The 72089-nt window shown below is 39.6% G+C and overlaps 1 pseudogene; it reads right to left on the bottom strand.

Annotated features, from left to right (window-relative positions):
- Nucleotides 1–32952: 32952 nt before the first annotated feature.
- LOC133784719 (CDP-diacylglycerol--serine O-phosphatidyltransferase 1-like) lies at nucleotides 32953–37879 on the bottom strand (annotated as a pseudogene).
- Nucleotides 37880–72089: the final 34210 nt, after the last annotated feature.

Raw genomic sequence — 72089 nt, 5'->3', positions numbered from 1 at the left:
TATGAGTTATATTATAATATGACTTCTTATGCATATTATGTGTATTAAATATGCTTAAAGGCAATATTTTGTCAAAAAAGGTCATTTTCATAATTTTGACCTGTTGAGGATATAATTGTAATTTTATATGCGATGTGTCTTAGACCATATTATTATGTGGATACATTTGAGATATTCGGCACGAGCTGATCCTTTTGAGAAAATTAGCAGAAAAGTCACAACGTGGATAAATATCCGGCTTAAGGTGAGCATAGGGCTATTTTGGAAATTTGGTAAACTACCAAGATTTATTGGTAAATGAAATTAATTGGGAGAGCAATTGGGACTAATGACTCAATTGGGAATTAGTTGTACAATTGGAGGTTTAGTGAGAAATTAGGTAAAATGACCAAATTGCCCTTGCATCTAGTTTTGAGGATAAGCCTTTCTAAGGGCAAAATTATCAATTGACATTGTAATTAGAGGAAAAAGGAAACCAATTTATAAAGTCTTCTCAGTCACGTTTTCCTTCACGAGTCTCTTTTTTTCTCTTATCCTCTCTAGTGTCTCCTTCTTCATGAATATCTAAGTTTAGGATTCAATCTTTCAAAGAATTTGAGGAAAAAATGGCAAAAGGACTTCAAGGCTTAGATTGGGGTTTGAAGGGCATAATTTTTCGTTGAAAAATTGGAAGTTCAAGTTTGTAGCCAAGGTGAATTTCCATGTTTTGGTTCTTCCATGTTCTTGATGTGATTTTGAGCTCTTGATTGGATTTTGGATTTCAGTTTTGTTATTTTGGATGGGATGTGACTTGGTAGCTGTTCTAGACTTAGAAATGATGTTGAAACACTTAACATGGGATAAAAGATTTGGGGTATGTTTTCATGTTCAAAACTCAAATTTATGATTGTAGCTGTTTTCATGTTTTTGGCACTTGGATAATATATATTAAAATCAAAATTTTCTTTGAATTTTGTTAGAAACTCGATTTGGTGAGTTTTAGTGGTCTTAGGTTGGTTAAGGGCAGTTTTGGGTCGGAGAAATCGCAGAAAAAGAAAACCATAATCATGGGTTTGTGTGGTGGCACCCCAGCGCCAAAGGTGGGTGCCCCTGCACTAAAGTAATGGTATTTCAGGTGTCTGTATTACTTCTGGGCACAACAGCACTAGGGGATGGCGCCCCTGCGCTAGTGCCACTTTAGGATATGTTTTGTTTTTAAGTTGTGGAAATAGCTTGGGGGATCGGAGTACGGTTCCATCACCCAGATTGGTGGAATTGGAAGTCCCGAGAGATCGAGAATAGTCGTGGTATTCGTATTCGGGATTAGTTCTTAATGAGGATTTCGTTTATGTCGTGCTTAGGATTGTAATATTACTTTCACATGACTTGAGTTAAGAAAATTGGCACTTGCACCGTGCTTAGGGCATTGCCCCCGAATTTTGGTGTTGTATCTATTATTGTATATGTTTGTATTTGTCTGGAATGATCGACTTGGGAGCCTTTATCAGCGATAATCATGTGAAATGTAGGCAGTTATGGTAGGGCAACTATGGGAGTGTGGTACACATTCATTCGGCATAAGGGACACATAAATGAGTTACATGCTCTCTTGAATTGTTGATAATTATGAAACATGATAATTATGATATACATTCTATTGGTTATATGTTTCTGTTTATTTTGGTTTTCTTGCTGGGCCTTGGCTCACGGGTGCTATGTGGTGCAGGTAAGGGCAAGGGTAAACTGCACCAGCCATGAGTTGGAGATCCGTGGGGCCCGTGTGTACATACTCAGTCTGCTCGACCGCCATGGCCTGGATTATTTTGATGGAATAGGGTTGAGCTCAGTTTTTTCCGCTTAGGTCAGCCATTGTTGTAACCCCAAACATGTTATACATTGTTTATAAACTCTTTTTGGGATACCCTGTACATATTTAAACTAATTAATGCCAAGTTTGACTATTTTGACCTAAATTTTAATACCTAAATCGTTACATTACTTTAATTAAATGTTTCAAGTCTAAATGGCTCACTTAATGAGTTAAGCACAATTTTTAATAGATAGTGTAACGGTCCTGAATTTGTAGGGTGTTACAAAACAAGTTTTCGGTAGCGGTTGCACTAACCCTTCAAACCATTGATTCTCAGTTGTAACTTGCTGATAGGCCAAGCATTTAGCCACAGACACACCTATGTCGCTCTTCATTCTCGGCCACCAATAGAAGGTATTTAAATCTTGATACAACTTTGTTGTAGTTGAATGTAGGGAGTAAGGTGTAGTGTGAGCTCTTTGAAGATTCTCTATTTAACATGTTGGTCATTTGGCCCACTTACTCTTCATTTATACCTTAGTATTTGACCCTCAGACATAGTGAAGTCTCCATCCTTTTCCTGTTGAAGTATTGCCTCTTGTTTAATCATCTTGCTATCAACATTTGGTTTCATCTTAATTACCTCAAACAAATGCTACTACAAATTGAGGCTAGCTAGTTCACTGGTTATCATCTCGATTCAAGCCCTCAATTTTTCTTTCTGTAGTGGTAGATGTACCATTATAAGTGTTGGCACATAGCTATGGCAATGCCTACTCAGTGCGTCGGCCACAACATTAGTTTTCCCCCGATGATATAATATTTCGTAATCATAGTATTCCACCAGCTCTAGGCACCTCCCTTGTCTCATATTCAACTCTTTCTAAGAGAACAAATACTTGAGACACTTATGGTTAGTGTAGAATTCCCACTTATCCTAGTAAAGATAATGTCTCCATATCTTAAGTGTAAAGACTACAGCTGTCGATAATCCACCATTAAAGCCAATGATGGCGCTTTCAAAAATAATAACCGCCCCAAGAAAACTAGAATGAAGGCTTTGAAATTCAAGGTCTAAAAGTTATTAACAGACAAGTTCATACGTGAAGCCCCGTACTATGTTTAGGTGGCGAATCCAATCCTAGTGAGAAAGCCTAACAAGACATGGAGGACATGCATACTTCATGGATGTCAAAAAGGCATGTCCCAAAGACTATATTACACTGCCACACATCGACCAATTGGTAGATGGCACATCAGGGCATGAACTCCTTAATTTTATGGATGCCTACTTTGGCTACAAACAAATTGCCATGCATATTCTCGATGAAAAGCATACAAGTTTCTTCAGGAACAAAGGAGTATATTGCTAAAGGGTGTTTCCTTTCGGGTTGAAGAACGTCGAGGCTACCTACCAAGGACTGATTAATAAAATGTTGAAGGATTAGCTGGGGCGAAATGTGAAATTATATGTCGATGACATGCTGGTAAAGTCGAAGTCCTTAAGTCGCCACATCGAGGATCTCAAAGAAGGCTTCACTATCCTACAACAATTAAACATGAACCTTAACCCCCAAAAGTGCACTTTTAGGGTGGTTTCAAGAAAGTTATTGGGCTTCATTGTCAGCTCGTGGGGCACACAAGTAAACCCAGAAAAGATCAACACCCTCATCTATATGCCATCTTCACAGAATTGCAAGGATTTATAGAGCAAAAATTGCAAGGATATCCAAGGTCATGAATAAGTGCATACAGATCCTTAACTTCCTTCGTGGAGCCTGGAAGTTTGAATGGTCCAACGAGTGTGAGGAAACATTCCAAGCACTTAAGACCCACATGGCCAAACCACTTTTACTTTCCAAACCAATCGACGGTGAGGTATTGTTCATATACCTCACCATCATCGAACATGAAATCAATGGCGCCTTGTTGTGCAAGGAAGGTCAAACACAATATCCCATCTACTATATCAATAAGAGGTTGTAGTGGGCTGAATCTTTGTATCCATTGATGGAGAAGTTAACCTTCTGTCTTTTTGTAGCCTCGCAAAAGCATCGTCCATATCTTTTTGGCACACTCCATTAAAGCCCTGAAAATTCATCCATTGCGACAAATTTTATAGAAGCCAAATGCCTCTTATAGGTTTTTAAAATAGGTTATAATGCTTTGCCAATATGACATTACATACCACATAAGAACGACAATCAAAGGGTAGGTCCTAGCAGACTTCTTCGAAGAATGCACCAGTATAAACGAGTAGCTAGAACAGAGAGGATCTCAGGTCCCCACATGGAAACTCGCTTTCGACGGGTCATCCAACAAGAATGGCTTGGGAGTAGGCCTTATCCTTGTATCACATGTTGACCAACGTGTACATATAACATTAATATTTGGGTTAGGTCTCTAACAATGAAGTAGAGTATGAGGCACTACTCGCAGGATTACGAGTTACTGGAGAGTTGTAGGGTAAGGGACTCAAAATCTTTAGTGACTCATATCAGGTAGTAAACTAGGTCAATAGTGAATATCAGGCTCGGGTTACTAAAATGGCCTCTAACATGGCCAAAGCACGAGAGATATTGCAACTATTATAGCAATACACTATCAAGCAAGTCCCGTGAGAACAGAATTTCAATGCAAATGCTCTTATAAAGCTAGCTACCACTCGGGATGTCGCACTGCTTAACATTGTCTCTGTCAACTACTTGAAAGTACCAAGCATTCTAAAGGTCGAGAAGGTGCACTTAGTCAGATATTAAGAAATTTGGGTTGGGCCCATTATGAAATATCTTAGTGCTAGCGAGCTCCCAATTGATAAGAAAACAGTGAGGAAGTTATCGTATGAGGTTCCCTGCTATATTCTCATGGATGGCAGGTTGTATCGGAGGTCGCACTCTATGCCCCTTTTTATATGTGTCACCCACGAAGAATCTCATTCCTTCCTGCAGGTGCTGTATGAGGAATTCTATAGCGACCATGCCGGCGGGCAGAGCCTATCCAAGAAGGTCCTGAGACAAGGGTATTTTATGCCTACTATGAACAATAATTATCACGAGTACGTTAAGAGGTACGACAAGTGTCAACGTTTTGTTAACATTCCCCGAACACCTCCGAACAAGCTAACCCAAATGACAAGCCCCTGGCCTTTCGCAGTATGGGGCATCGAACTATTTGGATATTTGCCAACAAAATAATGGGTGTACGATACGCGGTTGTAGCTTCTAGGTACTTCATAATGCGGGTAGAATCTGGACCTCTCCCAACCATCGTATCCAAGAAAGACCTAAGCTTCATAATCAAAAAAACATTTTCTACTGTTATGAATTCATAAGAAAGTTGGTCTCCGACTATGGCTTAAATTTGATAGTATTATTTTCATGACTTATGTAAAATAATATGGGATCCACAAGAACTTTTGTAACAATCCAAAAATCACTAATAGGGCTTAAGGGCCTTGATTAGTGTGCCAGGAGGGCATAATTGGTTTATGTACGATTTAAATTATTTAATGCATGTTTACGGGTATTAGTATGCATGTAGGCCCTATTTAGCTTAAAGGGACATATCTGTAATTTTGGCCCGTTTAGGGCATAAATGTGATTATATGTTATAATTGTGGAGACCACATTATTATGTGGATATATTTGCAACATGAGGCTCGAGGCGATCCTAGGGAGTCATTTAGCGGGAAGGTCACAACGGGACCCGATACCCGACTCCAGGCGAGTCAAGGGGAATTTTGGGTATTAGACATTTATTTGGGTTATCAGGTTGTGAAAATAAAGAATTGGAGATATATTTGAAGTTAGAGAGTTTAGGAGGGAATATTGGGGAGATTTACCATTTTGTCCTCGGGGACATTTTTGGTACCCCGAGCCTCGAGATTAACTTAAGTAAGATAAAACAAAACAAAGGAATAAGTAGAAGCTTCCTAAACCAACCCACCTCTTCCACTCAGCTCACTCATCTCTTTCTCAAACTCTATCTCAAGTTAACTTGTGGAAACCAAAGGAATTTTGGCTAGAAACTCAAGGGTTTGAGCTGGAATCTTGGGGATTAATTCAGTAACAATTTGGTGGTTTAGACAAAAGTTGAGGTAAGTATTGAATTATGATTTTAGCTATTTAATTTAGTAGTTGTTGACTAAGTTTTAAGTGTTCTTGGGTTCATGACATAGAAGATTGAATTGAAGTTTTGGGATAAGGATTTAAGTTAGGTTCTTGTTGGGTTTTGCTATTGGAAACATGTTAGGGAGTTAGTGATAGTTAAATTATGTCTTTGGGATGATTTTTTGTTAATTTGGTTGGGTTTTAGTTGTTGAAAATGGTGAATTTTCCGGGTTCAAAGGGATCGGGCCGCGACTCTGTTCTTGGTGTGTCGCGACCCTCTAGAACAAATGGGAGCTGAAATGAAGGGAAGGTTGCGACATGGGGAGTGTAGGGCCATGACTCGTGTGTGTTGTTTGGGGAGGTTGGGCCTCTGGTTGGTGGCAGGCCGCGACATGGGGGGTTTAGGGCCGTGGTTCTTAAGGGTATTTTTGGCTTGGAGGAGGGTTTAGGTGCAGGGACATAACCTAGAGTGCTAGGGATCGATTCCACTACCGTGTTTCGTGGAATTCAATCTTCTGAAGGCTAGAACTTGGCCCAGAATCTTTATTTAATTATTATTGATGGAATCCCTTATCTTGGTTGTGACTAGGTGTACGCTAGGGCTCGGGAAAGGGATCGTGCTCAAGGGTCATTTCTCGTAATTAGAACACTTGGAATAAAAGGTAAGAAAACTGCACTTGGTTGTGTGACTATGATGGGACTAAGGGTTCCCTATACTTGTATGAATTATTGTATGATGGTATTATGCCATGTGAATATGAAATAAACAGCCTAAGAGTGCCGGAATTAATATTGTCGCACAGGACGCGGCTCAGCCACTGGTAGTTGAGGACAGCTTAATATTCACTGAGCTCGGTTTAAGCGGACAGGAGTCAGTGGGGTAAACAGATGCGACCTAAGGGCATTGACCCTGGTTATTGTATGACATGATTATTGATGTTAATTTGATGATTATGATATGCTGAATATCTGAATATTAGATTGTGGATTTACTAATTATGTTCGTTGACTATGTGAATGTTGTGGACTGCTGAGTGTTTGATTATGTTTAGTAAATTATTTGGTTATTGGTATTGATCATGATATGATGTTATGGATTTCTTGCTGAGCCTTGGCTCACGGGTGCAAGGTGGTGCAAGTAAAGGCAAGGGTAAGCTGGATTAACCCTGATTTGGAGAGCTCTAGAGGCGGAATGTACATAATCAACTGCTCGGCCACCACGGTCGAGAGATGGACAGAAAAGGAGAACCTTAAATGTCTATTTTGCCTTTAGAGTGGCCAGTAGTCGTATATACCCTGAAATTTTGTAAACTGTCCTTTAAACTTTATTTCTTTTGGGATCCCATGTATGAAATATTTATTTAAATTAAATGCATCCTTTATGACAAAAATCTTTAACCCTAGTTCAATAATGGTTTTAGTGACACGTTTTTAACTGAATGACTTGGTTAGCGAGTCTTGTACCTTTATAAACACATAGAGTAACAGTCTTGGATACCCAGGGCGTTACAACTTCTTGGTAGTAGTCCATCCCCAAACAAATGGCCAAGTATAGACAGTGAGCAAAACATTTAAAACTTCACTAAAAGAAGGCTCAAGCAATCGAAAGGAGCTTGGCTTGAAAAGATGCACAAAGTACTATGGGCCTACCGAACTACTACTAAAACATCAACCAGCCACAGTCTTTTCTTCATGGCGCATGAATACAAAGCCATGCTCCCAGCAGAGGGATTCATCTCCACACACAGACGCAACACGTATGACACAACAACCAACCATAAGATGTACCAAGAATCACTCGACATGGTCGATGAATACCAAGAGTTATCGCAACTTTTTGTAGCCTCGTACTAGTAGAAATTCCCTCGGTACTTCAATTCCAGGGTGAAAGACTGAAAGTTTACTGTAAGAGACCTCATCCTCTGACGAGTGTTCCTTGCCACCACAGACCCAGGCGTTGGGGTGTTGGGCCCAAATAGGGAAGGACCATACAAAATTGAGGAAGTCATTAGGACTGGACTTGCAAGCTGGCCAGATTGAATGTGTAATTGATACCTCATGCCTTGAATTTCGGGCACCTTCGTCGTTATTACCAGTAAATTTTGAGAGATTTATTTACCTTTTTTCCTTGTAGTTTTCTTAAATGTAATGCGGATGAAGGCATACTTTAATGAAAATTGTGCGGGGCAGATGAGTAGGGATAGAGTTACTAAGCTTGAACGATTCTTGCATCCAAAACCCTAACGCAAGTCAAGGCCTTAGTGTCATCAATAAGCATGCGAGATGATGAACATAGTCCACGACCACCACTAACTCGTGACTATGGTCTCCACGAGACCCAAGCGAAAGCAATGAACATAACCTAGCTTAAATCCTTATGCGTACTTAGATTAGAATAACCCAGAATGTGTACCTTCGAGTTGGGAAAAGGATTGATATATGTAGTAAGACTTAAGTCAATGCACTACAAGTTCTAAGCACATCCTGAGACCCTATCATCAAAAAGTAGACAGCGAGAACCTAAGATAATACACAACATGTATTATCCAACGACCATAGCGTCTCAGATACTTAGATTCAACAAGCCCACATCCTTAGCGTAAAAATCATACATAGGAAATCCTATGAATGACAAGGGAGGTCCGCAAATACCAAGAGAGCATAAGCGCATCTTAATGCATTAGTTCTAAAAAGTTGTGTATTTGAGCCTAAAGTAGGTATAAAGTTGTGGTGCAGACTAATGCTAAACGATGCTAAGAAGAAGGATGCGTTGAGCCACCAAAGTGTTAATGCAAAAGCCTAAATGCAAATGCGAAACTTTAGAGCCAGTTAGCCCACTAGACAGAGGTAGCTAGGAAAGGCTTGGAATCTAACATTTCTTCAAGACATGATACCACTCAAAGCCCACATAAACTTGGCTCCAGAGAATCATTCGAAGTACCTAATAAAAGCGAAGAAGATATTTAGATCTTAAGCCAAAGGCTTAGTCCCATTGAGAGAATGAGTATGCGAGGATACAATCTTGTTGGCAAGGCTAGATTAAAAATATTTATACAAATAGAACAAAATATAGGTTTGTACAAAAATCTAGTTAACGTGAACAAGGGTCGCGCAAAAGTGAACTTTTCGCATAAAATAAATACATAAGTATGCGATGAAGCTAACAAGTCAGCCAGTGTTATTGAAGGAACTAAAAATAAAATCTTACGAATAAGAGAGGATGTAAAAGATCACATAAACTAACATACAGTTTTGTCAAGTATGTATAGGAATGCTTCGAGGCACAAGCGAATAAAAGTTCATGCTCCAATGAAATAAGGGCTCGAAGACCTGCAAAATAAGTGATACAAAAAAGGATAATAGATCACTTCTACTTAGAAGGGTGGTTATTGTTGTTAGCTGAGAGATCAATCACTGGCTTTGAGTGTACCTCGTCTATTAAAATGACGACATTCTCGGTGCCCGTGGGGCTCAAAGTGGTCAGGGCGCTATTCAACTGAGCAACTTTCAATCATACACGGTCCTTGTAAGCCACCAAGTAAAGGTTGGCTTGGTTTTCCTTGACCAATTCAGTCACCTGACGAGCAACCAACTTTTGGAGTTCTGACTCGTGGTGTATGAGTTGAAGTTGTCCTCCGAGAGCAGCACCCCCTAGTTCTAAGCCTCGGACAGTTTGGCATCATCAGATTTTTCTCTATCCGGGCATTGTATCTCTCGATGATAACGACGTCTCGCTCGAACTTCACTACTTCAAGCTTATTAGTGAGTCAATCAACCTTCGCAACCTACCTGGCCAAGTTTTGGGGAAGTTTAGCCAACTCCTCCACTGAGATTGCCCCTTCCTTCATCAGCCTATCAATCTCTCCCTCTATTCTTAATATAGTATGTTAACACTATAATTAAGTACCTTAGAATTTATTGTTTGATAGTGTTGTACCCCAAAAATACGAGCTGAATTACTTAGCACGGGGTATAGGTGGCAAAAAAGCGTATGAAGAATGCATGCAGATAGAATATCTAGCTAACTCTGGAGTGAGCAACTCGAGTCCAACTTGATAGCTTACTGCAACATCACCTCTTGTCCCAACAACTTAGTTCGAGATGCAATAGAACTAGATGGCCTTCTTGAAATTCTGAGCGTGACCTATATCAGTTCAGATTAGTTCATCGATACCCAGCTCGAAGGAAATGTTTAGTTCGTGTAAGCCTGATCATGACGCACAATAAAGGACCCAAAAGACTGAGATTTCTTATATGCTCAGATATTATTCTGTATATGCTACCCTATATGGTTGGCATATAATCAATAGGCATTAATGTTTTTATGTAAATGGGAAGTTACATTAAAATGTATGTTACAATATTTATGCACGGTTACCCAAAATTGTCCAGGAAGAATTCCCTATAGATACAGGGGAGAATGGATAGAAAAGGGGATGAAAATCTTGTATACTGAAACTTTACTAAAATTGTGAAAAACAATCTCACAGTGAGAACGAAACAGAGTGACTCCTGGACTAGGTCGATCTTAACCGCCAAATAACGCAAAAAGTGTGTGAGTGCTCTTGATAATTTTTATTCGTTCAATTATGGTTTGGGAAAAGACTAATATCTCTATTTTCAGATTCCTTAATCCACTATTGGTGAAAAACCACGACAACAAATTGGTGCTTTCATTCAAAGCATATTTGGCATAATTGACCATGCAAGTTTAACTTAAAATAACCATGGTGGTCACCCGATCTATGCATGAAATTGAGATGAAGCAACCTGATGATCAGGAGGCTCACCGTGTGGTCATCCCAACTGGAGAAGGCTCATCTGCACAGTGTCAATGGTCGGCTATATGGGATCTCCAAGTAGGTGAGACGTGCGGCACTTGCGTGCACTCCAAGCTAGCAAGTAAACCTACAACACATGCCTACCTGCAAAAAAACTCATTGGTTAGACACAAACACATCTCGGACATGCAACGGGAAATGATGAAGTATGACCAAGCACAAAACAAGTCATTCCATAGAACGTCCACAAAACAAAAAAGCATACAACAAGGCAAGTGGCATGCGATGGCCCAACGAAGACAACAATCAAGTAACACATAGGTAATAAGGAAGCATACACGGACAAGTATGGATAAACATCATTTTTATTAATATATGGCCTTGATTGGGCAAGGGAATACACTGCTTTAGCCCCTATATGGTGGTGGCCATGGTGCTTCCCTGAGTCACAAGGTCACCCCCCCCCCCCCCCTAAGGAGCACTCTAGGGACACAAGTTCTTCCCAATAATATATATGATTTTTTCCTGGGATACATATGCATAATTACAATATCACCACTACCCTACCCCATGAGGTTGCTTGGTGCAAGACTTGACTAATGATAAAGCACCAAGGCATGCTCACTTACAATATGGCCCCTCGATGAAGTAGCTTGTAGATCTTCAACCTTCTGCGTGATTTTCTTAAAGTCTTCCGCTCTCTCCCAGCTTATCTCGTCATCAACAAGCCCTTTCCATTTTACCAGATATTCTTTCTGCCTTTTACGGTAAGTGGTGACTCTACTCTCCACCAAGATTTCGTCAGGTTGATGCTTGCTCCTTAGCAGAATGATGATTGCTCCTCTGGTGGACTGTTTGTGCTCTGGATTAGCTGGATCTTCATGATATGACTTCAAATTGCTAATGTGAATGATCGGGTGTATCTTCATCCATGCTGGTAGGTCGACTTTGTAGGAGGTTAGGCCAACTTTTGAGATGACTGGACTTGGACCTTCGTACTTGCAAACAAGTCTGATGTCTTTGTCCCCTCGGAATCTCAACTTTTCAAGCCTTAACTTGATTAACACTAAGTCACCTTATTTAAACTCCAGTGAACTGTACTTCTGATCTACCCACTTTTTCATTCCCTTTGATGCTTTTTCTAAATAAGCTCGGGCAATCTCTATAGTTTTCTTCCTGTCTTTTGTGAAGTGAAAAGCTCGCGGATTCTGATTGCGGTATTCATCCACTATGTGGTGCAACAATTGTTGTTTTTCATTAACAACTTCAAAAGGGCTATTATTCAATGAAGAACTCTTTTGAGAGTTGAAGCAAAATTGAGCTACATAGAGTAGTTGCGGCCAGTTCTTCTAATTGGCATTAAGGAAGTGGTGCAAGTACTCCTTGAGCATCCTGTTGAATCTTTCTCTCTACCCATCTATCTGTGGATAGTAGCTCGAGGATATGTTCAACTGTGACCCCAAGAGGATGAATAGTTCAGAACAAAAGGTCCCAGTGAATCTCCCATCTTGGTCACTAACAATGTTCTAGGGCGCTCCCCAATATTTAATAATGTGCTTGAAAAATTATCGTGTTGTCTCTTCTACCAAACAGTACTTTGACACTGGGATGAATGTTGCATGCTTCGAGAATCTATCCATACAAGATCACACTTAAATCCCTTGTCTTCGGTAGGTTGGTTATAAATTCAAGAGACACACTCTCCCATGGTCGGTTTTGTACTCCCAACGACTCCAACACCCTAGGTATCTTGTTCCCCTCAACCTTGTCTTGTTGACAGACGAGATAGGTCTTGGTGCACTCCACTACATCATCTCGCATATGTGGAAAGTAGTATCTCTGCTTCAAAAAGGCATGCGTCCTCTGCCACCCTGGATGACCTACCCACAAAGTACCATGACATTCACTCAGCAATGTCTTCCACAAATCTCCCATTTTTGGAATATAAAAGCGCCCCCCTTTGGCCCACAAAAATTATTCTCCACCCAAAACCAGCGAGTCATGCCTTCACTCATGAGTTTCAGGATGGTTCTGACAACCGGGTCCTTCTCCAGGTATTCTTTAATGCGCTCCTTGACGGGAGTATTCACCACGCTAGCTGACAAACTAACCAAGAACTTTAGAGTCACCAATTTTTCTTTGCAACTCAAGGCATCGACTACTTGGTTTAAGTGTCCTGCCTTGTGCTCAAAACGGAATTCGAATTCCGCCACAAACTCCTGCCGTCGAGCCTACTTATGGCTAATTTTTGGCTTGGTAAGAAAATGAATAACCGCTATGTTGTCATCTTCATAACAAACTTCAATCCCAGCAAATAATGTCTCCTCACCCTCAAGCAATGGTGAACTGGAAGGAGTTCCTTTTCTTGAGCAGTATATCACCTCTCACATTCGGAAAGCTTGTGACTCTCATATGCTATCGAGGGATCCTCTTCTACCAGTACCCCTCCCAAAGCATAATCTGATGCATATGTCTGTACTTCGAAGGGCTTTCTAACATCTACTAAGGCAAGAACAAGATCCTTCATCATGACTTCTTATAAACTCCAGAATGCTTTAGAACAATTATCATTCCACGCCCATGTCACACCCTTCTTCAACAGCTCGGTCAAGGGTGTCACCCTTCTTCAGTAGTCCTTCACATTTGCAAGGGCTTTCCACTCTTGTCTTGCCCTCGCCTTCTTCAGCTCCATACGAATCAAGCCACACTACAAAATGTGGCCTAGGAACTTGATGTTGTCCTGTCCAAATGAGCATTTTTTGCGCTTCACATATAGCAGGTTCTTTCTCAACTTCTCAAACACTTGAGCCAAGTGTTCTCGATGCTCTTCCATCGTGGTGCTATAAACCACAATATAATCCAAGTACACTACCATGAACTTGCCTAAAGACTCTTGGAATATTTGGTTCATCAGTGTGCAAAAAGTGGTTGGTACGTTCGTCGTACCAAACGGCATAACTCAAAACTAAAATGCTCCATATCGAGTAACGCAGGTTTTCTTTGGTTCATCTCCATCTACAATCCTCACCTAGTAATAGCCTGATCTCAGGTCCAACTTTGTGAAATACTTTACTCCACTTAGTTGGCCAAACAAATCAATGATTAGAGGGATGGGGTAGATGTTGCGAACTGTCACCTTGTTGAAAGCCCTATAATCAATGCACAGACTCAAGCTCCCATCATGTTTCTTATGGAATAGCACAGGTGCGCCGAATTGCGCCTTCCACAGACTGATGAAGCCTGCCTCCAATAACTCCTTCGGTTGATTTCTCAACTCTTCTAGCTCGGGGGGGGGGGGGGGGGGTGCCATTTTGTAAGGCGCTTTCGTTGGGCCTTCTTCCCTTTTTCGCCATGCTTCTTGAGAGCAATCAACTTTCGGACAGCGCCCATGTGCGCATACTCTTCATCTTCCTCTTATGCTTCACGTTGTTCCTCTTGTCCAATGAGGGCATTCAACTTTCCCCTATAAGGGCAAACTGCCGATTTACGTGGTCCTTTGCAAAGCCAACAAGCTAAAGGCTTCTTCCCTATAGTGTTGTCTATCCCATTTGAAAAACTGACTCTATTGCCCTCTTCTCTCCCCCACTCTTACTCTGCCACGACTTCCCAGACTTCTTACTCCCAGCACTACTTGTCCTGGTTGGAATGGTATCCCTCTTCAACAGGGTGGACCCCAATGTGTAATCTGTCAAGCGTTCGGAAGCAGCTTGAGCGATGACTAGGTCAGTCACACACTATCTCTGAAGTTCTTGCTTGGCCCACGATTTTAATCCTTCAAGGACATAGAAGTGCCTGTCTACTTTGCGCATGTCTTTAATATCCAATCCTGAAAACTTCTTCACGTATTCTCCGACCATCCCAACTTCCTTAAGCTCTCTCAACTGGTGTCGAGCCATGTAGGCGACATTTTCTAGCAAAAACTGCATCTTCAATTCTCTCTTAAAATATCCCCATGATATGATGGTGTATCTACCATTCTCGTTGTCATCATACTTTGTTCTCCACCACACCTTGGCATCCCAAGACAAGTACATGGTAGCCATGGTGACCTTTCCTTCTTCGAATTTGGCCCACATGGCGATAAAGTCGTGCTCCATGACAATAGAAAAATTTTCAATTCCTTTGCGTCCCTAGTCCCATTATTGGGCCTCAACTTAGGCACTTTCACTCCGCCATACTCCATGCCTATGGGACCCATTGTAGGCGCATTCCCAACCGCTCAAATGGTTAGGTTCACTATTACAAATAACTCAGTCATCTCATCTCTTAGTGCACCAACTGACTCCCTTCAGTCCTCCATGATGTCATTTATGGAGTCTTCTTGGTCATTCAACATGCGCTCCACTGCCACAATACACTCCTCCCACCGAGGGGTATCAGATGTACTTTTCAAAGTGTTTCTTTGCTCCAACGAAATTATTCATACTAGAAGAATGTTATTCTCCTTCTCTAGCACGGCTAGGCGATTGCTTGTGTCAGACGATCCAGAATTATGGCTTGCAAAGGATAGATCCCTAAACCTCTCGTCCATTGTTATTTTTCAAGAAATTGAATAATATAAGGTTATTGCATAATTTAAACGAGGCACCAAAGTTATAATTTTTTTTTGTAATGCATTTTGTAAAAGCGACCTAGAATACTTATGAATTCTTATCGCTTAGTGGCATATAACCCTCCATAGTCCTTGAGATACTAAAAAAAATTGATAAATTTTTTCAGCTTAGAATTCAAGAAATTGATTATTCCATAGGTTTTTAAAGCTTTAATTTTCAATAAAAAATCGAATATGAACTAAGAAAATTAAAAGAAACAAAACCTAGAGTTCGACTGGGAAAACTCTTGGATATAACCATGTCCGAGGCTTAATTCTTAACAGGTATAACACTACAAGGCGAGCAAACTCCTAGATATATCCAGGTTCAAGGTCTCATTCCTAACAGGTATAATGCTATTAGGCGAGCAAACTCCTAGATATAACCAAGTCTGAGGCCTGATTCGTAACAGGTATAACACTATTAGGTGAGTAAATTCATGGATAAAAATATTTGGTTTAGTGCACTTTAAAGCACATATTTTGAACAATGGTTTATGAAATAGATAATTGAAATTAATGTTTTCATATATTGTTTGTTTATTATTATTATTAGAATAATATTAAATAAATATGAGAAAATTCCCAAATTCATTATTGTGACTACAATCTTGTATTGGTATGAGAGGATTAAGAGTGTAGGGAGCGAAATGAAACAGTTATCAAAAAAACAAAGTTATGTGGAATCTTTGGATTAAATACTGTATGTATGGTTCACTAATATTATGAATATATGTCATCTAGATCCAGATTACTGATGTAGTAGGACATCTTAGTGGATGTACTTTGTATAAAGTGGTTATACATGAACATGACCCGATATATTATTAATACTTAATAATACTGTTTACTTTATAAGTATTAATTAAACATATCAATAAGATGATCATATACAAATTGATCTTAATCCTTAATTATTATGAAATCCTGTTTATGTCATATGAGTTCTTTGATTCACTCATTATGGTTTGTCAGAATGATCAGGCTGAAAACTTTTATTTTGAGAACTCATTTATGTAAATGGTTGGGGACATAATATACAAATATGGAATCTTTACCTTTCTGAGAGGAATTGAATAATAGTTCTCTTAAGGGTTGTCTTTTAGAACTGAAAGGTTATTGAGCTCAAATTCATAAAAATCAGTTTATGAATTAACATTCACTAGTAAAATTAATGGTATTGAAGAAAACAAGATATAATTAAAGAGGTTAAATGATAATTAATTCATACTTTAATTATGAACCACTAATAGAGGATTGAATTGTATGTAGTGATTCAATCGATGGGCTCTTTTATGTGTTAAAATCACTCAATAAATAAATGTCTACAATTATAAGAGTGAAATCTCATATTTTTAGAGGAATAATATTGAGATTAATAAATCATGGTTATTATATTAAAGAGTTTAATTAATAATCAAAATTTGTTGGAGCTTGAAATTATAGGTCCATAGGTCCCCGAGATGGATCTATCAACAATATTCAAGGTAAGAGGTGAAATTGGGAAAAATCAAGAAAATGACATATTTTGAAGAAATTCATTTTTCATGGTCAAATATGAAATTGAGATAAATTTAATAATTAATAAATTAAATAATTATATTTTCTAAAATATTTTTAGTATATTCGAAAATAATATTATAATAATTAAGAAAATTAATTTTGAATTAATTAATTTTATTTATATAAATAATGTGAAAAAGATATTTCTCATAATTCAAATTGGATTTGAATTTGAAATGATATTTATTCTTTAATTAATCTGACATATAAATTATTAGTTTTAGATATTTTTTAATAAATAATTATTAAGTAATAATTAAAATAAAATGGTTGGAACACATCCATGAAATTAGGGATGTGTTACACGCCAACTACATTGCATGCACTGTAGTTGGAGTGTAACAGAGTCCAAGAATGGGTCTGTGATATTTCTTTTATTTATTTAATAATTGATTTATAATTTGAATTTTGAATTTTTTAATTTTAAATTTACATAATTTAATTAAAAAATTTATAAATCTATCAGTGGAAATAGTTTTATAAGACTTTTGAAAGAAAGAAAATAGATCGTTTTATTTTCTCTATCTCTGAAAACTGTCTCTATCCTTATATTTCAAGATCTCATGTGTTGAGAATGTCTTGTGAATCATAAATTTTTTCCTACCATTATCCTACGTGCCCACGCACGTGTTGAGGTGTAGAGATACATCTTGGAAGATCTTGGTCTGAGTATTTTGAAGAATTGCTTTGCATTTGATGTCTGTTGGAGATACAAAAATATAGCGAGGATTCTTGATAGTTCTTCAACTGGTAAATCCTCATGTTTTATTTCTCTATGATTAATGTATTGCATGTTATTGGATCCGATTATTTAAAGTTTGTTTAAATAAATAAAAAATTGAAATCTCTGGGCCCAACACCTCGTGCTTTCCGCTGCACACGTGGTAAATTAGTTACCAACAATAACCCCTATGATTGCAAATATACAAGGACTTAAAGTTAATAAGCATGGGAAGATAATAATATAATAGGAGAAATAACCACGAATTGAGACCGAAGGCGATTGTCTCACCTTTTGAAAGGTTAATTACAATGGGTTCAATGAACCTGGAATAAAGCATAAAAATAAAAATAAAAAAGAGAATGAGGCACCCCAAACATCACTAAGCTCCGGTAACATGCCCTTCTGATGTGATCTTACCATCACCCCATTCAGCAGCTCCAGAAGCCTCCATGGTCATGGAGGGCTCTTGCGAGAATCGGCTCTAAATCTGGGCAAGGTAACACCCGCAAACCTTTGCATCCAGAAATGATAATCTCCTTTCTGGATGTATGCTCTGCACCAGTATAACATCTCCTCCACAGCCTTCATTGCGTTAAAAATGTCCTACTTCACCTCCTCGGCATCCTTCTTAGCTTTCTCTTCAACCTCGGATAGTTTCTTTTTTAACAAATGACTTCCTCAAGTTTCTTGTTAAGGCTCTCGACCTCGACCTGCAGCTGGTCTCGACGCTGGCGCACTTCGATGACTTGTTCCTTGGCGATTCGTTCATTGTCTTTGGATGCAATCCGGAGCGGCCCTGATCTCATCTCTTTGACCTCGGATCTGGGTGATGCTACAGATTGTAGCTAAGCAAGACTACAAATGAAAAATACATAGCAGGATTAGCTCGTAAAGAAAAATGGAATGTAGTGAGAAAGATGATAGCTCACAATCAGATACATCCCAAGGCTGACTCCAAGACATCCCCTGGGCAATGCTCCTCTAAGGCCCTCAGGTCCTTGATGTTTACTGATTGGCATGACCCACCATATCATTCGCCATGTCATGAAGGGGTCCACGAAGTGCTTCTGGGACCATTGCAACCTCGAGCGACATGACTGGGAGCTAAGCAGATGGGACAAGGAAGAGGAGGTGGAGACTCGTGAATAGTAACTACAGTTACTTGAGTTGGTAGTTGCTTTTGTTGCTGCTGTTTTTGGGCAGAACTGGCACCTTTATCCTTTGCAAGGGATCTAGAGGTAGCTCTAGCTCTGGAGGTGCTTTTCTTTATTACTCTCGCCTTCTTAATGATGGGTCCAGTTTCGGCCTCACCAGATTTGAAGGCGTTCTTCAAATCCATATTTTCATCTGAAAAAGGGGGAGTAGAAGAGTATGATCCGAGAAATGATTAGTCAGGATAACACAAAGCAAAGAATTGAAGAAGAATCCTAACCTTTGTGCTAGAGGAGGAACTTACGATGATCAACTATGGATTATGAACCGAACTGGGTAAAACCTTTAACTCTTCGATTATAGGAGGAAGGGGAGACTCTAGTATTATTATATTTTGAAACCTATAGGGTTTAGGCTCTTCATCTGGACTAGACCCATGCTTTTCCTTCCTAATACATGGAGTAAAAACACCATGACACAGGGAAGGCCATGACAAAAGGTTTGTATCGTATTCTTCAAAAATGGTTGACTTAAAGTGAAGGGTATTATCTACTACTATAGTACATCTAGGGTAGCTATTATCATGGCGTACGACCAAGTGATCCACACATTGAATCACATTCAGGTCTGAATCAACCGGGTGTCAACTCACGAGTTGCCTTGAGTTGAATCGGACTAGCTTAAAACTAGCAGCAACTTAGTTCAATTATGTATATGGGTACCTTAGACTGAGGTGCCGGCTACAACCCCTAATTCTTCTTGGCCATGGTCAGGATATTGTCCATCCTTAGGAAACTTTCTTTTGTCACCAACTGCACAACCTCCTTGTCCTCATCAATCTCTTCAGCGGCTGGGAGGAGCTCCTGGGACCGTGACGGCCAGTGTCTGATCCTTGCGGATCAGCTTGCAGGCCACCACGATGAAATCATTTACCACCATCTGAAACTCTTTCTCCCTAGCAAGAATATGGAATAGAGTTTCATATTGACCTCCGAGGGTCTCTAACTACTCTGTTCTCTTATATATAGTTGCACAATATAACAACTCTATCAAAATATGTTTAAACTTTGTTATGAAGGAATTGAAGTACAAAGTTAAAGGATCTGAGAAACATCAATGGCTGCAATTCTTTAACCCATGTGACATAAAGAATTGATCATTGTAGTCATTCAGGTGGCTGGGGAGGTCGATGATGGAGGCTGTGTTGGTAAAACTGGTGAAGTAGTATAAGCCATCACCTTATCCCTTTGACTATAGATTGGCCTTGAGGCAAAAGAATTAAATAATAATGGCGCGGATGGGGACCTCCCACTCGTGCTTCAGTTTTAGCCCTGCCAAAAGTCGGTATGAATTTGGGGGGAGCTGGAACAGCGCCAGTTCAATGTAGTATAAAAAATCTATAAAATATTGGTCCATGGGAAAAAAGGCACCTGCCTTAAGGTGCTCATCACTCCAAACCCAAAAGTCATCTTTGAGTGGAGTGCAACTATGCTCTTCCTTCATCGGAGGGTGGGTAACAAGATCCTTAGGTCCCAACTCAATCTCATGACTCTGAAAAATTTTATTCACCTTGCCGTGAGTCATTATCCATGATTCAATATGCTTGGCCTCAAAGAAGGCATTGGGGTCAACCACGATCTCTCGATCAACCTGTTGACGGTCAGAACTCGTCAACGAAGTTAAGTTGGAAAAATTATCAAATCAAAATCGCTAAGGGGAGAGCTATCAAAACTTGAACAATAACTCAAGAACTAGGATATCACAACAATGGAGAAATTAATCTTTCCTTCACACTTAAGGCTCTGCTACAGTAAAATTTCCAACCCCCTTTCAGGTGGCCTTGGAATTCATTTTATAGTAGGCTCTAATGGCCTTAGGTACATAGTGGTCCAGGGGACCAAGTGGTACAAACGTACTGTATTAGGGGAGTGGCTTCAGAGGTTGTGGTTGTACATCCCGTACAGGAGCAGGTGTCAGGAGGATGTCTCCACTACTTGTCTGTACCCATGTCTGATGTGTGGTGGCAGGCGTATTGGCGCAGGTGGTAGTGGTGTCGGTTCTGACTTATGGCCGTAGACGTACGGACCATGATCCTTACCCCAGCAGTCTCACTGGCACTGATATCCGTGTTTAGTACTTGGTCGTACAAATATGTCTCATTCGACTCGTACTGGATCTCCTAAGCATAGGGACATCGAGGTATGAAAAAGGGGATCCTTGGTGCCCGTACTGGCCGTGGCGTTGAGTAGGGGTCTTGGGCCTCTACGCGTCAAGTCACGGGGTGTCGGCTTCTTGAGAAGATGATGGGCTGACGGACTTCCCGGGGCGTGCGCGTGTGGGACCTTGCGCGGCCTCGCGCATGGGGTGCCATGAACGGTCTCGCAGCCTCTCTTGGCCTCGCGCATGGGGCGCCATAGACGGCCTTGCAGCCCCTCTTGGCCCCGCGCATGGGCATGGTGGGAGTGGCCCAAGGGCCTCGCGGATCGGTGGCCTCGCGAGACGGGAGGGCCTCGCGGAATGGGACGGCCTCGCCCATTTGATGGCCTCGCCTGTTTGATGGCCTCGTGGCCTCCTTCGGCCTCGCGCGGTTGGAATGGCCTAAGAGCCCCGCGATACGGTGGGGTCTCGCCCACGCGAGGGCCTCGTGGGATGGCCTCGCGGGATGGCCTCGCGAGATGGTGGAGCTTCGCCCACACGAGGGCCTCGCAAGATGGTGGAGCTTCGCCCACACGAGGGCCTCGCGAGATGGTGGAGCTTCGCCCACACGAGATGGCCTCGTGAGATGGTGGCCTCGCGGAACGGCTTCGCGAGACGGTGGGGCTTCGCCCACATGAGGGCCTCGCGAGATGGTGGCCTCGCGGAACGGCTTCGCGAGATGGTGGGGCTTCGCCCACACGAGGGCCTCGCGAGATGGCCTCGCGAGATGGTGGCCTTGCGGAACGGCTTCGCGAGACGGTGGGGCTTCGCCCATGTGACGACCTCGCGAGATGGCCTCGCGAGACGGCTTCGCGAGACGGTGGGCCTTCGCCCATGTCACGGCCTTGCATTTTCCCTTGATGAGATTATGAGCATCAACACAACCCATGAACCAAAGTGGGGAATAGGTGTCTCGATGCAATTTTATACCCTTTGAATAAGCAGGGAGAAACTCCAATTGCCATAAGAGGCGGCACTACTACTATGTTCACTTATGTGAAGTTCTTATAGAATATTTTCCACCTTTAGAAATGTTTGTTTATCTCAACTGAACTTTGTTAAAAGCGCTAGGCTTAACCCTTACTCGGTAGCAACCTATGTTGGGAATGGCTCCTTGAAAGAATTTGTATTTGACAATATTTTTAATTTAAATAAATGGATTGAATTGTTATGTTTATATTTTATGTCCCGTATTATTCTTGGTAATATTATGTGAGGATCTCATATTGGTATGGGAGGATCATGATTGAGATACCGAAGTTAAAACAGTTCGTGGTAAAATAAAGTGATGAACTCTTTAGATGAAATATTGCTAGTATGGATCACTAATATTATGAATACATGTGACCTAGATCTGGGTCACTAGTGTAGAACGACACTTTAGTGGAGGTACTTTATGTATTGAGTATATGTAGAACTGGACCATATGTGTTAATTAATACTTAATTAAATATCGTTTCATAGTATTAATAAAAGAGATCAATCGATCATCATAGGCAAGCTAAACTTAATATTGAGGTTGCTATGAGCTCCTATGTATGTCATTTGATCCTTTGATTCATGCATTAGGGTTTGTCAAATATGGAATCTATACCTTCTAATAGATTGAATAATGGTTTCCTATTGGGTTGACTTTTGGAACTTAAAGGTTATTGATGTCAAATTCATAAACATGTTATGAATTATCCATCACTAGTGTGAATATAGGAAAGTCAGTAAAGGCATAAGACAACCTTCATGAAGAGCGAGGCCGGATGCATATACAAATTCCGCGACGTAAGGCATGATACGACCCTCGTGGAGGGCCTCGCTGTGCGAGGACCTTGGTCACCCACGTACCCTTCATGAAAGGCCTTACACCCATCACATACATACACCGCACGAAGGGCCTTGCTATGTGAGGACCATGGCGATCCGTCACCAACGTACGCCTCGCCACATGGGGTCACCTCGTAAGTAAGCCTAGATTTTCCCTTGCCTTGCGAGTAACCGGCATAAGGCACTTATGGTCTCACTATGCAAGATGCCTATGGTCTAGCTATACGAGACACCTATGGCCTCGCTTGCGGTCTCACTATGCTAGACGTAGGATGGAACATGTACTTTACTCGCCTCATGAATCGTCTGGGGGGAAGACCTCCCACCTCACAATACATGTCAATGATGCGAGGCCCCTGAAGAAGAGGGCCTTGCATACGAGGTCCAACCTGATTAAAAGTGCCGAATGTAGTGCCTGAGGCGCGCACTCAAAGAGGGCCTCTCTCCTGACTAAACACATAGTGGGTGTCTTTCCCAAGGCATGCATCCAATGATAAAGACCTTGCATAGTGATGTCGTGTCTTCTTGAAATGCCGTGGGAACTTCGCTGAAAACACCCGAGTACCAAGCACACGAGGCGCCTTATCTTTCGCTTGAGAATCCATGCGAGACTCTGCATCTCGCCAGCCCAAGGACCCATGCGAGGCACCTTGTCTCTTCACATCCACATCGTGCCTCGTTGAAGAGGCCCTAATTCCCTTCCTAAAGTAGGTGCCACTAGCAAGGCACAACCTCCCTATGCCTTCTCACAAAATGTAAAGTCTAAAACCTCCTAAATATACACATGAGGAGAACTAGGAAAGACCCAACAATTACTTGGTGTCTAGTCATACTTGATGAAGATTATTGAATATGTCATTCATGACAACCCATAAGTTCTCCAATACTTAGTAGAATATAAAGAAACTTTAAGCAAAGGCGCACATTGGAAATATGAGAACAACCATTAAAGGACAAGGTACATGTGCGGGTACGAGATGCATGACCATGAGGAGGATAGAGGCGTGACCCCGACATCCGTATCAAACAAGTAGTGGCGGTATGATTTAGTACAAATAGTGGAGGCATTACCTGCATATCTTTAACCATGTACCAGGGTCGACACCTCAACCTCTGCCCCACTCTATCCTGCATCACTACCCTAATAATGTACCTACGTATGATCTTATCCCTTAAGACCACCCTGTTGCAAGGGCCCTTAGAGCCCATGTACAAATAGGCTTCGACCCCTCAAACTAAGGAGTTGGAAAATTCTTTGTATGCCTAGTCAATTGAGCAATATATAATTTTTGATCCATTGTAGTTCTATATTTTTCTTCTACAAGTTCTTTCTATTTTCTTTCCATCTAGTTTTTAGAATAGACTTTGAGCTTTTGGATCCTATATTGTTGACGAGTTCTCATTGTGAACAGTTTGGCACTGTCTGTGGGAAGAACAATTATCAAGTCACTCTTCTTCCATCAATTCCAATAAGAAGAAATGCCAAGGCATTCTAGACGCTAACGGGAATCACAAGACGTGGAGATCCACCTGGACGAAGACCAACTAAGGGCCTCTAGGAGAAACCCTCTACCATCTGAGGATGGAGGTACGTTAGAGGAACATTCATCCCAGCTGTCCCACCTAATCCAGATCCTCTAGAACCATCAGCTGCCCTCGTGGGTAGCCCAGGTATGCACCCTCCTCCTTGACCATTGACCACTTAAGTAACCAAGATCTAGGTCCCTTTAAGCACAAGTCGGGCAAGAATCCTTGGATATACTCTGTGAGTTCCAGCTCAAGGACTCGCTTCTATGAGGATGAAATACGCGAGTTACACAAAAAGAATCAAAGGCTGAAAACCACACTGGAGAACATGCAGGAAGTGTTGAACGACCTGAACGTGAGAGAGGAGAAACTACTGTCCCTGTGGGCGATGGGAGGACCCGACTTTCCACTAACAATACTCCCTAGACAAAGCACCATGAAGGTCCAAGGCCAGCGAAGTACCCCTGAGAGCAAAGGTGGAATGATGACGTTGGTCATAGAAACAAAGTCGAAGTCACCTCTAAGAGGGCGCCCCCTGACCTAAGAGAGAAGCTCAATGGAAGAAGGTCAGAAGTATGGCTCCTCCGAAGGGAAAAGAGAAAAGTAAGGCCAACCCTTCAGATTTGAGGGACTCCTTGAATAGAAGGAGGAAAGAGTTGGACACCGAGATGAGAAGCCCTCGGAGTAAGATAATCACGATGTCCGGGGGGCACATTGTCGATCAAGAGTTCGACTACGAGTCACCCTTCACAAGGGAAATTCAAGTTGAGTGACTCCCAGCCAACTTCAAAGAGCCTCATATGACCCCTTATGAGGGCACTACGGACCCTAAGTACCACTTCGATGCATTCAATGATTTAATGAAACTGAGAGGTGTCAATAACAGAGCAAGGTGTCACTGTTTCATTGTCACACTGAAGGGGCCAGCGTACAAGTGGTTCAAGAGGCTGAGGCTGGGAACCATCAGGTCAGGGCAACAATATTCTGATGAATTTCTCTAGCAGCACCATGCAGTGCGTGATTACACCATACCAAGCACTAGCCTCACTAACATAAAGAAAGGTGAACACGAAAGCCTGAAGAGCTATATCCACATGTTCATCATGAAGGTGCCCATGGTAGGAAGTCTAACTAGGGGAGAACTCAAGATGGCAATCACAGCTGAAGTTCACCCAGGAAATAAGTTATGGGATAATATGCTCAAAAGACAAGTCACTGACTTAGAAAACTTCTATGAAAGAGCACAAAAGTACATTCGTGCAGAGGATGGCCATGAGAACCTAAATTCAGGAAAAAGGAAACCTTTTTCAAGCACTCAACCCATGAAGGCTCAAATGGTGCAAAGAAGAAAATAATGTATGAAGGGCCAAGGGACGACAAACAGAGAAAGCACGTACGCGGAGGTGAACCAAGGAAAATGCCATACACCTTCTACACAGACCTCACAGACACTAGGGAACATATCTTCCTCATAAACGATAATAAGGTGCCTTACAAAAGACACGCGCAGATGAAGGGAGACCGATCCAAAACGAACCGCAGTAAGTATTTCCAGTACCATAAGGATATTGGTCACACCACGAAGGAATTTACCCACTTGAAAATAGAAATCGTGGAACTAATATGCAGAGGCACCTAGGAAGGTATGTCAGAGGAGAAAACCCAGGAACAGAAGATCAGCCATCCTATCCACAGGCTTGAGAGCTAGCCTAGAGGTGCCGGGAGAAGTACGAATGATGTTCGGAGGTCCAGGATTAGGAGGAGAGTCAAGGAAGGGACGAGATAGATATGTTAGGGAAGCAAGCCAATGTCCACCCCCGTGCACCATGAGCCTGGAGCAGCGACCCCCAAAGAAATTTAAGGGGGAAAATTATTCGATAACCTTCAAAGAGGAAGATGCGTGAGGGGTGCATTTCCCCCACAGCGACCCCCTCGTTCTGACCATTCAACTGGTCAATATGAGAGTGCATCGAGTCCTCATGGACAATGGTAGTTCCATAGATATCTTATATCACCCTGCATTGGTGAAGATGGGCATGGGAGTCAAGAACCTAAAATCCTGCCATACCCCCTCATATGGATTCACTGGGGATTCAACACAACCTTTAGGAGTCATCGAGTTAGCCCTCACCATGGGGGAGCAACCTAGACAAACCATTATCATGAAAAACTTTGTTGTAGTAGATTGGGCTTTGGCTTTCAATGCGTTGTTAGGGAGACCCTCCTTGAGAGAATTTAAAGCGGTGACCTTGATATATCACTTATCTGTTAAATTCCCAACTCATGGGGCATAATAAGCATAAAAGTATAATAATAGGAAGCAAGAGAGTGTTATATTATCTCTCTCCGCACAGGTGCCAGGCCACGAGAACCCATGGCGATGGTGATACATGGAGGCACAAACCCACATTTACACTAATGGGTGGATGACACAGTCATACCCCAAGCATGGAATGTAGAACATCTCAATGAATATTACCAGTAACACTTTCGCATCTAATGTCGGAATATACGTACCTTGTTTTTTTTACTTATTTTAATTTCTGTAGTTAAAAATCAAAAAGGTTGCCCAGATAACCTCATAGTAGTTTCAATGTTTCCATAGGTGCCTTTGTAATCTGCTTGCTATCAATGAAAGTGTTTTCTATCATGCATGTTACATTCCTTCTATATGCACGCGCTTATATAAAAATTATGCACAAATTGTCAAAATCTATGTTGGGAGCAAAACGATCAAAGTACTCAATGGAATGAATCCCACCCAGCAGTTGGGGGGGGGGGGGGGTGGGGAGGATAGGATACACATATTTATTGCAAAAAAAAAAAAAAAACTTTGCAAGGCATCTCTTGAGTTCATGAGAGTTAGCTACCCTTATGGATATCAAGGGAGCCAAAAGGTTCTTCGGGGATAACCTCGCGACAAGCCTAGATACCTCCACGAAGGGTACGGTCTCAATGAGGACATCCACTGATATGCCTAGAGCATCTCTTGGATGCATAAGGATTAGCTACCATTATGGATGCCAAGGGAGCCAAAAGGTTCCATAAGGATAACCTCGTTATAGGAGGACGTCCTTATGGAAGCCTAGAGCGTCCACCAAGTCGTCTAGCCAAAACGTGTATGACAAGAGACGCTTGTGAAAAGAAGTCAAAATATTTCATGAGGACAAAGTCCTAATAAAGCCTAATACCCCACGAGGGGTAAGGCCACAAGGAGAGCATCCACTAATAACCCTAGAGTGGCCACCAAGCAATCTTGCCAAAAAGGGTCGTAAAGGAGACCCTTGTAAAAATAGAACTATGCATAATGGCCTGAAGGACGCTTCTCGTACAAAATAACAAGCGCACATGAAGAACATAAAAGGATGCCAAGAACCCAAAGGGCCAATGTGTCCTTACAAGTATAGCAAGGTGCAGCAAAAATACCATCATCATCAGTCCAAGGAAGACATAAAGAATTCATCACAGAAGGATGATGACAAAGGATCAGAAAGACAATACATCATCGCAATCAATACAAAGATAAGGAAATGTCCTATATATAAAAGTTCTACACATAAAGGTGAACATAAAAGGACCTCAGACGTAAAGAGTTCCACTTATAACAAAAGAAGATCCATGCAAAATAAAAAACGGAGAAGGTTACACAACAACAAAAAAATATAATAATAAGCCTTGGAGAGGGGCCTATGGTTTCTCACCCCGACCTTTCCACTCTGCAATCTTCGCAGTCACATACTCACCAAGGGGGGACAGGTTGACGCCAGGGTTAGTCCTCCACATGTCATGCAACGTGCGCTCGACTATGCCATTCTCAACGTTCACCAGTTCAACCTCAAGGGCATTAATCTTCTCATTCAGGGTATGAATATTGGCTTCTAACTTGATGTTAGACCGAGAAGTCAACGTGGCCTTCGCTAGTGCAACATCCCTTTGACAGACCGCCTCAGCATGCTGGCCCTCCAAGTCACCGACCAGTGCAGAAAACTCATCTTTGTCTTCCTTGGCCAAGGAAAGGTCCTTCATTTCTCCCTCAAGCTCGAATTGTAACCGTTGTGTGGATGAGGAGCTCGAGCTGACAAAATAGTGACCCAAGATGTAAGCCCAAATAAAAACAAAGAAACAAAACAAACTGCAATGATCACGCGATATCAAAATTGAAAAACACACAAGTGTTCCTACAAGCAACTACTTAGAGGCTCACATATAAGCCTCACCCAACTCGGCGTCTGGAATATCATACATAGAACCTCACTCGCCTTCAGAAATATTCCCCATGTAGTGGCTCATGGCCTCTCCGTACTGATTCACCAAAGGATGCCCCCGAGAAGTGGAAGTATGCCTAGATAAGGAAGGGGACCGGGAATGTCATGATCCATCCACGGAACCACGAGGAGCGGAGGGATGCGGAGTCACCTCTTTAGGAAGCAAGGCACCTGAAGACGCCTGTCCCAAATGTGCCCACAAGGGTGGAAGAGCATCATCAAAGGAAGGCAAGGTGAAATTCCTCTTCGGGATAGGAGGATCACAATGACGGGTGTTGAAAGCAAACTCACACCCTACTACTGGCGACAGGATCCAAGAAGTGATGTCATCAGCACATCCATTGTCGGAAACACACCCCGTCAGCCAAGGATCTTCAACCAGAATAGCTCTCGAACTCCACCTCAACCTTATCCTTGGTATCCATTAGTTCACCCTCGGAGTTGTGATAGTCTTCATCGTCGTCATTATTTTCTATGGTCTCCGTGACAATAGATTTGGATGCGATGGAGCACAAGGAAATGACTTGGTCTGGAGACAACAACTTGTACAAATAGAGATTGCCCTCAGTTAAAAGGCTACATGCCTGCTTGCATGAAACTGGCATAGCTAGGACCTTTGCCATGCAGTTGCAGGTTGCCGGGCTCGTAGTAGGGCTGACAACCCCTTCAAGACCTATGGTCAAGAAAAAGAAATAAGTATAGTTTGACAAACATTAGGCGAGGTGTTAAAAGAAAACAAATAATAACAAAAAAATCTATATATGTATATATGTAGGAAGAAAAAGCTTACTTGATCAGTTGAAACACGTATGCTGAGTAGATACGATGTTAGTGACCTCTTTCATAGAGGGCCCCTGAGAGTGCACTTGCTTGTATAGCACCTACAAACAACTCAACACAACCCAAGAGTTGGGAGACATTTGGAGAGGTGCTAGCTCAAAATATTTGAGTATCTTCATGAAGAAGGGGTGAACTGGCAAGACCCCTCCACACTTAATTACTGAGTCACTGAAAGCTACAAGCCCCTCTGGCGGCTCAGACGCACGGCCATTGCGAGATGGAATGACAAAGTTGATGTCCGGTGATAGTTGATGGGCCTTTTAACATGTTGGAAAAATTAACCTAGGTAAGATTAGAATCCATGACCGCATTCTCATAATCGTCAAGAATCCCCCTCAGTGTTTGTGGTACCTGGACAAAAACAACAAGCAGTTTGTGAGTGATTGACTTCATCAACCCCCTAGAAGGTCCTCTACATGTCCTATTTCTACCCGCATACTGCTTAACCCTATGACGTTCAACTATGTACAGATGAAGAAATAAGGGAAAGACCGTGGAGAAAAACTCATGTTCAGATGGGTCACAAACAACTCCCCCATGGGCAAAACCACCAGAGCCTGGGGTTCCATCACCACAGGCAGATGGAGGTACAGGTAGTAGACTTTCCTCTAGGAAAGCGATTTCAGCTATGAAATCATGGAGGGTTGATTTTATTCGGGAGACATATGTTTGGTGCCATGGGGAGAAACCTGAACCACCACCACTGATAACAGATGCAATTTCACTCTCAAGGCCTCATGCTTTCAGCCTAAGGTAGGATAACCTATGCAGGTAGAGCGTTGGCACACCCGCATTTGCAGAGGGTTTGCAAGTATTGACCTCAGAGTTGGAAGATGACAACTCAATAAGCTCAATGCCAGGCGAGACTTTAAGAGGTCATCCACACGCCATAGGCAAGCTAAGAATCAACGACATGTGTGCGTGAAGACAACCCTATATCTACAACACAAGTGTAAAGGGTATAAGATAGGGACCAGTGCGTACGCGCATAACACACCATGGGAACAAAGAACTCTTAAAGAATAGATACATACTAACCTATGGTCCTACCCTCATGTAAAAGATAAAAGAGACATGTATATCACTCGAAGGAAGGCATACCGGGATGTGCATATGCAGGTCCTTGGATGTGCGAGGCTGAACCTTTGGATGTGCAAAAAGGATTCCTCAGGTACGCGGGGGGTGGACCTTAGGGGTATGAAGATGACCTCCTAAGTGAAAATACTTTATTCTCCTTGCAATACAAACATGGGAGAAGGAAAAATAAGTTAAAAAAAAAAGGAAGAGGAGATGAATTTAAAGGGGGGAAAATCACCTCAAGAGTGCTTCTATGGAGGATAGAACTTTGGAGCCTTTGGAAATAACCTCAATGAGATACCACTAGGCTATGTAAGTTTTGGTGTGAAAAATGAATCCAAGCATTTAGGTATTTATACGGAGAGTCAAGAATTTCAAGCCCTTGGATCAAGTCGAGGGTGAATGGTGGAGATGAAGAGCCTTGGCAACCTTTGGATCAACGCTTTGAAATGGTTGCCCCTTATTCAATCTTAAGGAAAGACTTGGAACACCACCAAAGTTAGTTGGTTTGGATTGTCACCACCCACAGCTTATGAGCCCACCCCTAGGGCCGACCCAACACCAACGTTGTTTTATTTAGAATTAATTGTTTAAAATTCCAAATTCAAATTGGGACTAGATAACTAAGTGGGTATAAAAACTCAAGTTTAATTATTCTAAAAAAAATTATGATAATTAAAAGTTATTTTTAATTCAAAATTAAAATGGTCAATAATACTTGTGAAGGCCCAAAGAGACATGGATGGAGATTCTTATTTTAGGCTTTAGATAGTTATTACATTTTTGTGTATATTTTTCAAGTGTTATAATTTTTTCTAGAAATACCCAAAACACCCAACTCGCATTTATTTATCTAGTCAGTATTTCTTTATTTATTTAAATATTTGAATGTGATTAAATTGTTTAATGCTTTATCATGCATTATTTTTTGACATGCCATACATATTACCCACACAATACTTTATAAGCATGTATTACAATTGTGTAGAAACATGCTTAGGATCATCCTAATTTTATTTGAAAATTCATATAATAAATAAAGTCTTAATTAGTTAAGATTGTAAATTGATTTTAAAGTTATTTAATTTCTTATTTAATAAAATTGTTTTATTAAATGAAAATGATATTTTTATTAATTATTGTAAAATCATTTTTTTCATGGGCACTATTAATATTATTTGACTTAATTGGATTAGTAAATATCAGAATATCATTTGGTAAAATTAATTGAATTATATTTACAACCTAATTAAAAAAATTATTAATGTTTTGAGAAAAACACATTTTCCAAAATAGTGAGTTGGAGAGGGAATCATGACAATAAGTCTCATGGTCTTCGTTATTGGTTGAACACTGAGAGACATAGAAATGACCTAGAGGTGCCTCTGCTTGCATCCCCCTTATGAAGGTTTCCGACTATGTTTATTTTATCTCCAGGTTGACTTTTCTTTTGAGAAGAAGATTTTTTATGTATTTCAAGTTTGACTAACCCTAAGGCACACTCTTGAGCTAAGTCATTGATCGAAAATAATGGGCTACACTCCGAAGGTGTATCTAGGCTTTCAAGTGCAACTAGTACACCTTTACCAAACTAATGGTATTTCATAAGTGAAAAGAGAAAATTGTTTTATGTTTTCACTTATGCATTTGAAAAGTTGTCTCAAGGTTAATTTTTAATTAGTCTGACCTATCCTAAGGATGGTCCATTTATTTTCAAATTAATTTATCATGGATTAGTATTTGATTTTTTATGTGTTATTTTATATGTTGCATTCATGCATCATGTTTACAATAAAAAAATAATTTATGATATTTATTATATAGGTTAATTCATTCTTTTTTAATTATTTTTTATTTTTGGCAATATGTCTAGATCAACCTCTGTAACTGTATTACTATCCATTCTAAAATTAACTAGAGATAACTACATAAAATGGAAATCAAACATGAACATTATATTGGTATGTGAGAACCATATGTTTGTCCTTAATGAAGAATGTCCGGAAGTTTTTAATGCCACTGCCAAATAATAAGCTCAAGTGCTATATGCTTGCAAGTATAAGTGATGTACTCAGAAAGAAGTTTGAAAATTTTGAAACAACATATGGGATCTGGGAATCTCTATAAGCAATGTTTGGGCAGCAATCTAATAAGTGTTTTATACCTAGCTTGTATAACAACACTTATCCTTCATATTTAACCAATCATAACATTCCCGCACTTGCTTAAATAGAAGCCTCAACCACTAGTTCAAACGGTTTTGGTACCTAAATTAAAGTGTCATTCGACTTGAACTTTACATTAGTAAAAATACCACAAAGTCTTATCGAATTCATTGGTAGCATAAATGCATGAACCAAGTATTCCATATGATAAAACCAGTGATATCTCACACAGCTCCACTAGATCTTTTGCTTTCCCACTTTCTTTCTTAGCACTCATATGGCCATGTGTTCATCTCTTCATGAACTATCTAGGGAGAAACTCCAACTCCCATGAGAAGTGGCACCACTGCTAAGTTCACATAGGTGAAGTTCTTACATCATCTTTGCTACCATTAGAGATGTTTGTTGTCCTCAATTGAACTTCATTAATAGCCTTAGGCTTAACCCTTACTCGGTAAACACCAATGTTGGGAATCATGCACTGAAAGAATTTGTATTGGACAATGTGTTTAATTGAAATAAATAAATGGATTGAATTGTTATGTATATATTTTATGTCTCATATTATTCTTGATAATATAATGTAAATATCATAAAATTCCCAAGTTTGTCTACGTGGTCTCATTCTCATATTCGTATGGGAGGATCATGATTGAGATAACGAACTTAAAATAGTTCGCAGTAAAATAGAGTTATGGAATCCTCAGATGAAATACTGCTAGTACAGTTCACTAGCATCATGAATACATGTGACCTAGATCCAGGTCACTAGTGTAGTAGGAAAATTTAGTTTAGGTACTTTATATATTGAGAATATGTAGTACTGGATCAAATGTGATAATTAAAACTTAATTAAATGTTGTTTCATATTATTAATTAAAGACATCAATCGATGATCACACACAAGTTCATCATAATCCTGAGGTTGCTATGAGCTCCTATATGAGGTTGCGACGCGAAGGAGAAGTTGGTAAGGTTTTTGAAGGACAATCTGGATGTATTTCCTTGGAGTCACGAAGACATGGTAGGAATAGATCCAGCCATCATGTGCCACCATTTGAATATCGCCTTCGAGGCAAGGCTCGTTAGGCAGAAAAGACGAGCGCTTGACCCAGAGAGGTATGCAGCCTTAAAGGAGAGGTGGACAAGTTGAAGGCCAATGGTTTCATCCGCGAATCTATGATTTTTTGTTTACATGAAAAAAAACACTAAAACACATGTATTTCTACTCCAAACAATATGATCCAATTTTCAACTTCTTGCTACAACTTAGTAACTCTCCATTAAATATTCAAAACTAAAACACCAAAATCAGAACATACTTTTCCAATAATATTAACTCTCCATTAAATATTAAAAACTAAAACACCAAACTTAGAGCATACTTGTCCAATAATATTAGGCTGACGGCTTATCCCAACCCACTTGTACGTTTTTCCATCAGAGTACCTAACAGTATGCATTCCTGCCCAAATACCTGCAGCATACACACCAAAAGAAACTTGTCATAATTTGCACAGAAAGCTCATATAGCACACAATGAAAAATTATAGCCACAATCTGCTTAATATTGTAGAAGAAATAATTGAATACTATGGCTACGGATAGAGCTCAACAATTTATAAGCAGAAATTGTTAATAAATTGAGTTCTCACCAAACCAGTTGCAGATCAAAATATCAAGAACAATACTGTCTCACCAGCATTCATTAAAATCTGGTAGCATGTGACAGAAGGTAAGCTGAAAATGCCAAGATAAGCTTTAATATACAGCCATAACCACCAAAGCACTCAAAACACACTTTTCGGAAACATAAAAGACATTTGATCTCCGCTCAAAGAAGTAGAAAGCAGAACCAATTTAAATAAACTATGAAAGGCACACAATAAAACATATTATAATTGTCAAAGAACTAACCTCCATCATCTCAAATCCAATTGATAGCACCCAAAGAAGAGGCTGATTACGAAGCAATATAGCTTTACCCCACCATCCAATAATATGAGCTAAAACAAATTCATCAAAAAGTGTTTCCTATAGAAATTAAGATATTATAAACATAGAGAAGTCTGCTTAACTGCAACATAGAAGACGTACACAGTACACCAAGAGGATATGATCAGAGAATATCATAAGTAAATAGATTATTGAAGAAGAAATCATACATAAACACTCTTAAACCTGCTTGTAGGATTTTCAGGAAGATATATGCGGCAGTCAGCTCCATAACATCTTTCAGGAAGTTCTGCACGTAATTATAAAGGCAAAATTCGAAAGTATAAACAATCAGCATAAGCTTTCAACTGATGAAAAATAAAAGAATTTGCATAAATAATATGCAAAGTTAAATTTTGCAAGCTTAAACTGCATTACCAACACCAAGATCCGGATGGAGAAACTTCATAAACTGTTGAGCATCATCTAGCTTCTGGAAAAAGAGAAAATGTAAAGTTGTTACCATAAGATATAAATAAAAAAACAAAATCATAGATAAATGAATAACTTCAAAAGCCTGAAAAAAAATGTGATAAGAATCTGAAGTAGATGACTCTAGAGTGAATCAAAAGAATGCTTCTCAACAATTTTTTATTTTTTGGAAAAAAGGATCACTATACAGATAGGAAAGAGAAGAGCTGACCTGACAAGGCAAAAATGTGAGAGCAACAAGGTAAAAAATAGCCATGCCATGAACTAAGCACCAAATTGCTTGATGTGGTATAATCATAATCTTGTATGAATTTATGTCAGACATAAAATAGTTCACATAAAATAATTCACCTCCGTCTGCAGCAGGTTGGTAAAGAACCCCAAGATAATCTTCCGGCACACTTGCAAAGGAAGAAAATGGAACAAAAAAAATGAAATCTCGTTGCCCCTGCAAAGCTTCAATCAATCTCCAACAAGACAAGGTAACCAGGCCAGAAAAAGTCTATTGATAGCAACATGATAGTTACAAGAAAATATGACTAAAGTACTTTTAGATTAAACATTTTCAAATATGTTAAAAACTTTAAAAACATAAATATAAATAGGAATACAATACATCATAAACATAAAGAATAAATAAATATCTGAGATTTTATTAATGAAATAAGCCTTTTAGAAATGTGTACATACATATAACTACATAACATAATTTGGAAGCAAATGGATTCTATCTTACTACAGCAAAGAAGCGCTTTATTGAATATGCAATTATGATAATAATGACAACCCATCACATAAAATTGTGATTTTAGATCATAAAAAAACAATAATGCTAGCTACACACCAAATTTAATCTTGGATTGGCAAAACTCTTTATCTAATGATTTGGGGACCAACCAATTAGAAGGTTGAACCAAGGATTTATTACTACTGTATGGCCAAACGAAACACCACTAAGGCCAAACTGAGTACAAGAGATTAACCTAAATCTTCCTATATATTTTTCTTCCTCTCTTACTATACTAAAAAATTGAAGAAATAAAAACATGGGAAATTGAGGTTTCAAGAGAGAGACTAAGGTTTTAAGAAGTTAAAGATTTAAAAGGCAGCAGGAGAAAGAAGATGGTATGTATTAAGATCAACCTTCTGAACCTGATTATGTAAATTGCAAACCCTAATTCCCCATGTTTGAACAAAGTCAACCATACCGATACACAAATTTGAACATAATATTTCACAGAAAAATGATAACAGCACAATCCACAAACTCATAAACAAAGCAGCAGCACAAAATCATAAAAATATTTCACAAAACCACTAAGGCACAAACTTGGGGATAACAAAAATAAATAAGCAGATAAATGGGTTTGTGAGAATTGATATCGATGCCCGTATAGCCGACGATGGCGAACTGGCGGTGAACTGGTGGCGAAGGTGGCAAGTAGCTGGGTCCGTTTGGGGGTCAGCAATCAGATTGGCGCGTGAGGGATCGTGACAGACAGAGGTCGCGAGAGGGTGAGATGAAACTTGAAGAAGAAAAGTGCGAGTGTGTGAGATTAGAGCTTGAAAGAAGAAGACGATGATGATGTTGATGATGACCAGAGTGACGGCTGTAAAAGATTAGGTCGAGAGGAAAAAGAGGGGGAGAGAGAGAGAGAGAGAGAGAGAGTGTGGCACACCATATGGAGTGACGAAGGAAGAAAGAGTGAAAAAATGTATAAGTGGCGGGCTCCCAAAAAAACTACCGCCTTTTTCATTAACTTTGGCACATATATAATATTTTGCATAATACTTTTTTATTAGTATTATATTCATGTGTTATGAAAAGGGGTATTTGGTGTAGTGATCATTAGGCGCAAAACATGAATTGATGAGGGTGACTGGGTACAAGGTACGTACACTGATATAGGATGTACGATCATGAAGAGGTCAGAGGCGTGGCCATGTCATTCACATCTGACGAGTAGTGGCGGTATGAACTTGTACAAAGAGTGGAGGCACTACCTGAGCACCCTCGACAATATTCCAGAGTCCACAGTACGATGTCCTGCACCACTACTTTGGCATTGTCAGGGTAGACACCACTATGTCGTGAGCCACTACCCTGACCCTATACCTGCAGACGTCCATGTCCCCTGGGACCTACTTGTATCAAGGGCCAATAGAGCCCACCTATAAAGAGGTTTCGACCCCTCAAGTTAAGGGGTTGGAAAACTGATTGAATGGGGAGACGTTTAAGAAATATATGATCTTTGTTCCATTGTAGTTCTGTATTTTCTGTTGATTCAAGTTCTCTCCATATTATTCTTAGCTATCTTTAGTAGAATAATCTGAGTTTTCTAACCATAAATCATTGATGAGTTCTTACCGTCAACACCAGCAAGTGTTGATTTGCTATAACATTGTATTGAAATTGTTGATACCATATCTGCGGTAAAAGGGATATCCAACATGAGATCCCTAAGCCACTCAACCTCTTTGTTTGTTGTCGATAGAGCTACAAACTCTGTTTCCATGGTTGAGTGTGATATGCAAGCTTTCTTCTTGGAGCCCTATGAGATCGCACATCCTTCAAGAGGAAACACCCAATCGGTGGTGGAGAGATTATCTACCACTTCTGATATCAAACTAGCATCGAAATATCCTTGATGTATCCTTGAAAAGATTGTATACAGAAGGATATACTCTTTGGTACCCTTAAGGTCACCAAGAATTTTCTCAATAGCTTTCCAATTCTTGATAATTTGATTATTAGTAAACCTACTAAGTTTACTAACCGCATATCCAATATCCTCCCTTGCACTTGCGTGTTCCAATTGAACCACCGATCTTCCTTCATTCTTTTGAAACTCCATTTTTATATCGAATGGTGTATTTGCCTCATTGATTTTGTGATGACTAAATTTGTCAAGAACTTTTTTCAACATAGTGGGTTTAAATTGATACAAAATCCCCACTAGGCCTTCCAACTTTGATAATGGTATACACCTCTCCAAGGTGCTTCATTTTAAAGTTAGAATGTAGAACCTCTTCGTTTCCATTATTCATCTCATGTCATTACTCAAAATCATCATGTCATCTACATATAGACACACCAATATGACACAGTCATCTCGAGTCTTAGAGTATAAGCACTTCTCTGCATTGTTGTGTCTAAATCCATTTGAAACAATGACTTTATCAAACTTGTCATTCCATTTTTTTAGTACTTGTTTCAAACCATATAATTATTTGACAAGTCTACACCTTTTATGTTCATTTCTTTGAAAAACAAAACCCTCTAGTTGTTCCATATAGACCTCCTCAAGATCCCCATTTCGAAATGCCATTTTGACATCCCTTTGGTGAACATAAAGATTATATATAGATGATAATACAATTAACAATCTTATAGAACTAATTCTTGCTATCAGTGCATAAGTATCATAGTAATGTATTCCCTCCTTTTGTTTGAATCATTTTGATACTAATCTAGCCTTAAAGGTTTGTATGGTGCCATAGATATGGTATTTCCTTCTAAATACTCATTTGCACTCAATTCATTTAGAATCCTTTGGAGGGTTAACCAATTCCCAAGTGTGATTTGACATAATTGAATCAATTTAATCTTCAATGGCCTCCTTCCAAAAAGTGGAGTCCCTTGAGGACATTGCTTCTTTGAAAGTTTTTGGATCATCCTCTATTTGAAGTACTATTTGATATTGCAAAGTGACTTCCTCATTATTACTTTCAACAAGGTATAGTGTCTATATTAGAGAAAAATTCTCATTTGATCCCAAATATTTGAGCTTTTCGCTCCTTCTATGCAATTGAGGTTGCTCAACAACCATTTTAGGAGTCTTCTCTTGAGGCTCTCTAGTTTGAGTTGGTTCTATTAACTTGTTTTCATGACATCACATGGTCTCAAAGAACTCAACCTCTCTTGATTCAATTATCACATTAGACTCCAAGTCTAATAATCTATAAGAATTGATATTTTTGGGCATTACACACAAATGCACATCTTTTAACCCTTGGACCCAACTTGGTCCTTTTGGGATTGGTGTTCTTGTAATAAGCAAGACACCCCCAAACTTTACAATAAGTGATGTTTGGTTTCTTTCTTTCCATAACTCATATGGAGAGATATTATTTTTCTTAATTGGAATACGATTCAAAATACAACACGCGGATAGCAAGGTTTAACCCCACACACTAAAACTCAATTTTTAATGTAATAGATGTTAGGATTAATGCCCTTTAAAAAAAATGTATTTAAAAATATTTTATGGAATAAATAATTGAAATGAATTTTTTTTTTGCATATATTGATTGTTTATTATTATTGTTAGAATAATATTATATGAATATCAGAAAACTCCCAAGTTCATTATTGTGACTACAATCTTGTATTGGTACGAGAGGATTAAGATTGTAGGGAATGAATTTAAATAGTTCGTAGTAAAACAAAATTATATGGAATCATTGGATTAAATACTGTAAGTGTGGTTCACTAGTATTATGAATACATGTAATCTAGATCCGGATTACTGGTGTAGTAGGACATCTTAGTCTAGGTACTTTGTATAAAGTGGTTATACATGAATGGGACCCAATATGTTATTGATACGTAATAATATTGTTTACTTTATAAGTATTAATTTAACATATATATAAGATGATTGTATACAAATTGATCTTAATCCTGAAGTTATTATGAACTTTTGTTTATGTCATATGAGTTTTTTGATTCAGTCGTTATGGTTTGTCAAAATGATTAGGCTGAAAACTTTTGTTTTGGGAAGTCATTAATGTAGATGGTGGGGGAGACAATATATTCAGATATGCAATCTACACCTTTCCGAGAAGAACTGAATAATGTTTCTCTTAAGGGTTGGCTTTTGGAACTGAAAGGTTATTGAGCTCAAATTCATAAATAAGTTTATGAATTAACCTTCACTAGTAAAGTTAATGATACTTAAGGAAACAAGATATAATTAAAGAGGTTAAACGGAAATTAATTTTTTCTTTAATTATGAACCATTAATAGGGGATTGAATTGTATGTAGTGATTAAATTGATAGACACTTTTTATATTTAGAAGTACTTAATAAATAAATATTTATAATTACAGTGGAATAGTATTGAGATTAATAGATTAAGGTTATTATATTAAAGTGTTTTAGTTAAAAATCTAATTTATTGGAGCTTGAAATTATAGGTCCATATAGGTCTCCGAGATGTCTCTATCAACACTAGTCAAGGTAAGAGTTAAAATTGACAAAAATCAAGAAAATGACATATTTGGAAGAAATTTGTTCTTCAGGGTCAAATATGTAATTGAGACAATGAATTCATTAATATATTAATTTTCAAAATTAATACATTAATTAATATAATTTTTTTAAATTATTTTTTTCAAATAAAATCGTTATTTTTTAAAATGGCATTTCAATAATTAAGATATTTAACTTTGAATTAATTAGTTTTATTTATTTAAATAATGTAAAAATATTGGATTCATTAATTCAAATTGGATTGGAATTTGAAATGATATTTATTTTTTAATTAATCTGATAAGATAAGTTATCATATTTAGATATTTTTGAATAAATAAATATTAAATAATAAAAAAAAGTGGTTGGAACACATCCCTGAAATCAGGGATGTGTTACACGCCAACTAAAGTGGTTGCATTGCAGTTTGCGTGTAATAATGATCCAAGATTGGATCTTGATATTTCTAATATTTATTTAATTATTGTTTTTAAATTTGAATTTTTAATTTTTAATTTGATTAATTCTTTTATAAATCTATCATATAAAAATTGTTTCATGATACTGTTAAGTGAGAGAAAATTATATGCTTTTCAGAGAAAGAGAAAAATATAATGTAAGGATCCTTTGGATTGAGGTGTAGAGATACATCTCAGAAGATCTTGGTCTGAGTATTCACAAGGCTCCTTTGGATTGGATGTTCGTTGGAGTTACTAAAAGATAGCGATGATTCTTGATTGTTCTACAACTAGTAAATCCTCGTCTTTTTCTTTCTCATTGATTAATGTTTTGCATATTAATGGATCCAGTTATTTAATGATTGCTTAAATATTTTTTTGTGAATTCTCTAGGCCCACTACCTCGTGTTTTCCACTACGCATAGGGTAAACTAGCTACCAACAATTGGTACCAGAGCAGTCATTAATCTGTACATGCATTAATTGTTGTGTGGGTATAATATGCATTTTTATATTATTGTAATATGTGATGAATGGATGTATGTTTATTTTGATGAATGTTTGTTTTTAAGAGTCTTTATTATATCGTGTTGTGGGTTTATGACTTGTCCTTATTTTTTCTATATCTACAAAATTGTAAGTCATACGGGGCATAGGATTTTTGTAATTTGATTTTCTATATTTAAAGTTATTTGCAAAAAGTTGAATCCCGAGCCCTTAAGAACCATGAGTGCCCGAGCCCTCTCGACACCCCGAGCCCTTGTGCCCAGCCGCGCTCCTGTGCCTGGACCTGCCTATGTCCCTGCTGCACCTTGTGCCTGCCGTACCCCAAGACTAGCCTTGCCGCACCCGAACGCAAGCCTTGTCGCACCCTTGCGCCTACTGCTGCCTTGCACCAGCCTTGCCACATCCTTGCTCCTACCCAGACACGCCCCATCTGCACCCATTGCCTTTGTGGCTTCGTGTGTTGTTGGCTCTTTGAGCCGCCCCACCAAGTTAAGCCCAAAATTGTAGATCATCACCAATTGGCTCCTTAACCGAGCACTAGGGTGATTGGTGGTTTCCTTGAATTTGTGGGCTTCGGCCAAATTTATAATTGGAATTTTGAAATTCCAATTAAATTTTGAATTAAGTGGCCCAAGTTCAAAATGGACCTAAATGACCAATTGGTCTTTAATTAGCCAAGTTTAATATTTTTAAAAGATTGTTTAAAAATTATTGAAGTCATTTATAATTCTAATTGGGCTTGATGGCATAAAAATAATAGAATGCCCAAAATATGGAGATGGAGATTCTACATGAAGCCTTGGTTTTATTTTCTAATTTATTGGAAGTGTTGTAATTTTCTAGAAATACCCAACACACTCGACTCACATTTTTTTATTCATTTATTTAAAATTTTGAAAGTATTAAATGTGTTTAGAAACATTTTCATGCATTATAACATATCATACATACTACCCACACAGTGTCTAATTAAAACATGCATCCCATATCGAGTAGAAACATCTTTTGATTAGGAACATCCTATTTAATTATATGCATTTAATGTATCATATAATTAATCTATAATAAAGCAGTAAATTGATTTAAGTGTTAATTTCAAAACCTATTTGATGATTAACTTTATTAAATAGGAATGAAATTCTTAATAATTAGAGCATTTATTGACTAGAAAGTTTAAGAGTGTATTTAGTAGTTTGATTAAATCTTGTTTAATGATTAAATGCTTAATCAAATTAGTAATTATAAGAATATCATTTGGTAAATTAATTAGAATAATTTAATTAATTAAAAAGCATAGGATGTTTTGAGAAAACATATATTCTATAATAGTGAGTGGGAGCAAGAGTCACAACAATAACTCCTATGGTCTCTAATATTAATTAACACGGATGTTTCGTGGAATGTACCTCAAGGCGCCTTTATTTGCATCCCCCTTAGGAAGGTTTCTCATTATGTTTTTATTCAAGGTTAACTTCTTTAAAGAATAGGATTGAATGATGTATTTCAAGTTTGACTGACCCTAAGGCACACTCTTAAGTTAAGTCATTAATCTAAAATAATTAGTTACACTCACAAATGCTAACTAGGCTTTCGAGCGGACTAGTTAATCTTGACCAAACTAGCACTTGTTCGTAAGTCAAAAGAGAAAATAGTTGATTTTAAGTTTTCACTTATGGATTAAATTAAGATTAATCTGACCTACCCTAAGGCTGGTCCATTAATTTTCAAATTAATTTATCGTGGAATTAGTAATAATTGTTTTTATGTGTTATTAAAATTTTTATGTGTAATAATTTTCAAATTTACTATTCAAATTTTTTTTGATATTCATAATTTGTGCTAAATTAATTGTGTGATATTTTTTATTTATTTTAGCAATGATGAATAACTTAAACTCTATTACTGCTTTACTTGCAAATGATAAACTCACTGTTGATAATTTTATGAAATAGAAATCAGACATGAACATTGTGTTGATCTTTGAGAACCACAAGTTTGTCTTTGTTGAGGAATGTCCTAAGCTGCCCCCTGCAGTTCAAAATTGCTACGGAGAAGTATGGTGCTTGGATTTTATCCAACAACAAGGGTAAATGCTACTACAAAATTGACGTGTGGTGACTATTTAAAAGTGTTGTATCAACATTCATACATCAGTTCTAATATTGTCGTGTCATACATTAGCATGAGACGACAATTCAAATAAAAGTGTTGTCGTCTGTGTTACAGGAGACGACAATTTATGTACAAGAGTGCTTCCTTGTTGTATATGACACAATAGTTTATAAGCAAGTGTCATTATATGAAACAACAGTTTTTAGACAGGCATCATGCCCTATGTTTCATGAGAAAACAAAATGTATTTAGATTGTGTTTTCTAGAGATTGACGCACCATAAACAAAAATTGAGAATTTTTTTATTTGTTGTTTTAAACCACCATTATTCATTCAATATTTCTCATATAAATAATATAATCCAAACAAAATAAATATCAACAAAATCATAAACTAATGTTACAAAATCAAAATGTATCATTGACTTAACTATGTTAGATCAAAATAGAACTCTCAAACTAAATACAAATAATATATAAATATATATATATATATATCAATCCTAGACCATACTTCTCACAAGGTTGAAAAGAAGTCATTCAAGCAGTTCACGTCTCCTAATAGATTTAGTTCTTTGCTGGTGTACGGTAATCCTTGATTAATGTATCTACAAAACAACAAAGTAATAATTAGATTAATAAATAATTTTTATTAAATACATTAAAAAAAACACAAAGCAACATGATGTATACATTTCCATTTATTTTCTCTGATGTCAGACTAGATTTCATAAAAGCATTAAACAAGTTGTGGTTCAATTAAATAATACTAGAATATATAGAAATATATATGTATATATAACACATCTCAAATATATCATTCAATTTCATATTAAATGAAAATTACTGTACTACTAAAATAACCAAGTCCATATTAACATATTAATTAAGTAAATAAATGTTCACTGGTGTGACATTCGTCTCTTTTGAGCAAGAGAAAAAAAGGTGTAGTGGCGTCGATTTCCATTACAAGCTGGGCAGTCGACTTCTCAAAGTTGAAGAGATCTGTCGCCGTTTGCCTGGGTTGTCGCTCCGAGAATGAGGCGCCGCTAACTGCTATCACACGAACGGTGCGACCATGTCCAACGTCTCCGTCGCACACCCAAAGGGAAGAGAATAGAGTGAGATTAAGAGAGAGAGGAGTGATAGCAGCTGAGTTCTTTGGAATGAAATGAGAAATAGAAGAGAGAAGTCTCTTCTATATACAAAGTGTGTAGATAACAGAAATTATTAGTTTTAACAGTTTGTTTTGTTAACTTTAATAGAATAGTCTAACTATTAAATAAAATACACATTTAAAATTAACTAAAAGTAGATATTTATTAAATATATTAATATAATTTCAAATATCATATCATCATTATAATAATATTTAATATCAGACAACGTATATAATAATTATTCTAATATAAAATCAAATTCAAATTTTACAAAATATTATTATTATAATAATATATAACATAAGGCTCGATATTTAGTATTTATAACAATATAAATTTAAATGTTTTATAAAATATTATTATGATAATATTATATAATTATAATTATTACTAATTATATTAATATGAGTTCAAATATAATAAAATATTATAATTATAATAATATTTAATACAAGTTTGGACATTTTAATACTTTTATTAATATAAATTTAAATATTATAAAATATTTTTATAATAATAATATCATATAATACATAATTTTTATTTTTATTAAAAAAATGATAATTTATGTTTAAAAAGGTTATTATATTATATATATATTTAAAAAATTTATAAACAATATTTTAGTTTAATTTTTTATTTTATATATAATATTATTTATTTGAAATTTATATAAAAATAATATAAATTAAATAAACATAATTAATAAATTCTATACATAAGAAAGTGTGCATTGCACGTTGGTTGCTTGTATCTAGTAGAGGAAGATAAAGGAAAGAGGCGGCTTGTTTGTTTTAGAGGAGAGGGTGATAATGCAATGAGAGAGCTAGGGTTGTATATTGAATTTTCTTATAACAATTTTATTAATATGTGTATATATATTAAAAAACAAAACTATGCACCCTTTTTGGGCCACGTTTTTTGTTGTGCCTTAGTAAAAATAAAACGTTTTGGCAAGTATGGATTTTTTATTTATATTCTTTGACAAAAAATTTAATTTCTTTATTATAAACATACTAGTTTTTATTAGTTTTAAAAAATTATTATTATTATAGTATGTTATTAAGTAATTTTTTATTTATATTTTATATAAAAGATATTTAATTAAAAATATAATACAATACATAAATTTATTAATAACTATTAAATATTATTAAAAATTAAATAAATTATTTAAATAGTTTATTTTTAACTAAAACAAATTTAGTTTTACATATTATTAATTAAGAATTTTTTTATACAAGTTTGATTAGTACTTGATTAAGAAAATTGTATTGGATGAGACAACAATTTTCGTATAAATGTCGTCTCATGTTAAAACTAGACATGTTACGACATTCGTACTAAAATTGTCGTCTCATGTAAGTTTTAATTTGCATGGCACGATAGTTTGAGAGCTATTGTTATGTCATGTCTATTTTTGACCTGGGACGACAGTTATACGAAAATTGTTGTTTGTTGTATGTTGCCTAAGTACAATTTTGTAGTTGTAACGTCCCAAAATTCCTAATAAGGCTTAGTGTCTTGATAGGGGATTAGGAGGGCAAAATAGGAATATTATGTGAAATAATTATATATTGATGTGATTTTGTGAATTGCATGGGTTATATTATTATATAGTTAATTATGTCTGTGTAGGTGTATTAAATGTGTGAAATAGGCTCGCTTTTATTTAAAGGAGCATATTTGTAAGTTTGACCCGTTGATGGTCTAATTGTAATTATATGATATTATTTTATTGAGACCACATTATTTAGTAGATAAATTTTAGATACTCGGCAGAACTCGATCCTTTCGAGCAAGATAGCGGTGTAATCACAACGAGAAATTTATACCTGGCTTGGGGAGAGCCAAAAGGTATTTTTGTTATTCGGTGAGTTACCATGACTCATTAGATTATGAGACATATTATGGGAGAATTAGTAATATTACAAGTTTAACATAATTAACTGGGAATTTTAAGTGTAATGAGAGATGGGAGTGCAAAATGACGGTTTAACACTTAGTAGACTTTGAGGGAGAATTTGGCCTACAGGTCATTTTGGTCTTTTGGACCCTTAGGCTATTTTGCAGCTGAGTTTATTAACTCAGGCAATAGAGAAAAAAATAGAGAAACACAAACCAAAACAGAATTTCTCTCTCTCTCTCTCTCTCTCTATATATATATATATATATATATCTATCTATATGTTTGGAGGTTTATGAAGGGATTGTGATTTTAAAACATGGAAGCAAGCTAGCTAGGGATTTGAAGTGGCTCTAAGGATAGTGGGGAAGCTTGTGCGCTGGCTAATGATCAGGGGAAACATTTTCAGCTGAGGTAAACTCATGTCCTTGACCCTAGATTTTAGTTTTTGAATTTCTAGGGAATTTTTATGTTCAATTGAGTTTTAAGTTTGCTTTTGATATGTCTAAGTTGTTGGGACTGTAACACCCTAAGTTGCTAATAAGGTTTAGGACCTTGATTAGCGTGCCTAGAGGGAAATGAGTGAAATAATATGATAATATATGAATTTAAATGAATATGTGATTAGAATGCATGTTTAGGTAGTATAAATATGTGTGTGAGCCCCATTTACATGATAGGGGTAAATTGGTAACTTTAGCCCGTTGAGGGCATAAATGTGATAATTATATTATGTGATTTGTACCACGTGGATGTGGTGATATTAATGTGATGCACGTGCCGAGACGGTCCTAGAGAGCTAGATAACTTAAAAGTCACAACGAGATTTTATACCCGGCTCGGGAGGAGCTCAGGGGTGTTTTGGGGATTTTGTAAATTTAGTTCTTGTGAGTTAATGGTAATTGGTGAATTGGTAACTTGTGTAACCGTTAGTAACTGCTGAGAGTAACAAATTCAGATGGAGAAATGGTAGAATTGTAATGTAAGTAAAAGGACAAGAGTTCCCTTGAGGCTTAGTTAGGAAGGGATTTTAATGGAGGGAGAAGATGGTCTTTTGGCAGTAGTTTAGATAGCTTTGGCTGAGGGAAATGGATATACACGATCCTTTATGCTAGGTGTGACTGAAATTAAGATTTGGAGGGCTAGAGAAATCAAGAAGGAAAAGGGAGAATTAAGAACTTAGAAGGCAAAGTGGAAGAGGAAGTGAGCTGTGTTCTTTAAGGCTAGTGAAGAGCTTAAGGGTGTGGAATCAAACACAGATCAAGGTCTACACTGAGGTAAGGATTTAGTCCCTGTTTTTGTTAAGTTTTGAACTTGATTTTGGAAGGAATTGAAAGATAGCCATGGCTTGTTTTGCATGAGAATTCAGCTGGTTTATCAAGGGGAATTCGGTTTAAAGCTGGGATTGGAGGGAGCTCAAGTTGAATTTTCGATTGAGGTAAGAGTATTAAACATGTTTGAAATCTCATAACTATTATGGTTAAGAATCTGGAGGTCTGGTTTGCACTTCTCTCAAGTTTTGGTTTAAGTGTTTGAAATCTGAAACTTAAGTATGAATTTTGGGAGTGGTTGTGTAATTGAGCTAGATTATGATGTTTATAGGTTGTTGAATGGTCTATTTGGGGTTTTGAGTTGGTTTTGGGGCTTAGGTATGAGTTTGGGATGATTTGAAGTGGTTTTGGTTCGGGGAAATGAAAGGGAAAAACCAGATTTCTGGGTTCACGAAGGAGCACCGCGGCCCTGTTCTTGGGCGTCGCGGCACGAGGCTGTGTCTGAGGAGAGGAAGCTCTCTGACTTGCTGGGCGCTGCAGCCCTCTAGGGCAGCGCCGCCGCGGCGCTAGGCCATTTTCAGAACATGAGATTTTACAATTTTGAGCCTTTGCTCCGGGGGTTCGGGGGATGTCTTCGATGTATTGTTTTAGGGATTTGGGGGATTTCGAGAATGTGAGATTGGTCCCGGGAAGTGGTTTTGGGATTTATTAGTATTAAAGGATGTTTTATATGTGTTGTGACTAGGTCTTTGGAGAGGCTCGGGTTAGAGGACCGTGCTCGCGGCTTTGGGGCATCGGAAGCTCGGGATACAGGTAAGAAAACTGTAGCACCTGTAGAGCGGGGGGCTTGGGCCCATAGTTTTGTTGCAGGGCGCGGCCCTAGATTATATTATTGCCAGGATGTACCATTACATGAGTGATTATATATTTGGTTGTTAATTGAGAATGCTAAATGTGGGAATAGCTGCATGAACGGCGAAGGGCCGGGAACGGTGAAATGCCGAGAATGACGAAGGGCCGGGAATACCACTTAGCACATGGAGTGCTTGTGGCTAGGGTGAGACCCCAGTGGATACATGGGATATCCATACGGTGTGGACTGGGATCCCAGGCTTTGGTAACACTTCTGGGACGACATGGTCGTATATGTGTTAGATTTTATGGACTGTCTGACTAGATGTGAGCTATTTGCTGTAATGACTGTATATTATGCATATGTTATGTACTCTTTGAGTTTTCTTGCTGGTCTTCGGCTCACGGGTGCTCTGTGTTGCAGGTAAGGGCAAAGAGAAGGTGAACCAGCCATGAGTACGGAGAGCGTGGGGGCAGCGCGTACATGTTCGGCTTGCCCAACTGCTTTGGTTGGGAATATTTTTTTGAGAAATGGCTGTATAAACCCTAGTTTTGATGGTTGATTACTTATAAACTTGTTTTGAGTTGTAAATATTTTATAAACTGAGTTATGGGATCCCGAATGTTAAACTCTTGAACTTTTAATGAAATAGAATACTTTTCAAAGATTACAGCCTAGACTTTAACCTAATCACACTTTTATTTTAAAAAAAACCTCGTTTAGCGAGTTGATTGTACATTTTAACCTCACTTAGTAACAGCTCTAAGGTAGTAGGGCGTTACAACTTGGTATCAGAGCGAGCTAAGGTTTATTGGTTCTAGAGACTGACTAAACATGTACGCACACTGCCATTGAAAAGCTCGACTCAGGGTTGATTGGTATAGTTGATTATTATGCTTGAATATGTGCTTGGTTGTCCTGGTTGCCTGCTTAGTTTATAAAGAGCATGCTAAGTGAAATAACATATGCATGTTGCCAGGGCAAGGCTCGTTGTGTGTTATATGCTATTTGTATTATATTTGGATTGTGGATTTTGGTAGATAGTTGAGAATGGGAGGTGGAATTGGATTTTGTTATCATGCCTGATGAGCGGTGTCACTGATTGCAGGCATATAGTTATAATGCCTCGGCAATCGTCCAGACTCCGTGGCAACCGGGCCGAGGATGACAATCAGGGTCAGGACCCTCCACCTGCCCCACAGAACTGGCAGCAGATATTGGCTGAAATGGAGGCTAGACTGCAGAGAATAGAGGAAGAACTCCGTCAGATGAGGGAACAGGCCCCTCCACAGGTTGCAGGGTTACCAATACATCAGAATGTGCCGCCAGTGCTGGTTCAGCCTGTGACTGAGAACAGGTGGGAACCCTTGTACGAAAGGTTCAGGAAGCAACAACCTCCTACCTTCGAGGGTGGATCGGGCCCACTGCGGGCAGAGCAGTGGATGAACATGATTTCCTTGATCCTAGACTTTATGGGGGTTGAGGGAAGTGAAAGGATAACTTGTGCCAGCTATATGTTTAGAGACAATGCCCGCATCTGGTGGGATGTGGTGAGACAGCGGAGGAATGTTGCAGTCATGACTTGGGAAGAATTCAAGAGTGTCTTCAATGATAAATACTACAGCATAGCAGTTCGAGCTGCGAAGGTTGATGAGTTTATCAACCTGACATAGAACAGGTTATCAGTTACAGAGTATGCCTTGAGGTTTGACAAACTGGCGAAGTTTGCGCCAGACCTTGTGCCGACAGATGTGGCCAGGAGAGATAGATTTATACGGGGGTTGAATGTGATGATCGCTTGTGATGTGAATATTACACTGGTTCCAGAGACTACTACTTATACACAAGCAGTGGATAAGGCCCTTACTGCAGAGAGGGCTGAGGATCAGATATGGAAGGACAGCGCTGTTAGGCGCGATGGCAGGAGGACGGTGCCTCCTTTTGTTGGGTCTAGTCAGGACAGTGGCCCCAGTGAGCAGAAAAGAAGGGTTCCAGAATCATTTACTCCTCCTAGTTCTGATAGGAGAGTGCAGGGTTCTGTTGGTGGCCGTCAGGGCAGTGGTGACAACTGGAGGAGTTTTCTAGTGTGTCCTCGGTGCAGGCGACGACATCAGGGTGAGTGCCGGATTAGGGCATGTTTTGTCTGTGGGAGTGCCAACCATCTGAAGAAAGACTGCCCACAAGTTAGAAAGGAAGAGCCAAAGCAGGGAGACAATCTCGCTCTGCCAGGGTATTCGCTTTGACTCAGACTGAGGCGGAGGCTAGTCCCTCAGTTGTGATAGGTCAGATCTCTAGCGCTGGTTCTTTGTATGCTGCATTGATTGATTCAGGGGCTACCCACTCATTTGTATCTGCTAGGGTGATAGACCAACTTTGTAGACCTAGTATTGTGTATGCTAGGAATTTTCAGACTTTGTTGCCAACAGGAGAACTGGTCGTCTCTAGGAGATGGATTAGAGCATTACCAGTAGAGATAGATGGCAGGGAATTGTTTGTTGATCTGGTTACACTAGACATGGATGATTTTGATATGATATTAGGGATGGATTGGTTAATGAGGTATGGAGCAACGATTGATTGCAAGCAACATATGGTGACTTTTGAACCGGAAGGTGAGGTGCCTTTTGTATTTGTGGGGACGGTGAATGGGCCGCTGATGCCTATGATTTCAGCACTAAAGGCTAGAGACCTGATGCAGAAAGGCTACATAGGATTCCTAGCGAGTGTTGTAGATACTTCTAAGGTGGTAACAGTGGGACCGAATGAAACCAGGTTGGTATGTGAGTTTCCAGACTTGTTCCCAACAGACTTGCTGGGGTTGCCGCCACAGCGGGAGATTGAGTTTGTCATAGAGTTGGCACCGGGGGTAGAGCCAGTTTCAAGGGCACCCTATAGAATGGCTCCAGCAGAGTTAAAGGAATTAAAGATTCAGTTACAGGAGTTATTGGATTTGGGGTTCATTAGACCGAGTTTCTCGCCGTGGGGTGCTCCAGTGCTGTTTGTTAAGAAGAAGGATGGGTCGCTTAGGATGTGCATTAACTACAAGAAGTTGAATAAGCTGACCATTAAGAACAAGTATCCACTGCCTAGGATTGATGATTTATTTGATCAGCTTCAGGGGAGTACGGTGTTTTCAAAGATTGATCTTCGGTCAGGATATCATCAGTTGAGAATTAAAGAGGAGGACATACCGAAGACAAATTTTCGGACAAGGTACGGGCATTATGAATTTCTGGTTATGTCCTTTGGATTAACCAATGCCCCAGCAGCTTTCATGGACATGATGAGTAGAATTTTCAAGGACTACCTGGATAAGTTTGTAATTATGTTTATTGACGATATACTAGTATACTCCTGGTCAGAGACAAAGTATGAGCATCATCTGCGTCTAGTATTGCAGCGATTGAGAGAGCATAAGCTATATGCTAAGTTTAGCAAGTGTGAGTTATGGTTACCGCAAGTTACATTCTTGGGCCATATCATTTGTAAGGAGGGGATACTGGTTGACCCAAGTAAGATAGAGGTAGTGAGAGATTGGCCTAGACCGAGCAACGTTCCTGAAGTCAGAAGTTTTTTTGGATTAGCAGGGTACTACCGACGGTTTGTAGAGGGATTCTCCATAATTGCTACTCCACTGACAGAGTTGACAAGAAAGAAAACTAAGTATGTGTGGACAGATCGGTGTGAGAATAGCTTTAAAGATTTGAAGCGGTGATTGATTACTGCACCAGTGTTGAGTCTGCCGACAGAGAATGAGAAGTTCGTGGTGTACTGTGATGCTTCTAGACAGGGTTTGGGATGTGTGTTGATGCAGGCAGGGAAAGTAATAGCTTATGCATCAAGGCAGTTAAAGGAGTACGAGCAGAGATATCCCACGCATGACCTGGAGTTGGTTGCAGTGGTATTCACGCTTAAGGTGTGGAGGCATTATCTGTATGGTGAAAAGTGCGAGATATACACTGATCACAAGAGTCTAAAGTATTTCTTTACCCAAAAAGATCTGAATATGCGCTAGAGGAGGTGGCTAGAGTTGGTAAAGGATTACGATTGTGACATTTTATATCATCCTGGAAAGGCTAATGTAGTGGCTGATGCATTGAGCCGGAAGGGCCCAGGTCAGCTGTATAGTTCGAGGCAGATATCAGACAGGCTAGTTGAGGAGATGGCCAGAGCAGGTATAGAGTTAGTGGTTGGTAGGTTAGCCAACATAACTCTCCAGTCTATGCTCCTTGAGAGGATTAAGGAAGCACAGGGAAAGGATCCCAGGTAGTTGAACGTAGGATAATGCCCTAGCTGGGACGATTAAGGACTTCTCCATTTCGGAGATGGGCCTATTGAGGTACAAAGGACGGATTTATGTTTCGATTGATCCAGATATTCGACGAGAGATTCTAGATGAGGCCCACACCACTCCCTACTCTCTACAGTCGGGTACTACGAAGATGTACCAAGACTTGAAAGTTTTGTACTGGTGGTCAGGCATGAAAAGAGATGTGGTAGACTATGTGGCAAGGTGCCTAACTTGTCAGCAAATTAAGGCTGAACATCAGAGGCCAGCAGGGTTGTTGCAGCCTCTAGGGATTCCTGAGTGGAAATGGAAGGATATTGCGATGGACTTTGTGGTTGGATTGCTGAAGACCATGGGTCAACATGTTTTGGTGTGGGTGATTGTAGACAGGTATACTAAGTCTGCCCACTTTTTACCTGTGAGAACAACTTATACTGTGGAGCAGTATGCTGAGCTTTATGTGAAGGAAATTATTCGACTTCATGGGGCTCCAAGGTCGATAGTATCCGACAGAGACCCCACCTTCACCTCCAAGTTTTGGGAGAGCTTGCAAAAGGCCATGGGCACACAGCTACGGTTCAGTACCGCTTACCATCCTCAGATAGATGGGCAGACTGAGAGGAGAATTCAGATACTGGAAGACATGCTTCGAGCCTGTGTGTTAGATTTTGGGGGATCTTGGAGTAAGTATCTCCCATTATTTGAGTTTTCATACAATAATAGCTATCAAGCGACTATCGGAGTGGCTCCGTATGAGATGCTATATGGGAGGAAGTGCAGGTCACCGATACACTGGGATGAGACAGGTGAGAGAGGATATCTAGGTCCTGAGATGGTTTAGAGGACCAATGAGGAAATTGAAAAGATTAGAGCTCGTATGCTCGCCTCCCAGAGTCGTCATAAGAGTTACTCAGATCTGAGACGCAGGAATGTGGAGTTTCAGGTCGGCGATCATGTATTCCTCAGGGTTTCACCCCTGAGAGGAGTGAAACGATTCGGAGTTCGGGGCAAGCTGAGTCCCAGGTTTGTTGGCCCCTTTGAGGTTCTGGAACAAGTTGGAGAGGTAGCTTACAGGTTAGCGATGCCTCCAGCTCTATCAGGGGTTCACAACGTGTTTCATGTGTCTATGCTCCGGAAATATGGATCAGATACTACTCATGTGTTGAGCTATGAGAACTTGGAGTTGGATCAGGATTTATCATACGAGGAGAAACCTGTTCAGATCCTTGATAGGAAGGGCAAAGTCTTGCGGAGCAAGACCATCGCCTTGGTTAAAGTGCTGTGGAGGAACAGCAAGGTTGAAGAGGCGACGTGGGAGCTTGAGTTCGATATGCGGGAGCGGCATCCCGAGTTGTTCACGTAATTTCGAGGACGAAATTCTTGTAAGGAGGGGATAATTGTAACACCCTAAGTTGCTAATAAGGTTTAGGACCTTGATTAGCGTGCCTGGAGGGCAATGAGTGAAATAATATGATAATATATGAATTTAAATGAATATGTGATTAGAATGCATGTTTAGGTAGTATAAATATGCGTGTGAGCCCCATTTGCATGATAGGGGTAAATTGGTAACTTTAGCCCGTTGAGGGCATAAATGTGATAATTATATTATGTGATTTGTACCACGTGGATGTGGTGATATTAATGTGATGCACGTGCCGAGACGATCCTAGAGAGCTAGATAACTCAAAAGTCACAACGGGATTTTATACTTGGCTCGAGAGAAGATCAAGGGTGTTTTGGGGATTTTGTAAATTTAGTTCTTGTGAGTTAATGGTAACTGGTGAACTGGTAACTTGTGTAACCGTTAGTAACTGCTGAGAGTAACAAATTCAGATGGAGAAATGGTATAATTGTAATGTAAGTAAAAGGACAAGAGTGCCCTTGAGGCTTAGTTAGGAAGGGATTTTAATGGAGGGATAAGATGGTCTTTTGGTAGTAGTTTAGATAGCTTTGGCTGAGGGAAATGGATATACACGATCCTTTATCCTAGTTGTGACTGAAATTAAGATTTGGAGGGCTAGAGAAATCAAGAAGGAAAAGGGAGAATTAAGAACTTAGAAGGCAAAGTGGAAGAGGAAGTGAGCTGTGTTCTTTGAGGCTAGTGAAGAGCTTAAGGGTGTGGAATCAAACACAGATCAAGGTCTACACTGAGGTAAGGATTTAGTCCCTGTTTTTGTTAAGTTTTGAACTTGATTTTGGAAGTAATTGAAAGATAGCCATGGCTTGTTTTGCATGAGAATTTAGCTGGTTTATCAAGGGTAATTCGGTTTAAAACTGGGATTGGAGGGAGCTCAAGTTGAATTTTCGATTGAGGTAAGAGTATTAAACATGTTTGAAATCTCATAACTATTATGGTTTAAGAATCTGGAGGTCTGGTTTGCACTTCTCTCAAGTTTTGGTTTAAGTGTTTGAAATCTGAAACTTAAGTATGAATTTTGGGAGTGGTTGTGTAATTGAGCTAGACTATGATGTTTATAGGTTGTTGAATGGTCTATTTGGGGTTTTGAGTTGGTTTTGGGGCTTAGGTATGAGTTTGGGATGATTTGAAGTGGTTTTGGTTCGGGGAAATGCGGGGGAAAACCCCAGATTTCTGGGTTCGCGAAGGAGCGCCGCGGCCCTGTTCTTGGGCGCCGCAGCGCGAGGCTGTGTCTGAGAAGAGGAAGCTCTCTGACTTGCTGGGCGCCGCAGCCCTCTAGGGTAGCGCCGCCGCGGTGCTAGGCCATTTTTAGAACATGAGATTTTACAATTTTGAGTCTTTGCTCCAGGGGTTCGGGGGATGTCTTCGATGTATTGTTTTAGGGATTTGGGGGATTTCGAGAGTGTGGGATTGGTCCCGGGAAGTGATTTTGGGATTGATTAGTATTAAAGGATGTTTTATATGTGTTGTGACTTAGTCTTTGGAGAGGCTCGGGTTAGAGGACCGTGCTCGCGACTTTGGGGCATCGAAAGATCGGGATACAGGTAAGAAAACTGTAGCACCTGTAGAGCGGGGGGCTTGGGCCCATAGTTTTGTTGCAGGGCGCAGCCCTAGATTATATTATTGCTAGGATGTTCCATTACATGAGTGATTATATATTTGGTTGTTAATTGAGAATACTAAATGTGGGAATAGCTTAATGAACGGCGAAGGGCCGGGAACGGCGAAAGGCCGAGAACGACGAAGGGTCGGGAATACCACTTAGCACATGGAGTGTTTGTGGCTAGGGTGAGACCCCAGTGGATACATGGGATATCCATACGGTGTGGACCGGGATCCCAGGCTTTGGTAACACTTCTGGGACGGCATGGCCGTATATGTGTTAGATTTTATGGACTGTCTGACTAGATGTGAGCTATTTGTTGTAATGACTGTATATTATGCATATGTTATGTACTCTTTGAGTTTTCTTGCTGGGCTTCGGCTCACGGGTGCTCTGTGTTGCAGGTAAGGGCAAAGAGAAGGTCAACCAGCCATGAGTACGGAGAGCGTGGGGGCGGCGCGTACATGTTTGGCCTGCCCAACTGCTTTGGTTGGGAATATTTTTTTGAGAAATGGCTGTATAAACCCTAGTTTTGATGGTTGATTACTTATAAACTTGTTTTGAGTTGTAAATATTTTATAAACTGAGTTATGGGATCCCGAATGTTAAACTCTTGAACTTTTAATAAAATAGAATACTTTTAAAAGATTACAGCCTAGACTTTCACCTAATCACACTTTTATTTTAAAAAAAAATCCTCGTTTAGCGAGTTGATTGCACATTTTAACCTCACTTAGTAATGTCTCTAAGGTAGTAGGGCGTTACAGGGACCATTATTATGATCGAAACAGGTGAAAACCATGGTTTGAGATGGTTTTTGGAGGATTGGCAATTCCAAAAATCGCTAGTTTTCTGAGTTTGCAGGGTCGCGATGCGGCCTTGCTCTTGGGGCACCGCGACCCTTATGAAATCAAATGGATAAGTAGGTGCCTTGAACTGCCTTGGTGCTACGGCACTAGGTGGGTTTTACCACAACGTATGCCCTGTGGTTTTGGGCTCGGGGATCTCTAACTTGTTGCGTCGCGGCCCTTAGTGGGGGGCACTGCAGCTCAAAAAATGGAAATGAGAAAAAAAAATGGGTTTTGGGAGCTGGGAACCAAATCTAAGGGCTCGAAAATGGTTCTACTGCCGAATTAGTAGCATGCATGGTCCTTCAGGCTACGACTAGGTCTGGAAGCCTTTATTAGTTCATTTCCTCGTAGTCATTCATCGTTATTATTGTAATAAGGGTGAACTGTTAGGCTTGGGAAGAAAGGACTGTACTCGGGGGTCGTCAAACACTATTTACTCAAGACTGAGGTAAGAAAACTGCACCCGCTCTGTGTTCAGGGCTTGGCCCAGTTATGGTACATGGTTATAGCTATGCTGAGAGTGTTTGATTAAACATGTTAATTACGACGTGTTTACCTGTGTTAATTGCGACTTGTTAATTTCATAATTTAGTCTCAGTTGATTCATTGGGTAAGTGAAAACTTAGACAATCTAATCCTTTCTTAGCCACTATCTCTTCTTCTCTTCTAGATCTCTATCTCATGTGTTGAGAACCAGCCCACACTAGTTCTAGGTTGATCAAGGCCTTGGTGAGGAAGACCGTGTTGCTGATCTAGTGCAATGTCTTGATAATACTCTGCTACAGAAAGGAATCAAGGGTTAGAGGGATTGAAGGAAGGCGTTGTTCGAGTTCCGCTGTGTATATGTATGTTTTTGTACTTAACTCTGTATTTGTATCAATTTCATAGGAGCATGTTCTAGGAATTCACATGTTTGTTTGATAATATGTGAATCACATGAAAATAAATAAAGAACCTGCAATATGTATATCCTACAAATGGCCTCAGAGCCATAGGTTGCTAGTTTATTTTTATGAATGAACATGTATGAAATTGATTGATATGTGTACGGTATTAATTGGATAGTACATGTTATTGGTACATGTTTATGTTTTCTTATGTAAATTTAGCAAGAATTTGGTTGATTTTTGCTTGTTTTGGGATTGAAAAACTACATAGATTTTTTTTAAAAAAAAATTGGACAGGTTGGGCAGCATGCCTGCTAGGCACGCATGAAAATGCCACCGGGACCCCCGGGCCGTACGGTGGACCTGCATAGGCCCGCATATCGCTATTTCACAAAAAAGTTTTTTTTTAAAAATTGGATATTTTGTGTAGTTAAGCTTAAAATATTTAAAATTGATTACCTCATTATTTTAAATATTTTAGCTTTTTCAAATATTTTGAATAAGTTATCTAATAATCAAGATATTTTAAGATATTTTTTTTATTTTGTTATAAATGAAATATTAAAATTAGTATCTGATTATTCAAGATATTTTTACTATTAAAATATTTTGAGATTTTATAATTGCTTAAAATATTTAAAAATAAAATATCTTCTCATTTCTAACAACTTCACAACCAAGTTTAAATTAATTATTTAAAATTGAATTTTGTTTGATAAATTCTATTTTAATTAATTTAATATTTTGCAACTTGTTTAATTAATTATATTGAATTTTGTCTGATGAATTCCATGCTAATTAATCATGGTATTTTGCAAAATAGTATATTGTTGTGGTAAATTTACATGATTTAATAATACATGCTTATAGAGTAACATGTTAGCCCCATCCAATTATTAATATATCAAACATCATTATTAAGTTAAATTTTGAATTTGAGCTTTAAATATAAGTATAATGATAACCAAATTTGATTAGAAACAAATTAATTCTAATTTTTTGATTAATTTTCAATGGTAATTTTAGAATTAATGGAAAAATTATAACTATGATTTATTAATTTTGCAAACCTAAGTTGGTATATAGATTATTTTAATAATTTGACAAACCTAAGTTAGTTTATTGATTATTTTAATAATTTGGCGAACCTATGTTGGTTTATTGATTATCTTAAGAATTTAGCAAACCTAAGTTCATAGTTTTCAAAAAGAATAAAATACTAAAATATTTAATAATGAGTTTTAAAAATTTGAATTCGATCTCCACCGTTGATTTAACAAGGTTAGAGTTCTGTGGGGCCTCATGATGCTTTGATTTCGTCTCCCTACGAAAGGTGTTCACTGGACCTCTTAACATGGTTAAATTTCTTAGAATAAATGGTTATAGATAGACCTTTTATCGACTCATCCCTACAATGACTATAGGAATTAGTCTATAATAATTGAAACCATGGGTGAAACTTATAAAGTAAGAAATATTTGTGACTCTCGCCTACTAGGACAGATGAGTTTTTGTTACTTTGATCGGATGGATAGGTAGTTGATAATAGTTTATGACATTTTATTAATTGAGATGTTTCTCTATTTAACTATGTGAATATTTATGACTCTCGCCTACCGGGACACATGGGTTCATGGCTAGTTAAAGTACCTAAGAAATAGAAGATAAGTGTTTTAGTATTTTGCTTGTCTCAAAACATTTTGTTTGTTGTACTATTTCTAAAAATTGAATGAATAAATGTTTGTCAAGCAATGTGTTGATTTCTACTTAGTTGATATTCGTAGCTCTAGGCTTCCAACCCCATAATCTATCTAATCTCAAGAAGGTTACTATATGGTGAGAATCTCATGAAATGCTTGTCCAAGATCAACATGGTGTTGATAATGGACAACATCGAGTTTGTGATAATCAAAGATATTCCTATTTTTCCTATGCAACGATCGCCAAATCTCTTAAAGAGGATTGTTGATGGTGGTTCGAGTAAAGGAAATGATGATAATACTACTAAACAAGCTCATTGAGAAGTTGCTTTAAGCTTCTTCTTCGAAGAGAAAATGAGCAAGAAATTCAAACAAAAGGAACAAGAAGTTCACTGGCAAGGCACCAAATGCTACAAAGCATCTTGGGACAAGGCTTGATTATAAGTACATAAAAAAAGGGAGTGTTTCCAACTGTAAGGAGACTAGGAATTGGAACAAGAATGTCCGGCACTCAAGGCATATGGAAGCCAAGATAACAAAATTTGTCTTGGATGCATGTGATTTTCGAGGATGATACTTCGGTTTTGGATCGCTGAATCAAAATCTACTAGACATGCATGTACCTTTTCACAACTTTTTACCACTGGTAAAACCATGAAGGATAAATAGCCACAACTTGGAATCCATCAAGGGTTGTTCGTACCAAACAAGGAAAAGGATAAGCTTGAATGAATTTTATAAATAAATATATTCTTTTAATTTAAGTTTTTCTTATTACATCAACAACAATTTGTAGTTAGTTTCACAGGTAATAAAATCTTATTTCTTTCAATGGATATGAATTGTGGGGTGGATTTATGAAAAAAAGAGTTATACCTATTGCAAGTGAATAAACCCTATATTCTAAATAATGAGTTTTGTAAGATAGCTAAATCTAGGACCGTTAAACGACAAAAAGGTCAATAACGTTAGAAATGATGTACCTTTGGCATCTTCACTTTGGTCATATTTTCTATGATTGGATTCAAAGACTAACAAAGGATGGGCTTTTGAGGGAACTCACCTAGGGTGACCTACCTATTTGTGTATCTAGTCTCATGGGCAGAATGACAAAGCGTCCATTCTTTGTAATAAGAGAAAGGGCCAAAGAACCACTAGGGCTAGTATGTTCAATTGTTTGGGGCAAATGAATGTTCAAGCGAGGGGTGGTTATGAGTATTTCGTCACCTTCATCGATGATTGCTCTAGAGACTCATGTGAATACCTAAAGCATAGGAATTCTGAGAATTTATTAAGAATTTCGAAGAATTCATTACTATGGCTTTAAAACCAAAATAGGTAAAATGTTAAAGATCTTGTCATTTCATAGGGGTGGGGGATATTTGGATAATCAGAACCAAGATCATTTAATTGAACTAGGAGAGTTGTCTAAAGCCACTGCCCCAAGGGACATTTGGATAATTAAAACGAACATTTAATTGAACTTGGAGAAATATCTAAAGCAATTGCCCCAAGGACTCTGCAACAGTACGGTGTTGCTGAGCGGTGTGAATCTCGCGTTTATGAAAATGTGTGTTATATGATAAGCTATTCAACTCTACCAACTTCTTACCCAAATTTTTTAAATGTTGTTTCGTCTCAAAGATGTCTCCAAGACACCACTAGAATTATGGAATGGTCATGAACCTAGTTTACGACATTATGGAATTTCGGGGTGTCCTTTTTATGTACTGAGAAAAAAGGTTGGAAAGCTAGATTAACGAATAAAGGTTTGCTTATTTGTTGGCTATTCTAAAGGTACTCAGGGTGGTTTGTTTTATAGTCCAGTAGACAAGAAAGTATTTGTCTCTAAAAATGCTACTTTTCTGGATAACGACTAAATAATGAATTTCATGTCTCGTAGCAAAATCATATTAGATGGAAAAACAATAAACTATTGTTCCATCCTCACTGACACAAGTCGATGAAAACAAGGTAGATTTAGAAACCACTTGTAACGCCCTGGATAACCAAGACCGTTACACAGTGTGTTTGAAATAAGGCGAGACTTGCTAATCAGGTCATTTAAATAGAAACATGAATCTAATGACATAAATAGGTTAGGTTTAAAATATTTTAGTTATAACGAATAATTTTCATTAAAATAAATGTTCGATACATGGGATCCCAAATCAGGGTTTAAATGACATAATTACAGAATTTCTGAATGTTATAAATAATCAAAGCCACTCTAATGGAAAAATGCACATTTTAGGTTTTCATCCCTGTACAAACCCTCGACCGTGGCGGCTGAGCAGCTGACAATGTACACCCCACCCCCAGAGCTCTCCAACCCATGGTCAATTCTTCTTACCCTTGCCTTTACCTGCACCACATAGCACCCGTGAGCCGAGGCCCAACAAGAAAACATATATCATAGCATGAACAATATTCATAACAATTTATTCTACAAAGCATAACCAAGTATTCAGCAATTCATAACATTCACCTGTTCAGCGACAACAATCAACCAATTAACAACTTGTCTTCCAGATAATCAACATATCATATTCATCAGATTAACAAAAATAATCACGTTCATAATCAACAGTTTATCGTAACCATTAAACAATATTCATGGTCTGCACCCTTAGGTCGCACCCTATATTTAACCCACTGTCTTCGGCTTACTAGACCGCCCCTAGTGTTATATCCACTGACTCCGGCCAGCTCAACCGAGCTCAGTGATTAATAAGTTGTCCTCAGCTACCAGTGGGTGAGTCGCGCCCTGTGTACAAGTGTTGATTCTAGCACTCTTACGCCATTTATCACATGTCCTCCATGGCGTAATACCACCTCATGACATTTATACAATTTTAGGGAGCTCTTAGTCCCAACATATTCACATGGTTTATCACAATCATATAACAGTGCATACGAATATAGGGGACACTTAGTCCCAACCTATCCACGTAAACAAGTGCAGTTTTCTTACCTTTAATTCCAAGTGCTTTGATTAAGAAAGATGACCCCCGAGCACAATCCTACCCCGAGCCCAAGCGTACACCTAGTCACAACCATGATAAAGGATGCCATCAATAATAAATGATTAAAGCTTTCCGAACAAAGTTCTAACCTTCAGGACATCCAATTCCACCAAGCACGGTAGTGGAATCGATCCCGAGCACCTTAGGTCAAGTCTTCACACCTTAAACCCCCAAAAGGACAAGAATACCCTTAAGAGTCGCGACCCAAGCTTCCTATGCTGTGGCTTGCCCCTGACCAGAGGCTCAGCTTCGCCCAGAAACAGACACGGGTCGCGGCCCAACCTTCCTCAAGCCGCGGCCCGCCCTTCATCCTCAGCTTCTATCAGTTTCCAAGGGCCGTGGCACACCAAGAACTGAGCCGCGGCCTAACCCCTTCGAACCCTGAAAATCAAGGCCCTTAAGCCTTATTAGTAATTTTGGGTCGTTACAACTATCCCCTCCTTATAGCAATTTCGTCCTCGAAATTTACTTGAACACATCAGATAGTGAACCTCGTACCTCTGATTAAAATTCTCAAGGTCCAACGCCTTTACTTTTTACTCTTCAATAACACTCTTACAAGAGTAACAATCATGTTCCACAAGATCTTGTCTGATAACTATACTTTCATTAACCTTCGCTTGCACATCAGATCTGCAGAAACTCTAGGTTCTGCCTATTCCATCAACCGTCACTTTATTGTCTTATCATTGATACCAGAAATACTCATGAGTCACCACCCCTACCAGGGTGAGATTGAATTATAGGCCCCGGCCTAACCCTTGGTACAACCTCAGAATTCCTGTTGAATCGGGAGTCAGAACTCCCCTGAACCAATACTGAACCGTAGTAACCACTACCTTTTACTTATTTACTTTGCATAGTACTCCTTACTTTTTATCTTACCATGTCCTATGCCGTGTCACCTTAGCTGTACTCCAGCATTCATCACTGTGACTACTTCATCAAGGATTACACTTTCCTTAATATCTCAAATATTCGCACACTCAATGCTTAATCCCTTAAGATAACTATTAAGTCCTCAGATTGCCATTCCATCTGCAATCAACCACTAACTTTAGTTTCCCACTCTATTCTCTTCGTTCTCTAGTCCCTTTCCACAGTTTGGAAGACTATAGGTTTTCAACCCAGCATTACCAATGCTCTGCCCCATTACTAGTTCACCTGAACCAATATTACATTAACTCATTTAGTTAAGTTATAACTTTCCTTATCCAATCACCTTACTTATAATCTAATGTGGTCCACTCCTATGATTCACCACTATTTCATTTTACATTCCAATATCCGAGCATATTAGATTCTGTCACCTGCTTAAACCTCCCGGTACAAAATATCGTAGGTGGTAGAACGACACCCACTTAGAATTCTTATTTCCATGCAAAACTCCCATCTGACCACACATCCGATCCTTGTACTTTAGCTCATATTACACTCATAGGGTTCTTTCCCGTGTCCACAAAACCATCACTCTGGATTCTATTGTCCAAAGGAATACATATCCATTCATCACCACACACTGATGCTATACAAATCTCAATCGTTATCTTGCTCGTTCCACTGTAGTCCGCGGTGCTCTGTTCAAGTGACATACACCTCCCAAGTAAGAGATCTGCCTCCAATTAAATCTCCTCCTCATATAGTCGAGGGCTTCTAACATCAACCATCCATCCATTATGTTTCACTAAATCTTGGTCCCAAGGTTATCTTTCTTACAAATAACCGAACGCTCAAATACCTTATGCTATGCATACACTGCCAACTTAACGTTCCATGTATATCGACCATGTTCCCACTCTTCTACCTTCTGCGAGGTTCGATCCATCCTCTCGTCAGTCTGAGCCTGGGCGTGCCCCAACATGTGATGTACCCCTTACAATTTCATATCTTTATAAAAAAATTAGGTCCTTCATTCTACCCTTCTGTATTCATCCATAACACACATATTTCTACATCACCAAGCGTTAATCAATTCTCACTCTCTCTTCTGAACTTTTGATCTGACACTATCCATTCAGTCTAACTTCAGATTTTGTAACTTCCTACGAAGATACTTAGGTAGTAGATGACGCGGTTACCAGCCTCGTTGTGCTCCCTATCCTTCAAACGTTCTTCAGTAGCTTCTTTGAGGCTTCAGACCAAATCTCTTCATACCTGACCCTCTTATCTTCTTGTAGCATTATTCGGAATACCCCTGGTGAGACCAAACTGACCCTTCATGGAGCCTTACCTGTGACCCTGCTTCCTTAGTACTAACATCATCAGCGTAGTAGTCGTTCGCATTCCACTTCTAACTGGAGAGCAGTTCAACATACCGCCAATAAACCTGAAGGTCACTTGTTCCTATATTTTCTTCTTGTAGAACTTACCTGTGTTGCTGAAGCTTGAATCAGTTAAGAACCTTTGTTACCAACTCATCACACCCTACCTAGTACAAGTAGTAATTCCTGAAATGTCTCTTTCCTTGATCCTCAGCTGGTTATAACTAGATTGTAGATTGATTCCTGAAGATATTATCCTGTCTTGTAACCAGGAATTTAAACTCTTAATCCTTAATAGACGATGCCAACAATTCCCACAGTATGACGCTCTGTCCAATCCACCCCAAGGTCAAACTTCTTTGACTGCTTCAGTAATTCTTTCTGTCAAACCATTACCATCTTCCATAATGTCCCTGATACTGAACCTACTCGTAGTCCAATCCTGAAGCATACCTAATCCTTCATTGTATACCCATCTGAATTCCTACTGGTCAGCTCAGTTTCCATTCAGTCGAGTTAAAGTACTCCAAGTGATATCCCTTACAATCCATGGTTGTCTCTTAATCAATTAACGGTCACTCTGACTCATGTCAAGGTTCCCATATGCAAGCTCTATCGCTTTCACTACGAACCTCTTTATTACTTGTATTCCAACTCCTCTTCTAGGAGTTTCTAATTCCTCCTCAACAAATACTAATATCTCCAGTCTCTCATATATTACCCTTGAGGCATATCCTCTATGTCTGAACCTTTCCTGGGACATTCTCAACATTGAACTCTTCCAGCTCATTATATAACCAAAAACGTGAACTATCCAGTCAACTGATCATCTCTAAGGAACTAGCCTCGGACTTCTAATGTAACAAGGCATTCTAGTCTTCCATTCCCTAATCATGGGCAATCTTTCCTAACATATTGCATCATTCCATGTAGAAGTTGTGCCCTCACCTGACATCTTTCCAGGTGGCCTCCCCTTCCTCTAGATCATAAAAAATAACCCCACTGGTTCCCATCACTGTTTCGATAGCTAACTTGTAGATCAGACCCCTTCCTGCCAAAACCAGGAGCCATAGAACTGTCCAGGGTTCCTCTGCTTCGATTACCGGGAATCTGTCCTTACTAATTTCCACCAATGGGAATACTGTCATTTGCATCTCTTGCCCTATGGCATTCTCATCCTATACCTCATTCCTCAAATCCCAAATAACATTGCCCTCTCTGCTACCTTAATACAGATGAAGATCTCATACATTGGAGCGACCCTGACGCTCCGAACCATTCCAGAGTTTAATCCTTAAGTGGGTCATCATTTCTAGCTACATCCACTTGTATCAATTTCCAAAATGAATTATCCAACTCACAACACTCACACTACACCAAAAACTACTTTCCACAACACATAATTATAAGTCTTTTGAAAATGTATTATAATATATATTATGTAAAAAGTGGTAAAGTAATAGAAATAAAATATAAAAGAAAACCAACCTACCCTCCGATACCTTTTTTCTCATTCTCCTTCTTGTCTCTTTCTCTTCCCTTCGCCCTAGCAGCCACTCCCGTAACCACCATCATCCTCAGCTCCGACCACCTAACCACCATCCTCACAACCCTTTTTCTCTGAGCCAAGCTCCAAATCTCAGGCAGCTGTGAACCAACCCCCGAACCAAGTAACCCCAGGTGCGAGCCCACCTCTGCTTACCTTCGACCCAATGCGACTTGCATTCGCGGGCCACCACAAGGCGCGATTCTGCACTTGTTCCTCTATAGAGCCCCGAGTGTGCACCAAGCGAGGGCCTAGATTCCACAAGCCCAGGCACGCCTCCCCTTAATGTGAGGCCACGTGTGTCTCCAAGAAAATTCCTGCATCGAGAGCTCCATCGCACCAAGAAAAAAATCGGCCTCGACCCCAACTTCGTGAGCTCCTGGAAGGTATTGAATTTATTTATTTAGTTTTTTTCCCCTTATCTTGTCTCATTAGTTCTCAGGAAAACTTCCATTAAGCTTTTTATTACAGAGAGGTTAGACCAAGACAAGAGTGGAATTTTTACAACTATCTGGAATCATTCTTTTCATTGTTCTTGCATGTCAAACTGGACAGATTCTTCTTGTCTGGTAAATATTTTTTGTTTTTTTTTTTGTATTTGAGAGTATAGAAGTAATGGTTTTGATATTTCCATTTCCTATAAATTATTATAATTAATGACCATTTACATATATTTTTAGGTATGCAGATCTCATCAGCAGCATCCTGAAAAATCAATTTGCAATGTTTGCCAAACTTCTGAGAATCTCTGGATGTGTATTATCTGTGGCTTTTTTGGTTGTGGAAGGTAATGATTTATCCTTTATTGTTTTTGTTGGTTTTTGTTCTCTCTGACTTTTTCTTTTATATTTGTGTTTGTATGCAATTGCTCAATTTGAACGAAATTCTCATTGTCTTGATGCTAATGATGGAACTGAAATCTGTGAAGGGGTTCATTTTAGATTTACTGAAGCACTTTTGAACATCGAAGTTGAAGCTGTAATGTAGTTTTCTTTTCTTTTTGATTATTAAATACTTTGCTTCATTTGTTAAGATTTTATTTTGTAATATGCTCATTCCCCTATAATCCTAAATTTTATTTGAAGACTGTTAATAAATACAATGAGCTGCTTACCTACCAACTTGAGAAGCAAAGACTGGTAAGTTAATTGTGTTAATTTCATTGGATTTTATTTTTAATTTGAAATACGACTTTGCTATTGCTCCTCCTTGGTACTTATCATCACTGATCAATGAGGGAAAATTGAGAATGTGTTGAGCCGCTATGTTATAGGCTTTCTAGTAGACTCAGTTAATGTCTTAATCAATGGTAAGGGATGTTTGATGGTCAAGCGTGCTGCTGGCAAAATCTGTCACTTGCAAATATTTTAAACAAGAAAATTGTATGGAGGTATGTCACGTTAAGTATTATTTATTTCTTTAATTATTTTTATTGTTACACTAAATAAAGAGATGTTAAGTTTTGAGTTTTACAGAAACATTTACTTTTGCCCTTTGGCTACTGAAGTAATATGATAATGATGCCTCTCTGCTGTGGGATTAATGTCTCACCAGTTTGCCCTAGCAAACATCTTTTTTTTTTTTCTTTATGGGATACTAAATTGCAAAAAATGACAGCTTAGCTGTTATTTTGCAGATTGATGTAGGCATTGGATCTTCATCATTTGCAAGAGGTGTCATTGGCCTTGGCTTGGGATATGTCACAAACTTGGTGATTGACCTGACTATTTTGATAGAGGTTTGTGTCTTGATACTAAGGGATATATTTTCTATTTATCAACTAGAATTTCTTCATTTCGTGTGGTTTGTCTAGTTATAATTTAATTTTTGACCTTTAGAGAAATATGCTCTAGAGGGTTTTCTCTGTACATGATCCACTATTTTAACTGTCAAAATACTCTATAGTGGACAATTAGAGAGATGTTATAGAGAGGAAGCTTGGTGACATGGCAGTGGAGTTTTGAAATATGTTATTTTCTCTTTTCTCATCTTTTATTCTTTCAGTTTTTTAACTTTCAATTAATAGATTTTACAAGGCTCCTCTGATTTGGTTGGAGTATAAATTTAAGGTATTTAGAGAATGGTTAGCTTAATATCAGTCATATAATCAAACCTTAGTGTTATCCAGATTTCCGGATCGCGTTTAGATTGATGACCTCGGGGAAGCAGAATTATCGATGTCTTTCACGGAGGGCGACCAGAGCTCGCGGATGGACAGAAAGGCTTCGCCTCTCCTGTTTAGTATCCGGATTACTCTTCCAAGCAAGCACAACACGGAAACTCGTCGACTCTCCCGGACTCCCGAAGGATACCCCTCGGGGAGGCCCCTTCCAGGAGAGGCTCTTCGAGTGGTCTCCGCGGAAACAGTTCCGTGCCTCGCACAGAACAAAACCGAACGGTCGAGTCCGGGAGAAGGCATATTTGGAATGATATCCGTCTGACACAGGATCCCGCCTGACACGCCCGTCAGGTCAAAGCCGCACACATCCCAACACGCCTAAGGGTACCTTTTCGCCTACTGTTCCGCTGACAACTTGGAAAAGACGGCTGACTTTGTGTGTTCCCCATACTTTCACGTAAATATACCCACATAGAGTCTGGTAGCCATGCTACTACAGTAATTGTATCCCCTATTTATGGCTGGTGTAATTAAGACTCATGTACGTAGAGAAAAACCCTAATCCGAAACCCTAGCTATAAAGACCCCTTCATTTTACAAGAAGAGGGACGACCAACAAATCACATAGCAAAAACTCTACCAAAATCTCTCTAGCTTCATCTTCTTCAAGAGAACCCGAGAGAAACATTGTGAGTGTGTGAAGTTCTTGTGCACCAGCCATCTTACTGTAACCTTTTCCAAGTATAATAACATCGACTCGTGGACTAGGGCTTGTTAACGCCTGAACCACGTAAAAACACTGTTTGTTTAGTTACATTTCAGCATTTCTACAGTTCTTATCTTTTTATTATTCTGTTAGTTATTCGTTTCCGAAAAACTCGGTAAACATTTTGGTGCTTTCATTGAGAGCTGTAGGAAGTTGTTAGTCAGCTCTTTTTCTGTGTACGTTTTTTGTATTCACTTCGTACTAAAGAGATGGTGACTACGCGAAAATCCGCTGTTGACAAAAATGCTACGGTCAACCCCGATACCGTGATGGAAGATGTGGTGCAAAGCGAACCCTTAGACTACCAAGGTGAAGACCCGACATCCCGCCAGGATCAGGTCAGTACCGAAGATACAACATACTTAGAAGACGAAGAAGAGTATGTCCAAGACGGTTATTACAAGGACGGCTGCTACTATGAGAAGGACCCAGAACTGGTCCAAGTAGCCGAAGAACTGGTGGCCACTAAGGCCAAGCTTGCTGAGCAGGAGCGCGTCTCCGAAAGAATGCAACGCATGATGGAACGCCTCCAAAGTAAGTTCGGAGATCTAGGCGACTCGGACGAGGATGCCTCTGTTCGAGGTGGGGCTGATGCCCCCATGCCGGATCCACCCGCTGCTGGACCATCCAAAGCCGCCCCTAACAAGGGCAAAGAAAAAGTTGGAGAGCCTGTGCGCGCTGACGCCCCTGCACCTCCTAAAGGCGTGAATCACCAGGCCGACTGCCCCCCCCGCGCGCAGAAGGTCTCTGGCGCTCCTAAGCCCAGACGTCCTTCAGCCCCAAGGGGGCACTCTGTGCCTAAAGGGCCCGGTGCTAAGGCACCCAGGCCTAGGGGAAGGAACAACCGCCCCAGTGATTGCGTCAATCAGGACGGTCGAGCTGGCGAACTCGCACTCCGAAGATAGCTGGTCCAGTGTGGACCTAAGAAGAAGGTTGGAGGCCAAGTATGAAAAGGCCAAAGGGGAAAAGGCCCGGCCTCGCGGAGATGACCTCCGAAATCATATTAATGACAAGCTCCGGGGACGTGACCTCCCGGAAAGTGATACGAAGAGGCTCGAGGAACAGATTGCTGCCTTGACCAAGCTGGTCCGGAAGCAAAGTGGGGCCCTGTCAGATTCTGAGGAGGAAGACCCGGAACCATGTATTAGGAGGATCGCGGAAACGTCCCTCCCGGATAACTTCAAAATGCCTCACATAGAATTATATGATGGGAGGACAGACCCGCGTACCCACCTAGCTAAATACAATAAAATGATGCAAGTGGCGCGTGTCAGTGAGGACGCCAAATGCATGTGCTTCTCACTCACCCTTACCAAGTCCGCGGAGGACTGGTGGAAAAGATTAGCTCCCGGATCAATCCACAGTTGGAAGGAGCTACAGTCCGCGTTTAGGAGGCAGTTTATTGCTGCCCGCGACCACGACATGGAGGTTGGTTCCTTAACCAACATCAAGCAGCAACCCACTGAGAACCTCAAAGCTTTCATTCAGAGAATGATGGAAGCTGCTGCAAAAACCAAGGTCAGCGATGACATGAAGCTGATCGCCCTTCAATCGGACCTTACTGTCGGCTCCCTGCTATGGGGGGAAATGCAAAGGAGACGGGCAGAAACACTGTCCGAATTCATGTCAAAAGCTCAGGGAATCATCAACCTTGAGGATGCCTACCAGCAGGCCTTTGGAGTTCCCCCGGCTCCAACCCCTTCCGTGACTGCGCCGAGCTTTGCTTCGCAAGCTCCCGCACCAGCCCTCACGCTTCCAGGAGCCCGATTCACTCCAAGTGTGTATGGGCCTTCCGCGTCTGCTCAGACGTCGAGTCAAACCCATTTCTCTGGGTACGGAGCAGTACAAACCGGATGTAGTATCGCTCCTGGCATGCCGTAGCCGCAAGCGGAAGCCCCAGAACGAAATTTGAGCCAATCGCGGAGCAAACGAAGCGGAAGAAACTCCAACCGGGGAGACCATTCAAAGAAACCCCGAAAGGACTATGAGCCCAAGTTCACGGAATATACCAGTTTGATAGACTCGCGAGAGAATGTCTATCGGGCGACCTGTAATATGGTCAACTACAGGAAGCCCCCGAAAGTGTCTCACGGAGGAAGGCGTCCGCGAGACTCCAATAAGAGGTGTGAGTTTCACGGAGACGTGGGGCACACCACAAATGAGTGCCTTCAGCTGAAGGATGAGATCGAGTCCCTGGCAAGAGCGGGACACCTCGGTCAGTGGGTGAGGATACCCATTATCTATCCCGGACAGGGGGTAGTTCACGGAGCTGCATATTCCCCGGGACAGAGGGGGGCCGCTAGCGCTCCTGGAGCCGGTCACCCCCAAGCTCCCGGGTCTCAGTTCCCAGCACTTCCTGCTCCACCTGCTCCAGCGCCCATTGCCTTGTTGGCTCTAGGACCAGGCAACCCATATCCGCCCGGCCTTGCTCCGCCACTCGTTGACGGACACGTCGCCACCATTTCCAGAGGACCACACCTTGCCGGAAGTACCCGCAACTCCCAGAATAGGTACTTGAAGGAGTTAGAGCACGCCGAGGAGATGTGCGCTTTGGTCCAATCACCTGCTCAACGTCCCTGAATGATGGATCTTCCCATCACCTTCACGGAGGACGATGCTCGACATGTGCACTTCCCCCACAACGATCCCCTCGTAGTGGAAGCCCAGATTGCCAATAAGAAGGTCTCACGGATCTTGATCGATAACGGAAGCTCCGTGAACATCCTCTTCAAAGCGGCCTTCCACGCGATCGGATTGACCGAGACGGACCTGGCCCCATGCCCCATCCAGCTTCAAGGGTTCAATGGGGACGCACTCATGCCATTAGGCAAAATTCAACTGCCAGTCACCCTCAGAGGAGAAAGCGACGCTTGTGCCTTCAAGCATAGCACATTCGTGGTGGTCGACTGCCCCACGGCGTATAATGCCATCTTAGGCCGACCGGTCCTGATCGATTGTGGGGCCATAACCTCGATACGCCACTTATGCTTGAAGTTTCCATGCGACGATGGGCGTATTGGCACCCTCCGAGGAGACCAAAGAAGTGCACGGAGCTGTTATAACGTCTCCGTCCGAGC

This window comes from Humulus lupulus, chromosome 6, assembly GCF_963169125.1.
Source record: "Humulus lupulus chromosome 6, drHumLupu1.1, whole genome shotgun sequence".
Taxonomy (NCBI): Eukaryota; Viridiplantae; Streptophyta; class Magnoliopsida; order Rosales; family Cannabaceae; genus Humulus; species Humulus lupulus.
The sequence above is the reverse complement of the archived record's forward strand: the minus strand, read 5'-3'. Positions and strand labels throughout refer to the sequence as shown.